The following is a 71131-nucleotide window of genomic DNA, read 5'->3' on the forward strand; positions in this document are numbered from 1 at the left end:
GTGCACAAAGTTTAATGATAGCTTATAAAGCACGGACAAACCCACCGCTGTTATGAGTTTTACCTCTGTGCTTGACTACTTTGCACTTTGCACCACAATGCACTTTCCTGCTTACAGTTGGTCCAAAATTCTGCTGCGCACCTCTTAACTACTCGTAGAAAGCAAGAGCACATTACTCTGATTTTAGCGTCCCTGTACTGGCTTCCAGTTTGTTTTTAACGTTGATTTTAAGATTTTAATTGTTTATTTTTAAAGCTTTGAATGGACTGACCCCGGCTTACATCTCGGACTTCATACAAATTTACCAGACTCCCCATGCTTTGAGGACCGAGGGCCAGTTCCAGCTTGTGATGCCTGTGACGGGACTGAAAACCAGGGGGACAGGGCTTTCTCTGTGGTGGGCCGTCAGCTGTGGAGTGATTTGCCCCTTAACATCTGAACAGCCCCCACTGTAGAGTGTTTTAAGTCTCATCTTAAGACCCATTTTTATGCTTTGGCTTTTAACATCGTGTGAGTGTGTGGTCCTCTGTGCTTTGTTGTTGTTGTTGTTGTACAGCATTTGGAAACTACTCTGTTTGTGAAATGTATAAATAAAGTGATATGGTGCTTAACGGAACCAATGTTCACTTGATCTTTTTCAAGCCAGTGTTTTTCACAGTGACGCCACTGAGTTGCTCGTTGGCATGCTAACATCTCCATAAGATGGTAATTGGATTGCGTTTATATAGCGAAGTGTATATTTTGCCGGATACGGCAAACACACCTAGTGATATTTGACCGGATCTCCTCGCTGATTGGCTAGTTCAAATGACGTCATCGTAGAGGGTATCAAAATGACGGCGCCCTCAGCATTGAGTGTTGGTGCTAATTTTTCATCTTTAAATGGCGTTTTGGGTGCCACAGAGTCATTTGAATCGGAACAGAAAATCACCTACTGGCAGAGGGATTCTATGCCGTTTTGGGTGCCATGAAGTCGCTTGAATCGGAACAGAAAATCACCTACTACTGGAGGAATTCTCGGACGCTAAAAGCAGCTCAAGGGATTCTCGGATGCCAAAAGCAGCTCAAAAACGTGGCATAGCCTTGCTCGAAATTATTTCCACCGCTACGCCCAAAATTATGTCCACCAGCACTTTTCGCCACACAGTGGACATAATTTTGGGCACGGTGGAAATAATTTTTGCAGTCTTGGTCATTTTCTGTGTCGGGTGGGGATGATAAACAAAACCTGAAAATTCAAGACAGATTAAATGTTATATGGCTGGGGGGGCCTGGCTGCCGGTTTGTTTGTCTTTTTGTTTTCCTCCCAGGTGGCGTGCATTTGGGACTGAGTGGCTGTGTTGCTGAGGCTGTCAGGACCTCACCCTGATCACCTGCGACTCGTCAGGACTCACAGCTGAGGTGCATCTGGATGGATTGGAGCATGTTGGCATTTAAGACTGGAGTGCACAGTGTGTAATTGCCAGAGACTCGACCTTGTGACCAGACGGGTGAGATCGTCATCTCGGGAGCCATCTCATCAGCAGCGGATGCTGAGAAACGTCCAGGTTTGATGCACAGTCTGTGAAAGAGGAGGGGGTGAGGTCTCACGCTCGTCAGCACACTTCCTGAGGTACGTTAGATTTTGTGACTAACAGTTATACAGTCAGTAAATGTGGTGTCCCTCACACCTTATTGTATTGAGCTGTTTGTTAGTCATGTATCAGCTTCCACTGCGGTGGAGTTTTGTGAACTGGATGTTCCATGCCTGCAGGTTGGAAGCTGATCAGCAATCAAGCCAGGAAGTGTTTGCTGTTTGTACACCTTTAAGTGTTCTGTGTGTAGAGTGTGGACTCACATAATGGTTCCTTCTTTCACAGACTCGGTTGTTGCGGCCACCTGGGGGGTGTCGGCGGGGTCCTTGGGTCCGAAACAGCTTCTGGCTCCGGACCGTTAGCGCTGCTGGGAGCGCACCACGCCAGACCGCACCTTTTTGTATTATCACTGTTATGTATTAAATTCAGTTAGCCTTTGTACCGTGCTCTGCTTATTTCATACTGGGTCCTTCAAACGCTGGTCGGTTCTCCGAGCTGCGTCCGACACATAACATTAAAAACAAAAATACAGAAGTCCACATCGGCATGTGTGTTTATCCTGTTTTTTCTCTGTCAGTGTCATGTCTGCAAAACCTCGATCAGTCCACCCTTGAAAATAGTGAATGGTAAAATATGCCAATTTTCAATAATGAAAATCACCAATATCGAGCTACTATCATGAATGCGAAATAAGGAAATCTTAAACTCCGATTGCCTTTAAGTTCCCGCCCGACTGCAGCCGTTCCGTTCTGTAGTGAATCAATTTAGACGGCCGGCAAAATAGCGCAACCCACCATTTTGCCAGTGCCACGTACGGTGAAATATCATCCAGTTCAACTTTGCCGAGAGCGCTGCCATGTTGAAATAAACTCTACGATGATGTCATTTGAACCAGTCAGCGAGGAGATCCAGTCAAATATCGCTAGGTGCGTGTTTGCCGTATCCGGCAAAATATAACCTGCCTTTATATAGCGCTTTTCCATCTACTTCAGATGCTCAAAGCGCTTTACAAATAATGCCTCAGAAGTACAAGTGTTTATTTCTCGTTAACTTTTGCAAAATAAGAGAAAAAAATGGCAAACAGATTTATAGAGTAATATAGCTGTTTATGAGCTTTTGGTCGAGCAATTGAACAGCTGACACTGCTGGTAAGATGTTTGTAATTAATACAGAGTAATGTGTGTAAGATGCGTGTAATTAAAACTGAGTAATGTGTGTAAGATGTGTGTGATGAATACTGAGTAATGTGTGTAAGATGCATGTAATTAATACTGAGTAATGTGTGAAAGATGTTTGTAATTAATACAGGGTAATGTGTGTAAGATGTGTGTAATTAATACAGGGTAATGTGTGTAAGAGGCGTGTAATTAAAACTGAGTAATGTGCGTAAGATGCGTGTGATTAATACTGAGTAATGTGTGTAAGATGCATGTAATTAATACTGAGTAATGTGTGTAAGATGTTTGTAATTAATACAGAGTAATGTGTGTAAGATGTTTGTAATTAATACAGAGTAATGTGTGTAAGATGCGTGTAATTAAAACTGAGTAATGTGTGTAAGATGTTTGTAATTAATACAGAGTAATGTGTGTAAGATGCGTGTAATTAATACTGAGTAATGTGTGTAATGTTTGTAATTAATACAGAGTAATGTGTGTAAGATGCGTGTAATTAAAACTGAGTAATGTGTGTAAGATGCGTGTAATTAATACAGAGTAATGTGTGTAAGATGTTTGTAATCAATACTGAGTAATGTGTGTAAGATGCATGTGATTAATACTGAGTAATGTGTGTAAGATGCGTGTGATTAATACTGAGTAATGTGTGTAAGATGTTTGTAATTAATACTGAGTAATGTGTGTAAGATGCGTGTAATTAATACTGAGTAATGTGTGTAAGATGTTTGTAATTAATACTGAGTAATGTGTGTAAGATGCGTGTAATTAAAACTGAGTAATGTGTGTAAGATGTTTGTAATTAATACTGAGTAATGTGTGTAAGATGTGTGTAATTAATACAGGGTAATGTGTGTAAGATGCATGTAATTAATACTGAGTAATGTGTGTAAGATGTTTGTAATTAATACTGAGTAATGTGTGTAAGATGTGTGTAATTAATACAGGGTAATGTGTGTAAGATGCGTGTAATTAAAACTGAGTAATGTGTGTAAGATGTGTGTAATTAATACAGGGTAATGTGTGTAAGATGCGTGTAATTAAAAATGAGTAATGTGTGTAAGATGCGTGTGATTAATACTAAGTAATGTGTGTAAGATGCATGTAATTAATACTGAGTAATGTGTGTAAGATGTTTGTAATTAATACAGGGTAATGTGTGTAAGATGTGTGTAATTAATACAGGGTAATGTGTGTAAGATGCATGTAATTAAAACTGAGTAATGTGCGTAAGATGCGTGTGATTAATACTGAGTAATGTGTGTAAGATGCATGTAATTAATACTGAGCAATGTGTGTAAGATGCATGTAATTAATACTGAGTAATGTGTGTAAGATGCGTGTAATTAATACTGAGTAATGTGTGTAAGATGTGTGTAATTAATACAGGGTAATGTGTGTAAGATGCATGTAATTAAAACTGAGTAATGTGCGTAAGATGCGTGTGATTAATACTGAGTAATGTGTGTAAGATGCATGTAATTAATACTGTGTAATGTGTGTAAGATGCATGTAATTAATACTGAGTAATGTGTGTAAGATGTTTGTAATTAATACAGAATAATGTGTGTAAGATGTTTGTAATTAATACTGAGTAATGTGTGTAAGATGTGTGTAATTAATACAGGGTAATGTGTGTAAGATGCATGTAATTAAAACTGAGTAATGTGTGTAAGATGCGTGTAATTAATACTGAGTAATGTAAGATGTTTGTAATTAATACAGAGTAATGTGTGTAAGATGCGTGTAATTAAAAATGAGTAATGTGTGTAAGCTGCGTGTGATTAATACTGAGTAATGTGTGTAAGATGCATGTAATTAATACTGAGTAATGTGTGTAAGATGTTTGTAATTAATACAGGGTAATGTGTGTAAGATGTGTGTAATTAATACAGGGTAATGTGTGTAAGATGAGTGTAATTAAAACTGAGTAATGTGCATAAGATGCGTGTGATTAATACTGAGTAATGTGTGTAAGATGCATGTAATTAATACTGAGTAATGTGTGTAAGATGCATGTAATTAATACTGAGTAATGTGTGTAAGATGTGTGTAATTAATACAGGATAATGTGTGTAAGATGCGTGTGATTAATACTGAGTAATGTGTGTAAGATGCATGTAATTAATACTGAGTAATGTGTGTAAGATGTTTGTAATTAATACTGAGTAATGTGTGTAAGATGCATGTAATTAATACAGGGTAATGTGTGTAAGATGCGTGTGATTAATAGAGTAATGTGTGTAAGATGCGTGTAATTAATACTGAGTAATGTAAGATGTTTGTAATTAATACAGAGTAATGTGTGTAAGATGCGTGTAATTAAAACTGAGTAATGTGCGTAAGATGCGTGTGATTAATACTGAGTAATGTGTGTAAGATGCATGTAATTAATACTGAGTAATGTGTGAAAGATGTGTGTAATTAATACAGGGTAATGTGTGTAAGATGCGTGTAATTAATACAGGGTAATGTGTGTAAGATGCGTGTAATTAAAACTGAGTAATGTGCGTAAGATGCGTGTGATTAATACTGAGTAATGTGTGTAAGATGCATGTAATTAATACTGAGTAATGTGTGTAAGATGTGTGTAATTAATACAGGGTAATGTGTGTAAGATGCATGTAATTAAAACTGAGTAATGTGCGTAAGATGCGTGTGATTAATACTGAGTAATGTGTGTAAGATGCATGTAATTAATACTGAATAATGTGTGTAAGATGTTTGTAATTAATACAGAATAATGTGTGTAAGATGTTTGTAATTAATACTGAGTAATGTGTAAGATGTGTGTAATTAATACAGGGTAATGTGTGTAAGATGCGTGTAATTAAAACTGAGTAATGTGTGTAAGATGCGTGTGATTAATACTGAGTAATGTGTGTAAGATGTGTGTAATTAATACAGGGTAATGTGTGTAAGATGCGTGTAATTAAAACTGAGTAATGTGTGTAAGATGCGTGTGATTAATACTGAGTAATGTGTGTAAGATGTGTGTAATTAATACAGGGTAATGTGTGTAAGATGCATGTGATTAATACTGAGTAATGTAAGATGTTTGTAATTAATACAGAGTAATGTGTGTAAGATGCGTGTAATTAAAACTGAGTAATGTGTGTAAGATGCGTGTAATTAATACTGAGTAATGTGTGTAAGATGCGTGTAATTAATACTGAGTAATGTGTGTAAGATGCGTGTAATTAAAATTGAGTAATGTGTGTAAGATGTTTGTAATTAATAGAGTAATGTGTGTAAGATGCGTGTAATTAAAACTGAGTAATGTGTGTAAGATGCGTGTAATTAAAACTGAGTAATGTGTGTAAGATGTTTGTAATTAATACAGAGTAATGTGTGTAAGATGCGTGTAATTAAAACTGAGTAATGTGTGTAAGATGTTTGTAATTAATACAGAGTAATGTGTGTAAGATGTTTGTAATTAATACAGAGTAATGTGTGTAAGATGCGTGTAATTAAAACTGAGTAATGTGTGTAAGATGTTTGTAATTAATACAGAGTAATGTGTGTAAGATGCATGTAATTAATACTGAGTAATGTGTGTAAGATGTGTGTAATTAATACAGGGTAATGTGTGTAAGATGCATGTAATTAAAACTGAGTAATGTGCGTAAGATGCGTGTGATTAATACTGAGTAATGTGTGTAAGATGCATGTAATTAATACTGAATAATGTGTGTAAGATGTTTGTAATTAATACAGAATAATGTGTGTAAGATGTTTGTAATTAATACTGAGTAATGTGTAAGATGTGTGTAATTAATACAGGGTAATGTGTGTAAGATGCGTGTAATTAAAACTGAGTAATGTGTGTAAGATGCGTGTGATTAATACTGAGTAATGTGTGTAAGATGTGTGTAATTAATACAGGGTAATGTGTGTAAGATGCGTGTAATTAAAACTGAGTAATGTGTGTAAGATGCGTGTAATTAATACTGAGTAATGTGTGTAAGATGCGTGTAATTAATACTGAGTAATGTGTGTAAGATGCGTGTAATTAAAACTGAGTAATGTGTGTAAGATGTTTGTAATTAATACAGAGTAATGTGTGTAAGATGCGTGTAATTAAAACTGAGTAATGTGTGTAAGATGCGTGTAATTAAAACTGAGTAATGTGTGTAAGATGTTTGTAATTAATACAGAGTAATGTGTGTAAGATGCGTGTAATTAAAACTGAGTAATGTGTGTAAGATGTTTGTAATTAATACAGAGTAATGTGTGTAAGATGTTTGTAATTAATACAGAGTAATGTGTGTAAGATGCGTGTAATTAAAACTGAGTAATGTGTGTAAGATGTTTGTAATTAATACAGAGTAATGTGTGTAAGATGCGTGTAATTAAAACTGAGTAATGTGTGTAAGATGTTTGTAATTAATAGAGTAATGTGTGTAAGATGTTTGTAATTAATACAGAGTAATGTGTGTAAGATGCGTGTAATTAAAACTGAGTAATGTGTGTAAGATGCGTGTAATTAATACAGAGTAATGTGTGTAAGATGTTTGTAATTAATACAGAGTAATGTGTGTAAGATGCATGTAATTAATACAGAGTAATGTGTGTAAGATGCATGTAATTAAAACTGAGTAATGTGTGTAAGATGCGTGTAATTAAAACTGAGTAATGTGTGTAAGATGTTTGTAATTAATACAGAGTAATGTGTGTAAGATGTTTGTAATTAATACAGAGTAATATGTGTAGGATGCGTGTAATTAAAACTGAGTAATGTGTGTAAGATGTTTGTAATTAATACAGAGTAATGTGTGTAAGATGCGTGTAATTAAAACTGAGTAATGTGTGTAAGATGTTTGTAATTAATACAGAGTAATGTGTGTAAGATGCGTGTAATTAAAACTGAGTAATGTGTGTAAGATGTTTGTAATTAATACAGAGTAATGTGTGTAAGATGTTTGTAATTAATACAGAGTAATGTGTGTAAGATGCGTGTAATTAAAACTGAGTAATGTGTGTAAGATGCGTGTAATTAATACAGAGTAATGTGTGTAAGATGTTTGTAATTAATACAGAGTAATGTGTGTAAGATGTTTGTAATTAATACAGAGTAATGTGTGTAAGATGCGTGTAATTAAAACTGAGTAGTGTGTGTAAGATGTTTGTAATTAATACAGAGTAATGTGTGTAAGATGTTTGTAATTAATACTGAGTAATGTGTGTAAGATGCGTGTAATTAAAACTGAGTAATGTGTGTAAGATGCGTGTAATTAATACAGAGTAATGTGTGTAAGATGTTTGTAATTAATACAGAGTAATGTGTGTAAGATGTTTGTAATTAATACAGAGTAATGTGTGTAAGATGCGTGTAATTAAAACTGAGTAGTGTGTGTAAGATGTTTGTAATTAATACAGAGTAATGTGTGTAAGATGTTTGTAATTAATACTGAGTAATGTGTGTAAGATGCGTGTAATTAAAACTGAGTAATGTGTGTAAGATGCGTGTAATTAAAACTGAGTAATGTGTGTAAGATGCGTGTAATTAATACAGAGTAATGTGTGTAAGATGTTTGTAATTAATACAGAGTAATGTGTGTAAGATGTTTGTAATTAATACAGAGTAATGTGTGTAAGATGCGTGTAATTAATACAGAGTAATGTGTGTAAGATGTTTGTAATTAATACAGAGTAATGTGTGTAAGATGCGTGTAATTAAAACTGAGTAGTGTGTGTAAGATGTTTGTAATTAATACTGAGTAATGTGTGTAAGATGTTTGTAATTAATATGGAGTTATGTGTGTAAGATGTTTGTAATTAATACAGAGTAATGTGTGTAAGATGTTTGTAATTAATACTGAGTAATGTGTGTAAGATGCGTGTAATTAAAACTGAGTAATGTGTGTAAGATGCGTGTAATTAAAACTGAGTAATGTGTGTAAGATGCGTGTAATTAATACAGAGTAATGTGTGTAAGATGTTTGTAATTAATACAGAGTAATGTGTGTAAGATGTTTGTAATTAATACAGAGTAATGTGTGTAAGATGCGTGTAATTAATACAGAGTAATGTGTGTAAGATGTTTGTAATTAATACAGAGTAATGTGTGTAAGATGCGTGTAATTAAAACTGAGTAGTGTGTGTAAGATGTTTGTAATTAATACTGAGTAATGTGTGTAAGATGTTTGTAATGAATATGGAGTTATGTGTGTAAGATGTTTGTAATGAATATGGAGTTATGTGTGTAAGATGTTTGTAATGAATATGGAGTTATGTGTGTAAGATGTTTGTAATGAATATGGAGTTATGTGTGTAAGATATGTAAAAATGTAAAATCTAGGCTTGTTGGGCCTTGGTGGAACTGTATGCACTCAGAGAGTCCTTCTAGTTTGATGGTTAGACATTAAAGCCGTATATTTACCTTTTTTTTAAAAACCATATTGAAGAGCTGCTGAGACGGGAGCATTTGTCCTCCAGCTGTAGGTAGCTCAGTGTGACAGCTGAACGAGGTCGATGCCCGGTGGGTCTGATTTATCTGGACACCGTTTTGAATGTGACAGCTGAGTGGAAGAACGTGCTGATGACGACACGAGAGGCTTCCAGAAATAGAAGCGGTCAATAGCAGAGAGATCAGCTCTGGAAATAAGCACAAGTGGAAGTGAGGGCCAAGGATGAAAACAAACCTCTTCAAAATACAAAAGACTCATTCACACACCGCTCCATCGACTGAAAACCTCAAATCAAACTCTCCTATTGGAGTAAATTATGTTGGAGCGTGTTTTGATAAATGCTGCTGAATTTTGACATTCTGCTACTGTTTTTAATCTACCTTTTTTATATCACATGGAACAACACTGACACACACACACACAAAAAACACTTGATAAATCAATCATTTTAAAGCATTTTTTGATAAACTAGCATGCTTCTGAACATCAAAATCTTACTGCTGATTTTGATGTATTTTTTACGTCACAGAACAACACTGCTGCTTTATGTTTTGAAAGAAAAAATTGCAAAACACTTTACAAATCAATCATTTAAGCTTTTTTTGATCCCCAGTATGAAATACGAGGGTAGAATTTGTCATCTCCAGATGACTCTTCACAGCAAAATCACCAGTGTTAAATTAACACTATCAGTTTCAATGCTAAATTAACACTGTTTTTACACTGGTGATTTCACTTTTTTATGTCACAAAAGACATTACTGCTTTATCTGTTGAAAATAAACCCATTTTCAAATTAGGCATGTTTGAGCACATGCAGAATTTGTAATTTGGTTTTTAAAGGTAAAATGTGATCACAAGCTTTACATATTTATATTTTTTATGATGTAAATATTAGATATATTTTATTGGCCAAAACGTTTGTCTGCAGTGATACTGTTTTTTCTTCTGTGTAGGTATCCCCTAATAACAACATATTAAGTTCTGTTTGGTCAACTGCTCAAATCTAATAAACAGAACAGATGGCCTGTTTGCTCACACATAGAGGGGTCACTTTTCAGTTGTGGAAGTTCATCAAAAAATATATTATCTTCACGTTAAACAAATACATTATACATGACTGTATAGTGTTAAAATTGTGTGATTTAACAAGCGGTATAAGTATATTTTACACCGATCTTTGCAATAAATATGTCTTTTAAATATGTCTTTTAATACTGTAATAATTCCTAAAACCAAACCTGTATAAGATATATCATGTTTAGCAGGGTTGTGATAATTTGACTGTATTATCTGTTGCTCTCTGTGTCTGAATCCGTATTACGAACTAGAGCATCGCGTTCATAGGAGGCAAACCTCCTATTGGAAACACGAGTTTCCAATTCCACAAATTTTTACCTTGGAAAAAATTTTCAAGGTCAAAGTCTTGTTAGAAGTGGTTCAGCCAAAATATAATACAAAATATAGATCAAAAGGGCTTTTAAATGTTAGAATCAAATATCTGCTAAATGTGCAATACGGATCAGATGCAGATCAAACTTAGTCTATACACAGAGTGTCAGTTTGCACCTCATTGTCACACATGAGAGTGATTGAGGCACTTTTGACTGAGATATAATGCAAAACGTACACCAAATGGGCTTTTCAATATTAATTTCAAATGTCCATGAAATGCACAATCCAGATCAGATCCGGATCAAACTTTGCCAGGTGATAGTGAGTGTCAGTCTGCACCTCACTTTCAAATATTAAATGGAATATTGAGGCACATTTGATTAAGAGATAATGTAAAATATACATTAAATGGGGTTTTCAATGTTAAATTGAAACTACCACAAAATCTGTAATCTGGATCAGATTTGAATCAAACTAGCAGAAACCTGCAAATGGTGATACAAGCAACAAATTCGGCACAAATACTCCTTCGACTTTACTCATTTGAAAAAACCAATTAGCCACCTGAATTTTCAACAGGCAGCCAGGTTGAGGTCAATTGAAGAATTACACAGGGGTCAAACTTTTAAAATGCTCCAATCATGTAAAAGGTATAGTTTGGACGATCTATGTTTGAATTCCAGAGTTATGGGGTAAAAACAGCAAAAATGGTGACAAAGGTCAGTTTCAGTTTGTACAGGGGTCAAAGTTAAAGGTGCTCCAATTTTGGTAAAAAGAATTATGCAAATTATTGGTTGAGTTAATAGCATTTTTAAAAAGGAATAGTTTGCACCATATAGTTTGCACCTTAGCTATCATGTTACAGGGTAACATGTCATACGTCATAGAATCCAATGGACGTCGACCTTGTCTGACCTTTACTTTGGAGACCAAGCATTCAGCACTGTCAGAACTATTCCATTTATTCATCCTGTTAGCTCAAACAATAATTTGCATCACTTTTTACCAAAATTTGGGCAACTTTAACTTTTGACCCCGGTACAAACTGAAACTGAACTTTGTCACCATTCTTGCTGTTTTTACCTCATAACTCCATAACATTCAGAAATAGATTGTCCAAACTATACCTTTTTGGAATTGATATGATCGAGCGAATACTGTGGTATAGTTTTCAGTATCTTTTAATTTTGACCCCTGTGTAATTCTTCAATTGACCCCTACCTGGCTGCCTATTGAAAATTCAGGTGGCTAATCGATTATTTCAAAAGAGTAATGTCTGAGGTGTATTTGTGGTGAATTTGATGCTTGTATCACCATTTGCAGGATTGTTTCAGTTATCTGCTGAACTATCAGTCGATAAAGGATGCCACCCTACGTAACGCTCCCAACTATGAAAGAAATTGGATCTTTTTTGACAGTTACGATTTTGTGAAAATTCATCCAATGTTAGAGATAGGGAGTTTTTCCAAGATTTTTCCTGACTTTGCCCTTTGATCTATGACCTTGAAAATTTTATCATTTCTTGCCTGTCAGGATATGAATCTTCAGTAAAAATGTCATAATGATATATGAAAAAATTGTAGGCTCTGGGGGCTGAACACAAAAAAACAGGGGTGAAAACATAACCTCCTCCAACTTCGTTGGTGGCCGTAAAAACAATGTTTAATTGATGTAAATTTGACCTGGAAATCAGATCCAGCTCAGTGACGAAGGACTGACTCAGCCTCCCAGAAAGAGAACGTCAGAATGTCAACAGAGGGCTTTAACCTAAATATTCATGGCGACACAGTTCCCATCATGCTCCATTCTGCCTCCAAGATTCGACACTGTTACCTACCATCCTCCACCGGCCCCTTCTTTGCCCACTTTGCTCTGCAGCGTCACACTTTGTGTTCTTGCTGTACTGCATGTTGCTCCATCTGCACAGTTTATCGCTCTTGTGCCACTTATGTCACTGGACTGAGATGGAAATAGATTAATCAGGGATTAGGGCAAATGATAAAGAGAGGAAGGGATGTATTGTGCCAGCACACTGGACAGCACATTGTGCCGGTTTGAGGATTCTGCTTGGCTCATTGAGTGCAGCTTTTCAGGACAAACGGCACAAATTCTGAGTGTTTTAGCTTGATTTCTTTGTGTCTTACTGTGTGTCAGGCTCTGCTATGGTGAGGCGTGTCAGCAATGACTGAGGTGGAGGCGACCTATGAGGATTTCATTGCCTCTGGACGGACTGGCCGAAGGAATGCCATCCATGAAATCCCGGCAGTCCCTGGAGCGCAGGGACCAGCTGATCTTTCACAGGGCTTGGCACAGCTCAGCATCAGCAAAGCTGGTGAGAAACAACAAAAAAAGAAGCAACAACATTTAGAGGCGTGATTGTTTCATCCCAATTCTGAAACAGAGAGAGCAATTTGTCTCTTCTTTTTAAGTGGCAACTGCTGTTTTTGTGATGTCATAGAGTGAGAGTATGAAAGAACAGACATAAAAGAAAAAAGTGTCATTGTTAAAGGTACTGAAGAGGGAGATAAAAAGAAATGTTTTGAGCCAGATTCTGATCAACAAAAACTACCTTATAAATACTTTTCCCATTATTTGCCAGCTATGGCGGCTAATGTTAGCTTAAGTTCCCAACTCCCAGCATCTTTCCAGCTGAAAGCAGGGAATGTAGCAGTCTGTAGCTAACTGGAAAGCTAACAGTCTCCCTCAGAATGTGGCAAGATAATAGTAGCTCAGTTCAGTTTTCTTACTATTTGCCAATTATGGTGGCTAACTTGAGCTTGCAAGTTGACAAGTAAGGTTTCCCAGCTTCCAATAATTTTGCAGCTGCTAGTGGCTAACTAGAAAGCTAACAATCTGCCTCAGAATTCAATGGCAAGCTAACAGTACGTGATGTTACATCCCTCATTACTGGCTAAATACAGTAGTGTTCAGAATAATAGTAGTGCTATGTGACTAAAAAGATTAATCCAGGTTTTGAGTATATTTCTTATTGTTACATGGGAAACAAGGTACCAGTAGATTCAGTAGATTCTCACAAATCCAACAAGACCAAGCATTCATGATATGCACACTCTTAAGGCTATGAAATTGGGCTATTAGTAAAAAAAAAAGTAGAAAAGGGGGTGTTCACAATAATAGTAGCATCTGCTGTTGATGCTACAAACTCAAAACTATTATGTTCAAACTGCTTTTTTAGCAATCCTGTGAATCACTAAACTAGTATTTAGTTGTATAACCACAGTTTTTCATGATTTCTTCACATCTGCAAGGCATTAATTTTGTTGGTTTGGAACCAAGATTTTGCTCATTTACTAGTGTGCTTGGGGTCATTGTCTTGTTGAAACACCCATTTCAAGGGCATGTCCTCTTCAGCATAAGGCAACATGACCTCTTCAAGTATTTTGACATATCCAAACTGAGCCATGATACCTGGTATGCGATATATAGGCTCAACACCATAGTAGGAGAAACATGCCCATATCATGGTGCTTGCACCACCATGCTTCACTGTCTTCACTGTGAACTGTGGCTTGAATTCAGAGTTTGGGGGTCGTCTCACAAACTGTCTGCGGCCCTTGGACCCAAAAAGAACAATTTTACTCTCATCAGTCCACAAAATATTCCTCCATTTCTCTTTAGGCCAGTTGATGTGTTCTTTGGCAAATTGTAACCTCTTCTGCACATGTCTTTTAATTAACAGAGGGACTTTGCGGGGGATTCCTGCAAATATATTAGCTTCACACAGGCGTCTTCTAACTTGATCATCCTGGAGCTGATCACTGGGTGAGCCTTTGCCATTCAGGTTATTCTTCTATCCATTTTGATGGTTGTTTCCCATTTTCTTCCACGCATCTCTGTTTTTTTTTTTGTTGTTTTTTTTTTGTCCATTTTAAAGCATTGGAGATCATTGTAGATGAACAGCCTATAATTTTGTAGTAGAGAAGCTTGAATCTTCGACTGGACTGGGTTGCTTGACGTGAGGACGTTTCGCTTCAAATCACAGAAGCTTCCTCAGCTAAAATTCTTGCTCTGGTAGTCTGACTTCTGTCTTGACTCTTGTAGAGAAGAATAAACCAGAAGCCAACAAAAGCTGGAGTTTTTATCCTAACCAGACCCCACCTACCGAGAGGCTGACTGCTATAGGCTAGTGACTAAACAATAGCTCTAATTAGCACCTATTGTGCTCTAGTTAGCACTCTCCTAATGACAGGACGGAAGCCTCCCATGATGGCTCCCTTGACGACTCTCTCCTGATGACGTGAATGACTCGTTACCATGAACAAAAGACTGAAACGACTTTGACCTGAGTACCACATTGTAAACAGGGGACAAAGCGTGTCTGAGACCCGCTCCGCGGTTAAGGCTGGGTTTCAACTGTTTTACAAAGAATGCTTCCTTGACACCTCTCTCAAACCATTTCTTCTCTCTGGCTAAGATTTTAACTTCCTTGTCCTCAAACGTGTGGTTAGTGTCTTTCAGGTGGAGATGAACTGCAGATTGAGGTCCACTGGTGACCTCTTTGCGGTGCTGGTATAGCCTCTTGTGTAAAAGTTGCTTCGTCTCACCTATGTAGTGTTCTCTTTGGCTCAAACCACCTCCTTGAACACAAGCTCGGGGTGATCAGGACTCTTCAACACAGAGCCCTACAGGTGCCCACAACTGCAGAGGGAAGGGCTAAAGAGCAACAACTTGTATGGAAAGCCCTCACAGTATGTGGGTACCCACGTTGGTCCCTGGACAAAGTGCAGAAGTCCCAGAAAACAAAGAGACCAGATAGACAGGAGATGGAGACAAGAAGAAGAGTGTCTCTCCCTTATTTAGCAGGAGTAGGAGAAAAACTACAGAGGATCTTCAGACAGCACAAAATCCCAGTTTACTTTAAACCAGTCAATCAATCAATCAATCAACTTTTTTCTTGTATAGCGCCAAATCACAACAAACAGTTGCCCCAAGGCGCTCCACATTGCAAGGCAAGGCCATACAATAATTATGAAACACAGTCTACGTCTAAAGCAACATAACCAAGGGATGGTCCAGGGTCACCCGATCCAGCCCTAACTATAAGCCTTAGCGAAAAGGAAAGTTTTAAGCCTAATCTTAAAAGTAGAGAGGGTATCTGTCTCCCTGATCTGAATTGGGAGCTGGTTCCACAGGAGAGGAGCCTGAAAGCTGAAGGCTCTGCCTCCCATTCTACTCTTACAAACCCTAGGAACTACAAGTAAGCCCGCAGTCTGAGAGCGAAGCGCTCTAATGGGGTAATATGGTACTATGAGGTCCCTAAGATAAGATGGGACCTGATTATTCAAAACCTTATAAGTAAGAAGAAGAATTTTAAATTCTATTCTAGCATTAACAGGAAGCCAATGAAGGGAGGCCAACACGGGTGAGATATGCTCTCTCCTGCTAGTCCCCGTCAGTACTCTAGCTGCAGCATTCTGAACCAACTGAAGGCTTTTTAGGGAACTTTTAGGACAACCTGATAATAATGAATTACAATAGTCCAGCCTAGAGGAAACAAATGCATGAATTAGTTTTTCAGCATCACTCTGAGACAAGACCTTTCTGATTTTAGAGATATTGCGTAAATGCAAAAAGGCAGTCCTACATATTTGTTTAATATGCGCTTTGAATGACATATCCTGATCAAAAATAACTCCAAGATTTCTCACAGTATTACTAGAGATCAGGGAAATGCCATCCAGAGTAACGATCTGGTTAGACACCATGCTTCTAAGATTTGTGGGGCCAAGTACAATAACTTCAGTTTTATCTGAGTCAACACCTTGAGACAGAAATTAGTTCACCCTAAGGACAGGATCCCTAGTTACAAACAGAGCAATGTCGTGTATCATATCAGATGTCAGGAAAACTGTAATGAACACTACATAGGTGAGACAAAGCAACTTTTACACAAGAGGCTATACCAGCACCGCAGAGAGGTCGCCAGTAGACCTCAATCTGCAGTTCATCTCCACCTGAAAGACACTAACCACACGTTTGAGGACAAGGAAGTTAAAATCTTAGACAGAGAGAAGACATGGTTTGAGAGAGGTGTCAAGGAAGCATTATAGGTAAAACAGTTGAAACCCAGCCTTAACCGCGGAGCGGGTCTCAGACACGCTTTGTCCCCTGTTTACAATGTGGTACTCAGGTCAAAGCAGTTTCAGTCTTTTGTTCATGGTAATGAGTCATTCACGTCATCAGGAGAGAGTCGTCAAGGAAGCCATCAGGGGAGGCTTCCGTCCTGTCATTAGGAGAGTGGTAACTAGAGCACAATAGGTGCTAATTAGAGCTATTGTTTAGTCACTAGCCTATAGCAGTCAGCCTCTCGGTAGGTGGGGTCTGGTAAGGATAAAAAACTCCAGCTTTTGTTGGCTTCTGGTTTATTCTTCTCTACAAGAGTCAAGACAGAAGTCAGACTACCAGAGCAAGAATTTTAGCTGAGGAAGCTTCTGTGATTTGAAGCGAAACGTCCTCACGTCAAGCAACCCAGTTCAGTCGAAGGTTCAAGCTTCTCTACTATGGAAACCACCTGGACAACTGAGAGCCTACACAGAATCCTATAATTTTTTGCACTTGCATATAAGTTTTCCCCTCTCCAATCAACTTTTTAATCAAACTACACTGTTCTTCTGAACAATGTCTTGAACGTCCCATTTTCCTTAGGCTTTCAAAGAGAAAAGCATGTTCAACAGGTGCTGGCTTCATCCTTAAATAGGGGACACCTGATTCACACCTGTTTGTTCCACAAAATGGATGAACTCACTGACTGAATGCCACACTACTATTATTGTGAACACCCCCTTTTCTACTTTTTTTTTTTTTTACTAATAGCCCAATTTCATAGCCTTAAGAGTGTGCATATCATGAATGCTTGGTCTTGTTGGATTTGTGAGAATCTACTGAATCTACTGGTACCTTGTTTCTCATGTAACAATAAGAAATATACTCAAAACCTGGATTAATTTTTTTAGTCACATAGCACTACTATTATTATGAACACTACTGTATGCTCACTTCACTTCGCAAGTTAGGTTAACCAACTCCCAACATCTTGGCAGCTCAAAGTAAGTAGCATGGCTGTTAGCAGCTAACTGGAAAGCTGCCAGTCAGTTTCAGAATGCAATGCCAAGCTAATAGTTATGGAAGACATTGCTGCTGATAGCTGTCTCAGTAAATCACATTGCATATGCTTGGTTACATTGTTGACTGTATCACTGGAACCGTATCTTCTTTGTAGTTCAGCAGTTCCCGTTAGGGGTCACTACAGGAGATCAATCGTTTCCATCTCACCCTGTCCTCTGTATCTTCCTCTGTCACACCAACCACCTGCATGTCCTCCTTCAACACATCCATAAACCTCCTCTTTGGCCTCTCTCTTCTCCTCCTGCCTGGTGGCTCCGTCCTCAGCATCCTTCTCCCTATATACCCTGGGTCCCTCCTCTGCACATCTCCAAACCATTTCAATCGCGCCTCTCTGACTTTGTCTCCAATCCGTCCCACCTGAGCTGTCCTTCTGATATGTTCATTCCTAATCTTGCCCATTGTTACTCCCAAAGAGAATCTCAACATCTTCAGCTCTGCCACCTCCAGCTCTGCTTCCTGTCTTTTTGTTAGTGCCACCGTCTCTAAGCCGTACAACATAGCTGGTCTCACTACTGTCTTGTAAACTTCCCCTTCACTCTTGCTGATATTCTTTGGTTGCAAATCACTCCTGCCACCTTTCTCCACCCACTCCACCCTGCCTGCGCTCTCTTCTTCACCTCTTTACCACACTCTCCATTACTTTGTACAGTTGACCCCAAATATTTAAACTCATCTACTTTCACCACTTCTACTCCTTGTAACTGCACTATTCCACTGGGCTCCCTCTCATTCACACACGTACTCAGTCTTGGTTCTACTGACTTTCATTCCCCTTCTCTCCAAATCATATCTCCACCTCTCCAGACTAGACTGAACTTGCTCTCTACTCTCACTACAGATCACAATGTCATCTGCAAACATCATAGTCCATGGAGACTCCTGTCTGATCTCATCTGTCAACCTGTCCATCACCACTGCAAACAAGAAAGGACTCAGAGCGGATCCTTGGTGTAATCCCACCTACACCTTGAATAAGTCTGTCATTCCGACTGTGCATCTCACCGCTGTCACACTATTCTTGTACATGTCCTGCACTACCCTAACATACTTCTCTGCCACTCCAGACTTCCTCGTACAATACCACAGCTCTTCTCTTGGCACCCTGTCATAAGCTTTTTCTAAGTCCACAAACACACAATGTAACTCTTTCTGGCCTTCTCTATACTTCTCCAACAGTATTCTCAAAGCAAACATTGCATCTGTAGTGCTCTTTCTCGGGATGAAACCATATTGCTGCTCACAGATTTTCACCTGTTTTCTAAGCCTAGCTTCTACTACTCTTTCCCATAACTTCATGCTGTGGTTGATCACCTTTATGCCTCTGTAGTTACTGCAGCTCTGCACATCACCCTTGTTCTTGAAAATAGGAACCAGCACACTTCGTCTCCACTCCTCAGGCATTCTCTCACTTTCCAAGATTTTATTAAACAATCTGGTTAGAAACTCTACTGCCATCTCTCCTGGACATTTCCATGTCTCCACTGGAATGTCATCTGGACCAACTGCCTTTCCACTCTTCATCCTCTTCATACCAGCCCTCACTTCTTCCTTACTAATCTCTTGTACTTCCTGATTTCCTCTCACCACATCATCCACCCTTTTCTTTCCCTCATTTTCTTTATTCATCAGCTCTTCAAAATATTCACTCCACTTTCTCAGCACACACTCCTCACTTGACAGCGCATTACCCTAACCTGCTGCACATCCTTTCCAGCTCTGTCCCTTTGTCTGGCCAATCGGTACAAGTCCTTTTCTCCTTCCTTACTATTCAACTTCTTGTACAGCTTGCAGTATGCCTTTTCCTTTGCTTTTGCCACTTCTCTTTTCGCCTTACACCGCATCTCCTTGTACTCCCATCTACTTGCTTCATCTCTACGACTATCCCAAAACTTTTTCGCCAACCTCTTTCTCCTTATGCTTTCCTGGACTTCTTCATTCCACCACCAAGTCTCCTTGTCTTCCTTCCACTGTCCAGATGTCATACCCAGTACTGTCCTAGCTGTCTCCCTCACCACATCTGCAGTACTTTTCCAGTTATCCAAAATTGCTTCCCATCCAACCAGTGCTTCTCTCACCTGCTCGCTAAATTTCACACAACAGTCTTCCTCCTTCAGCTTCCACCATCTGATCCTTTGTTGAGCGCTCACTCTTTTCTTCCTCTTTACCTCTAAATTCATCCTACAAACAAACATCCTATGCTGTCTAACGACACTCTCTCCTGCCACCACCTTACAGTCTCTGATTTCTTTTAGCTTGCACCTCCTATAAAGAATGTAGTCCACCTGTGTGCACCTTCCTCCACTCTTATATGTTACCCTGTGCTCCTCCCTTTTCTTAAAGTAGGTATTCGCCACAGCCATTTCCATCCTTTTTGCAAAATCAACTACCATCTGTCCTTCCCCATTCCTATCCTTGATACCATATCTACCCATTACTTCCTCTCCACCTCTGTTCCCTTCACCAACATGCCCATTGAAGTCTGCTCCTATTACCACTCTTTCATGCTTGGGCACACTCTCCACCACCTCATCTAACACACTCCAGAAATCTTCTTACTCCTTCATCTCACAACCTACCTATGCACTGATGATATTCATCATCACCCCTTCAATTTCCAACTTCACACTCATCACCCTGTCAGACACTCGCTTAACCTCCAACACACTTTTAACATAATCTTCCTTTAAAATGACCCCTACACCATTTCTCTTCCTGTCCTCACCATGGTACAACAACTTGTACCCACTGCCGATGCTCCTGCTCTTACTTCCCTTCCACTTGGTCTCTTGCACACACAATATGTCTACCTTTCTCCTCTCCATCATATCAGCCAGCTCTCTCCCTTTACCAGTCATACTACCAACATTCAAAGTCCCTACTCTCATTTCCACCCTTCTAGTTTTCTTCTTCTCCCGCTGTTTGTAGAAACGTTCTCCTCCTCTTCTTCGTCGTCTTCGCCCAGCAGTAGCCCAATTTCCAACGGCACCCTGTTGGGCAACAGCACCGGTGGTGGACGTTGTTAACCCGGGCCGCGACCGATCCGGTATGGAAATTCGATTCTTAGTCTGCATAGTTGGGTTGGCTTGTTTTACGCCGGATGCCCTTCCTGACGCAACCTTCCTCATCTATCCGGGTTTGGGACCGGCACTCAGAATGTACTGGCTGCACACCCCATGTGGCTGAGTTATCACTGGAACCATATAACGCTGGTATAATATAACATGGTGTAACGTTGGCCGGGTTACCAGTATGAAACTAGTGCAGACTATGTTTGATGTGTTGTGACACCGTGATGTTTTGAACTTGGTCCCAAATGGAAAACTTGTGCTTGAAACAATCCGTGTGTCTTGCTGTTTCTGCTAGGTGATGAGGGAGAAGACTGTGAGAAAAGCCTAGATTCTCCTGTCAAAGAAGACGAGAGTCAAGATGAAAGCAGCTGAGACAACCACACAGTTCTTTAACTGTTGCTCAACCTGACTGCTTGGATGCTGCTAAGCTCAAACTTACTCACGTCCTGTTGGGAAGCAAATCGCTACAGAAACCACAGTTCAGCCTCCCCCGTGCTACACTTGGTTATGCTCCAGTTTCTTTGTCTCCTTTCCTTGTTACCTTTCCTTTATGGCTGCTGACTTGAAATTGCATGTTGCACACTGTTTGGTGTCAGTCAAAACCAGCCCAGTTCAGCTTTCAGCGGTCCAAGGAGGGGAGTGCGACCTCATGCAAGGTTTCTTTGGCTCAAGCGCTACCTCAGATTTCTAGCTGCCCACATCCAGAGTGACTGGACCCCAAATCTTCCTCTACTCATTTTGCATTAACATGTCAGCTCCCTCTGTCTCTACTCTTGTTTTCCAGCCATGGATCAGGCTTTGTCACAACAGCACTACAGCTCTCAAACATTTAAAAAAAAAAACAATGCAATAATTCAAATTTTAACCATTAATGTAGCAGCCAATAACTATTTTGTAGGTAAAGATTTACTGGTGTAATGGTGCCCTGCTCAGAGATTGAAGCAACGCTCCCTATGTGTGTTGCAATCTAAGCTTTTCAGTTCCCTGTTTAGAGAGACGGGCTAACCATTCATGCATATTTTGTGCATGTACGGAGCCAACATATACATTTTATATGTGCAAGTCTTGCACTCTGAAACTGGTTCCCCTTCCCATGATTAGTAAGAGAGTAGCAGTGAACATCAACAGCATTCTAAATGGTGAACAACCTTCCAGAAATCCCTCCAAGAAACCAAGTTCAGAGATTGAAAAGACCTCAGAGAATTTGGTTTGACTTGAGTCAATAAAGGTCTTATCTTTCCCGGACATGGAATCCTTCTTGTTGGTAAAGGGCTCTAACTTGCGTTCATTCTACTAGGAGGGGGACAAAAGTGGTTGGAGACAGAAGCTGGTGTTTTGGCCCTGAGATGCTGGTGTTAGTGTGACATCTCGTGACACTGAATCATTTATAGTACCTTGAACAAACTAACGCCAAAAACTGTGCTTTATTGTTCAGGTTATCTTACAGAGAACCAGTTCTACTATATGTAAACAATTTTCAATAAATAACTGATGTACAAGTGTCATTATCCTGCACAACATGGTTACAGAAAAAAACTAATGAAAAATGGACATTTACAGCTTTTACAAAATTACTTTTTAATTTAGGCTTGAGAATTGTGCATTCACATTGTCACACATCAAACAATTATATTTTTTTAGTCCTTCATAAATCAAAACCGTTTGAGTAAACAGCAAGTAACATTACACGGACATTCAAATCAATATCAGGGTAAAACTGCAGGGATATACTATACAGCAGAAGTGTCACACTGGGGGCCTGCAGGCCAAATTTGGCTCCTTACCACCCCAGAACTGCAGGTGGCACTATAGTTTCTTCTGTTTTGTGCCCATTGCTAAACATTGCATTATCCATGTCATTAGCTGATTTAATTGTGAGATTTCCCCATGCAGGTGTTTCTTTTTTACTTTGCCGTTGCCAGGAAACTAATTTGTATATTTGTATATTATTAGTGTTTGCATCGCCTCCATTGTACGCTCAGTCACCGCCCTGTGCTACACTCGTACTCAGAACAGCACATTCAATGTTCCACATATTTGAAATTTTGATGCAGTTTGCGTCACATTTCTCTATGCAAGAATGTTGCAAGGCACTACATAACACAACACAACAATGCAAAAATAATGTCTTGTGGCGATAACGTCAACATGGCTTCAGACAGCCGTTCTTCGCTCAGCAGCATCTCATGGACAATCTTCGTGTAGCTTTTTGTAAAAGAGCAGACTGCCTACTTCAAACATATTTTAAACTAGTGTGATGTTTGTTACTTTTCACTGACCATAAGTCCGTTTAAAAAATTTTCTTTTAGAAAATTTTAAAATGCGCTTTAATCTAGATGAATAATTTAACTGGTTGTAAACCGTTCCACTGCCAATGATAAAAAATTGTATTTATTTATAAAATTTTAAGATAATTTTTGCTTTTTGAAATACTCTAAGAAAATTTGCACCAATGTTATAAAATGAATATGAGACTCATAAAAGTAAGTAAGTCCCTTCGGCTGCTTACTTGTTTGCACTCGGGGTGGCCACAGCAAATCCAAGGTGGATCTGCATGTTGAATTGGCACAGGTTTTACGCCAGATGCCCTTCCTGACACAACTCCATGTTACCCCCGCGGGGAGAGCTGGGATTTGAACCCTGAACGTTCTGAACTGAAACCAAGCGCATTAACCACTTGGCCACCACCCCCTATGAGACTCTCATAAAAGTAAGTGCATATATTTGGCTATTGGAGTGTTTTGTTTTGTTTTTTTTGTTGTTGTTTTTTTTTGGGGGGGGGGGGGGCAATCTTCCATTTGGGTTTTGACAACGACAAAAAAAAAATCATAATAGTGGTGGGAAATTTATGAAGGGCCTTTTTTAAAGAGTTTTCTAACAATTTCATATTTTATAAGTAAATTATGGATTGTTAAAGTAACTAGAAGATACTGCAAAGGTATAAATAAAAGTGCCATTCATTGCAGCTATACTGATTATCATATTTATTGATCACTGAGCACCTTGTCAATGGAGATTATCTTTTTTTTTGTTATTTGTTTTGTTTTCTGAAATTCAATGACATCAACATTTTATGCGCCAACACTTTATTACTGTGTTCCTGTCAATCAATATCAATATAGTTACATTTAGCTTCTTCATGTTGGATGTGTGTTTGTTTAAAATGAGACTCAGTTCAAAGTCAACGCTGGATAACAGCAGAATGACTGCAGACGTGTGTAATGGTTTGTGCTTCATAATATTTGAAGGTGTGTGTATGTGCATGCGTGCGTGTACACGTGTGTAGTTTTGTTGCACTGTTTGCGGTTGTGAGAGTGAATTTTCTATTTTTTATTACTGTCATTAATTTTGAAAAAGTACAATGCATTTTTCTACCCATGTGCACTGCAAAAGTGTTTTGAGATTCATTATTTGGTCCTGTAATATTTGTTTCTATTTAAAGGTGGAAAACATTGCTAGACGTTTGATAATGTTCAGTTTTGGATTATTTATATTGGATGCATACAGTTTAAATGGTGAATGTAAAATGAAAAAAGAGAATAGTTTGCACCCTGTGTCATGCTGAATGATCACGTTACAGGTTAGCATATGTCATAGAGTCCAATGGACATTGACCTTGTTTGAGCTTCATGTCAATAATCTTTATCATGTTTTATCAAAATTGGAGCAACTTTAACTTTTGACTCCTGTACAAACTGAAATTGACCTTTGTCACCATTTTATCTGTTTTTACCCCATAACTCCATAACATTCAGTCATAGACAGACCAAGATATACCTTTTTAGAATCTTTATGATCCAAAAAAAAAAAAATGCTGTATTTTTCAATATGATTGGAGCATTTTTCAAATGACCCCTGTGTAATTCTTCACTGACCCCTGCAGGTCTTTCGAGGGAGCTCCAGGATGCCTCCACCTCTGAAAACAAATTTCATGCCACATACTAACACTCCTGAAAGTGTGGTGCTTTTAATATTACACAGTAGTGGTGGGGTTTTTTTTTGTGTGTGTGTGTGTGTGTTGGCTGTTGAATCAATCTGAACATTTATTTTAAAAAAGAATTGTTGAAGGGAGATTTAGAGTATTTGTAAGCAGTGTCTCCCTCTAGTGGCCAACTGCAGCACCCCCCCCCCAAAAAAAAAAAAATTGGTAGCTGTGATACAATCCTTGTTCTGTTGTATTTTGTAATCTAAAAAAAAATAATAATAATTCAAGTACAATAAGATTAAAATAATGTTAAGAGCTTTTCGTGGCTTATTCTTCATTTCTTCATCTGTACCCAGATATTTAGTCATCTTCTTTTTAATGTGTAAACATTGAAGGGATTTTACATTTTTGATATCAATAATCTGCATTTTTGAATAAAATAAAATAAAATAACGAGTAACACTGATGACAGTCAGAGGTGCCGTGAGGACAGGCTCTTTTCTTTGACAAAAACTGCCAAATCAGTTTAATATTTTACCTAAACTATTTGCATTTTAATTGCAAATTCAATTAAAATGCATTGCATTGATGCCCTGCTCTTGTAATTTTCATCACCACATCTATTTTCACACAGGTGAGCAGTGTCTGTCCTGTCTGTGCATTCCTCCTCCAAGCAATTTCCACCCACCATAATGTGGATGACTGTTGACTCCAAAAGAAGAGTTTTGTTTTAGAAAAAAGTTAAGGTCACTGGGTTGACAGTAAAAATTTGGATTGTCACTGCAATATCCACCAAACATGGCACACCATGTGAGTAGGTTATGGAAATGCTCAGGCACCATCAAATTTACTGGAGGTCATGCATTGGGGTGAAGATCACTAAGGTCATTCAATTTGCACCAAACATGGCACACATTTGGATGTGGGTTCCACAATTGCCTATCAAGGGCAAATTTGTTAATGGTCAATTATTGGGGTCACGGTCATGTGTCTGTCTGTCTGTTTGCTGGCAAACTCCTCCCAGGTCCTTTTGCTGATTTTGACCAAACGTGGTAAGGCAATGAGGGTTAATCCTGAAATTGCCCTGTAATTCATTTCAGCAAAGGTCAAAGTTAAGGAATTTGATTTTCAGCCTGATTTTCAACCAAATATGGCACACTTAAACACCTAAACACTTAGGTGGATTCTAAAATGGCCCAGGACTGATCAGCCAGAAGTCAATAACATGAATGAAGGTCAAGGTCATTGGGGTCAAATGTTTCCATAGTAGAGAAGCTTGAACCTTTGACTGGACTGGGTTGGTTGACGCGAGGACATTTCACTTCAAATCGCAGAAGCTTCCTCAGCTAAAATTCTTGCTCTGGTAGTCTGACTTCTGTCTGACCCTTGTTGAGAAGAACAAACAGAAGCCGCAAAAGCTGGAGTTTTAAACCTAACCAGACGCCTCCTACTGAGAGGCAGACTGCTATTGGCTAGTGACTAAACAATTGCTTTAATTAGCACCTATTATGCTGTAGTTAGCACCCTCCTAATGACAGGGTAGCTGTCCATCCTAATGATGGGACTGACGCCTCTCCTGATGGCGTGAATGACTCATTACCATGGACAAAAGACTGAAACTGCTTTGATCTGAGTTCCCCATTGTAAACAGGGGACAAAGCGTGTCTCAGACCCCCTCCCTGGTTAAGGCTGGGTTTCAACTATTTCACATAGAATGCCGCTTTCACCCCTCTCTCAAACCATTCCTTCTCTCTGGCTAAGATTTTAACTTCCTTGTCCTCAAAAGTGTGATTAGTGTCTTTAGGGTGGAGATGAACTGCAGACTGAGGTCCACTGGCGCCCTCTCTGCGGTGCTGGTATAGCCTTTTGTGTAAAGGTTGCTTAGTCTCACCTATGTACTGTTCGTTACAGTTTTCCTGACATCTGATAGAATACACTACACTGCTGTTTGTAACTAGGGATCCTGTCCTTAGGGTGAACTAATTTCTGTCCCCTGACCACAGGTGAACCAAAACTGCAGCAACTCCAGAGTTCTGGGGTCATTGCTTGGACTTGATCACAGGGCCCTACCTCGGTGGGCAGTGGGCTTGTGATCCCCATGTGCACGGTCCAAATACACACCCAGTTCGTAAAGCTCTGGCAGCATCTTCAGCACTGCAGCTAAACAGGATGCTACAGTAAAAACAAAGACCAGCCATCTTCCCTCCAGTGCAGAGCACAGGACGACTACAAACACTTCCACCGCATCCATCCACATTCAGGTGCAGCTCCATCCAGAGATGGGAGTTGCATTCGTGTTGGCGATCCTCCTGTCCTGTGCGCCAATAGCATTTCTTGTATATTTGTCTGTGAATTGTTCTGTGAATTGTTCTGTAATTTATGTTTGTAGCATGGCCCAAGCAGAGGGTCACCCCTTTGAGTCTGGTCTGCTTGAGGTTTCTTCCTTAGAGGGAGGTTTTCCTTACCACTGTTGCTCTGGGGGTTGGTAAAGTTAGACCTTACCTGTGTGAAGCACTTTGAGACTCTGTTGTGACTTGGCGCTATATAAATGAAAATAAATTGATTTTAACCCATGTGTCATTGACATATCCGAACCAGTGACTGGGAGGGATGCCCGTGAAAGACGTCAAGGCTGTCTTCTCCACTCGCTCCATGTACAGATTGGCCACAATGGGGAATACCGGAGACCCCATCGCACAACCATGGATCTGCCTGTAGTAATTCCCCCTAAACAGGAAATACGTGGTGTTAAGACAGATCTCCAAGAGTTGGCAGATGTGGTCTGGTGTGAGTTTGGTCCTTTCAAGTAGAGACCCATCCTCCAGCAGTCTCTGCCTCACAGCTGAGTCTCAGCGGTGTGGATGCAGGTGAACAACGATGTCACATCAAATGACACCATAGTTTCATCTGCCTCCAGCTGCAGGTCCTTGATCTGGTTCACAAAATCTTGTGTGTTCTCCATATGGTGGTCTGTCTTACCCACTAGAGGAGCCAAAATCCATTTGAGGTGCTTGGCCAAATTGTACGTGATGGAATCTGTGCTCCATACAACAGGCCTGACTGGTACGTCTTGTTTGTGCATTTTGGGCAGTCCATAGATGCACGGAGTGGCGTCCCCAGGGTACAGGCTGTAGTATGTCTGCCTGTTGATGAGTCCCTCTTTCTCCAGGTTTTGGAGGTAGCTAATGATTTTCTTCTTACAGCCGCTTGTGGGGTCTCTCTTCAGACGCTCGTATGTATTGGAGTCACTGAGCAAGTTGTTAATCTTGGCCTTGTAGTCCGATGTGTTCAGGACCACCGTGCATCTGCCTTTATCCGCTGGCAGGATGATGATGCTTTGGTCCTTCTGCAGTGCTGGCAAAGCTTTCCATTCTTCTCCTGTGATGTTGGACGGAGGAGGCTTAGCACTGTTCAGCACTGCTGTGACTCTTAGTCGGAGGTCCCCAGCTTCTGACTCTGACAAACTGTTATGTTTAATGGCTGACTCTACTGCAGTGATGTAATCTACTGTCGGTATATGTTTAGGGGCCACTGAGAAATTTAGTCCTTTAGCGAGCACATCCTTTTCTGTCTGTGTAAGAACTCTGTCGGAGAGATTCTTTACCCAATTTTCCCTTTCTGAAACGTCCTCGCGTCAAGCAACCCAGTCCAGTTGAAGATTCAAGCTTCTCTACTATGGAAACCACCTGGACAACTGAGAGCCTACACAGTCAAACGTTTGCCTTAACCCTTTGTTGTCTTGATGCCCATTGGTCCTATTACCTGTTATCACATAAATTATACCCACAAATCCAAAATACTAAAAATAAGTGACTATGTGCAAAAATAACATTTTCAATGAATTGAGGATTTTTTTTTAAAGTTCAGTTTCACAGTTTATGAGTTAAAAAAATGTCATTTTAAAAACTGTAAAGATTGAAGATCCTTTTCCTAACACCACATCTGGTGGTGTTTTTATTATCTCAATATTTTATATAAGCTGTTTGGCTGTTTTATCAGATTATTAATTTTGAATATATTTTTATTTATATATTTATATACTATTATACATTTGATATATTATTTAGATAATTTGATTTTTTAATAATTTTATTTATTTAGCATAAGAACACAGTACTTTTAGCTGGATTATAACAAATTTGATCTTATCCGAGGCATTCTAGTCTAAAATATAACGTATAAATCATATGAAAAACAGTATACATTACTCTCAATATCACATTTGTTTTGCAGTAATCAAGTTTTCTTTCTACTGCAGCTCGATTTCAACCGTTTATTGAGTCAGTCTTTATTCTGCACACAGTGCTGGTGTGACACACGTGTGACAGGCAGGCACACATATTTCTACATATGTGGGAGGGTTGAGAACTTTTGTGGGAAATTTCTCCCTAATTTCCTTGTGGGATAAAGATTCCGTGCATATCCCTGTGCAGCTCGGTGTTCACGTATGCTCGAGCCACTTCTTTGAACGTTCTACCATCGAGCACGAGGACGAAGCCAAACTGACCGGGGCAGGAGTTAATCACTGATGTTAAGACAACACCTGCAAGCCAGAAGAAAAGGTCACAATGAGAAAACAAACCAGAAATTAGAAAACTGTGAGGCCAATTACATCATTCTGTCATGTTTGACCCTCATCCTCCTCATACCTCCAGTTTAGATCTCGATGTAGGATTTAACTCCACTGGTGTAATATCGAACCTAACTAACTGAAGTTCTACACCAAAGACAGGACAACTTAGTGATCCTTACTACACCAGACATCTGATCACTTTGAGGTGGACCAGATGACAAACACAACAGGACAACACCAGCACTCACCACAGATACGGACTTCCAGCTTCCCTATTGCACAAAAACGTCTCCATGCATCCAGTTTGGGAATCACAGAGTCACCTCCAAGTACAGTGGACATAAACCTGAACTGTATGAAGAAATTCACTGGAGAGACCACAGAAATATCATGTTTGAAATTCAGCAGCTGGCAGAAGTACATACATCAGCAAACAGCTCACAGGCAAACCCATGGCCAACGAAAACCCTGAAGACCACATGTACGAGCAAGAGGTATGCCCACAACAGATGGCCAGATCAAGAACACCCCTCTGGCCAAAAAAACAAACACCACACCCTGACAAACCCTCCCCAGGATAGGCATTAGATCAGGTATGGAAGCAAGTGCTGGCACTGTGTCGCAGCAACCACCTCACTGCAGAACTGTTCCAGGTTCATTCTCACCTCCAGAACAAAACCATCTTGATGCCATAGCCAGGTGAACTGTGGACATCCTCTTAGACTCTTCCAATTCCTGGAGTCCTCAGCACTGAGGCAAAATCAAACACAAGCCTCACAACCAAACTGTAGGAGGGTAATCACCAGAATTTACAGATTTAGACCTTCATTGCTCTGTAAAGATATCAACATCGCCATGAGGTCCAGAGACCTCCTGACTCCATAAATTCCTGCCAGATGTTACAAGATATGACTGTCACCGTCAGGACAAATGAATGTCAACACATTTGATACTTTCACCAAAAAGTCTTGTCCCAGGACAATTACCAATCAAGACACTATGACTTCTCTGAAGTCACAGTGAGAACTCAAATGTCTGTCTCCCCCGCCCCACAAAAAAAACAAAGAGCAACAAAACACACATTCAGGTTCATGAGAACACATATACAGGTGAGGCACAGAACATCTCTGTTTGCTTTTGACTGTGAAAGAGCTTGTACCATCTTTCTGCCTGCAATAACGTGCAGTAAACTTACCATCGTCCTCTGACTCTCCATTTGGTCTCGGGACAAACACCGGCTCTGAAGGCCAGCAGTTACTTTCACTCCAACAATCCATTTCCTTCGTTTCTGTGTCAAACTTTCCAATCTATGGTAAAGGAGGAGAAAATCCTTTGATTAAACGATACAAAACAAAATGTGCTTCATGTATAACTACATGCCATCACCACTTATTTAAAGAGGTTGGGTCCCAAGTGGTACATATTACAAGTACTGTTGTCATTGCTAGTTTCTTCCTGATGCATTTGTCACTTTTATGCTTAGGTTGTCTGAAGATGAGATGTGGTGGGCCATAGAGCTGGCTCGTTCGTGTTATCTATCACAAGAAAGCATTTGTATTTTAAACAGCCATGAACCATGAGCCAGTGATAAATACAGAGTTGGAAAAAGTTAAACATTGGTTTGATATAAACAGATTGTCACTAAATATTAATAAGACAAATTTTATATTGTTTAATGATAGAGCGAAAAAAAATAATGTGTCAATACAAATAGATGGAATGGATATACAAAGGGTAAAAGAAACAAAATTTTTAGGAGTCATGATTGATGACGATCTTACATGGAAGTCACACATAAATTACATAAAAGGAAAAATAGCGAAAGCCATTGCTGTTTTGCATAAAGTAAAATATTCATTAAATAGTTATGGTTTATTAACATTGTACAATTCATTGATTGTCCCATATTTAACTTATTGTGTAGAAATCTGGGGATCAACATATACAACCTATATACAACCTTTATTTATTTTGCAGAAAAGAGCTTTAAAAGTGATTAGTAACAGTGGTTTTAGAGATCCATCTAATCCATTGTTTATTAAGTATAGGGTACTTAAATTTCATGATTTAGTCAATTTGAAAATATTACAATGTACCAAGTTAATAAAAATATTTTACCAACAAACATTAAAAATATGTTTGAAAAAAGAGTAAGTAGTTATAAATTGAAAGGAATAGAAGTCTTTAAAAAACCTAGATTTAGAACCAAAGTAAAGGAACGGAGTATTGCAGTAAATGGTGTAAAATTATGGAACAATCTTAATAAAGAAATTAAAGAATTAAGGTCGCTTAAATTATTTTAAAAACATATTAAATTAGATGTATTAAGTAAGTATGAAACCATGAAATAAGTCAGTGGGCTGCAAGAAAGTAAAAAAAAAAAAAAGGTAATCTGTTAATAATGTTTGGAGTGTCTTAAGTTCAAAATTTAACCTGTCAGAGATGTAATCTATTAAATAATGGTCATAATTATGAAATGGGTCAGTGGTATGTGACAAGTTAAAGAAATGCAGTCTGTTAAATAATGTTGACTATGATGCTGGATATTGAAAGACTGTATTGTTAAAAGGGGCAGAAATCACAAGACTTGTTCTTTCTGCTCCTTTTCATTCTGGTGTTGTGGTGCTTTGTTTCTGCTTTTCTGTTTTTCTTTTAAATGAATGAAATAAATATTAAAGAAAGAAGAAAGAAAGAACCTGATCTCAAGTCCAGCGTTGTATATTTCTTTATTTAAAGAGTCCAACACTCAGATGCGCCTAACGTACGAGGGCTGTCAATAAAGTATAGGTCCTTTTTATTTTTTTCAAAAACTATATGGATTTCATTCATATGTTTTTACGTCAGACATGCTTGAACCCTCGTGCGCATGCGTGAGTTTTTCTACGCCTGTCGGTGACGTCATTCGCCTGTGAGCACTCCTTGTGGGAGGAGTCGTCCAGCCCCTCGTCGGAATTCCTTTATCTGAGAAGTTGCTGAGAGACTGGCGCTTTGTTTGATCAAAATGTTTTCTAAACCTGTGAGACACATCAAAGTGGACACGGTTCGAAAAATTAAGCTGGTTTTCAGTGAAAATTTTAACGGCTGATGAGAGATTTTGAGGTGATACTGTCGCTTTAAGGACTTCCCACGGTGCGAGACGTCGCACAGCGCTCTCAGGCGCCGTCGTCAGCCTGTTCAAGCTGAAAACCTCCACATTTCAGGCTCTATTGATCCAGGACGTCGTGAGAGAACAGAGAAGTTTCAGAAGAAGTCGGTTTCAGCATTTTATCCGGATATTCCACTGTTAAAGGAGATTTTTTTAATGAAAGACGTGCGGACAGGTCCGCGCGTCGGGACGCAGCCGGCGCGGTGCGGCGGCACAGGAAAAACACCTCCGTGTTGATAACCATTTGTAAAATCCAGGCGGCTTTTGATGGCTTTCAGTGGAGTGAGTATATGAGAAATTGTTTATCAGCTGGAGATGTTCCAACTTGTCCTTAAGGCTTCCAACAGAGGTGTTTTTCCTGTGGTGGAGTGTCACGGCGGCTGCGAGCCGACGCTGCAATCCGTCCGCACGTCTTTCTTTAAAAAAATCTCCTTTAACAGTGGAATATCCAGATAAAATGCTGAAACCGACTTCTTCTGAAACTTCTCTGTTCTCTCACGACGTCCTGGATCAATAGAGCCTGAAATGTGGAGGTTTTCAGCTTGAAACAGGCTGATGACGGCGCCTGGGAGCGCTGCACGACGTCTCGCTCCGTGGGAAGTCCTTAAAGCGACAGCGTCACCTCAAAATCTCTCATCAGCCGTTAAAATTTTCACTGAAAACCAGCTCAATTTTTCGAACCGTGTCCACTTCGATGTGTCTCACAGGTTTAGAAAAAATTTTGATCAAACAAAGCGCCAGTCTCTCAGCAACTTCTCAGACAAAGGAATTCCGACGAGGGGCTGGACGACTCCTCCCACAAGGAGTGCCCACAGGCGAATGACATCACCGACAGGCGTGGAAAAACTCACGCATGCGCACGAGGGTTCAGGCATGTCTGACGTAAAAACATATAGTTTTTGAAAAAAATAAAAAGGACCTATACTTTATTGACAGCCCTCGTATGTAAGTGGGTTCGCAACACACATACACCCTGTTTGCCTGCACATATCACTGCCAGTCACCTGCAAGTGTAACGGACTCTGTTTTTGTTGCTCTTCTGTTTCGGTTTTCCGTTTCTAAAAAAAATGATGAAAACCTTGTAACCGTTAGAATGGCCTCAGCAGTGGGTCACCCCTCTGAGTCTGATCTGCTTGAGGTTTCTTCCTCATTATCATCAGAGGGAGTTTGTTGTGACCACTGTCACCTGTGTGCTTGCTCAGGGGGGTTGGCATGGTTAGACCTTACTTGTATGAAGCACCTTGGTGCAACGTGGTTGCGATTTGGTCCTATATAAATAAAATAAATTGAAACTGTATTAGTGTGGTGGCACATTACAGCCACTGTAGAGTTAAAAAAAACAGCAGGGGGAGGGGAAAACATTTTAGGAGAGATGTTCTCACTCCTCGTTGTTAGCCATCTCTCTTACACTAAAAGAAAATAATTTTTAAGTTAACAAATTCAATAAATAATATATCATATAATATGATGAATGAGGCCACATTCAAAGCTTTTGCAACTCACTAATGTATGGCATGCAACATCTGCGATATGAGGTTCCAAAGCAAAGTGGTGGCACCCCCTGATAAAAAAAAATAAATATAACAATGCAAAAATATCCTCGGCCGTATGAGCATAAAAATAGAAAACAGAATGTGACTTTTTGTCCTCTTAAAATAGGTCAAGTTTAGCCAGGTTTGAATTTGTCTGAGGTCTGTGTGCCAAGAATCTTCCGTGTGTGACAGTGGCCAGCAGGTGTCACTGTGCATGTGGTAGTCAACAGCCCCCCCCCCCCCCCCCCCCCCCCCCCACACACACACACACACACACAGCCAAAGAATACTCTGACCAGTAATAGGCCAGAGTACCAGATGCTTGTATCACCATTCACAGGATTCTGCTCTAAATATTCTCTTATCTGCTGCACTATTTGTCTCTCAGACTACATGCATTTTAGTAAATATTTCATGACGTTTTCATCCATACATATCAGTATACACTGTATAATTAGCTAAGATAGCTGGGTCAAGTGATGGCTTTTTAAGTAATGGTTTAATTACTGCCACCTTAAAAGCCTGTGGTACATAGCCAACTAATAAAGATAGATTGATCATATTTAAGATCGAAGCATTAATTAACGGTAGGGGTTCCTGGAGCAGCCTGGTAGGAATGGGGTCTAATAGACATGTTGATGGTTTGGAGGAAGTGACTAATGAAAGTAACTCAGAACAATTGGAGAGAAAGAGTCTAACCAAATACCAGCATTACTGAAAGCAGTCGAACATAAAGATATGTCTTTGGGATGGTTATGAATAATTTTTTCTCTAATAGTTAAAATTTTATTTGCAAAGAAAGTCATGAAGTCATTACTAGTTAAAGTTAAAGGAATACTCGGCTCAATAGAGCTCTGACTCTTTGTCAGCCTGGCTACAGTGCTGAAAAGAAACCTGGGGTTGTTCTTATTTTCTTCAATTAGTGATGAATAGCAAGATGTCCTAACTTTACGGAGGGCTTTTTTTATAGAGCAACAGACTCTTTTTCCAGGCTAAATGAAGATCTTCTAAATTAGTGAGATGCCATTTCCTCTCCAGCTTACAGGTTATCTGCTTTAAACTGCGAGTTTGTGGGTTAAACCACGGAATCAGGCACTTCTGATTTAAGGCTCTCTTTTTCAGAGGAGCTACAGCATCCAAAGTTGTGCTCAATGAGGATGTAAAGCTATTGACGAGATAATCTATCTCACTCACAGAGTTTAGGTAGCTACTCTGCACTGTGTTGGTATATGGCATTAGAGAACATAAAGAAGGAATCATATCCTTAAACCTAGTTACAGCGCTTTCAGAAAGACTTCTACTGTAATGAAACTTATTCCCCACTGCTGGGTAGTCCATTAAAGTAAATGTAAATGTTATTAAGAAATGATCAGACAAAAAGGGGTTTTCAGGGAATACTGTTAAGTCTTCAATTTCTATGCCATATGTCAGAACAAGATCTAAAGTGTGGCTAAGGTGGTGGGTGGGCTCGTTTACATTTTGAGCGAAGTCAACTGAGTCTAATAATAGATTAAATGCAGTGCTGAGGCTGTCATTCTCAGCATCTGTGTGGATGTTAAAATCGCCCACTATAATTATCTTATCTGAGCTAAGCACTAAAGCACAAAAGGTCTGAAAAATCACAAAGAAACTCACAGTAACGACCAGGTGGATGATAGATAATAATAAATAAAACTAGTTTTTGAGACTTCCAATTTGGATGGACAAGACTAAGAGTCAAGCTTTCAAATGAATTAAAGCTTAATGCTAATCCTCCTCCTCGACCCGTGCTTCGAGCATTTTGACAGTTAGTGTGACTCGGGGGTGTTGACTCATTTAAACTAACATATTCATCCTGCTGTAACCAGGTTTCTGTAAGGCAGAATAAATCAATATGTTGATCAATTATTATATCATTTATTAACAGGGACTTAGAAGAGAGAGACCTAATGTTTAATAGACCACATTTAACTGTTTTAGTCTGTGGTGCAGTTGAAGGTGCTATATTATTTTTTCATTTGGAATTTTTATGCTTAAATAGATATTTGCTGGTTATTGGTGGTCTGGGAGCAGGCACCGTCTCTACGGGGATGGGGTATTGGGGGGATGGCAGGGGGAGAGAAGCTGCAGAGAGGTGTGTAAGACTACAACTCTGCTTCCTGGTCCCAACCCTGGATAGTCACGATTTGGAGGGTTTAATAAAATTGGCCAGATTTCTAGAGATGAGAGCTGCTCCATCCAAAGTGGGATGGATGCCGTCTCTCCTAACAAGACCAGGTTTTTCCCTAGAAGCTTTGCCAATTATCTATGAAGCCCACCTCATTTTTTGGACACCACTCAGACAGACAGCAATTCAGGGAGAACATGCGGCTAAACATCACTCCCGGTCCGATTGGGGAGGGGCCCAGAGAAAACTACAGAGTCCGACATTGTTTTTGCAAAGTTACACACGATTCAATATTAATTTTAGTGACCTCCGATTGGTGTAACCGGGTGTCATTACTGCCTACGTGAATTACAATCTTACCAAATTTACGCTTAGCCTTAGCCAGCAGTTTCAAATTTCCTTCAATGTCGCCTGCTCTGGCCCCCGGAAGACATCTGACAATGATTGCTGGTGTCGCTAATTTCACATTTCTCAAAACAGAGTCGCCAATAACCAGAGTTTGATCCTCGGCGGGTGTGTCGCCGAGTGGGGAAAAGCGGTTAGAGATGTGAACGGGTTGGTGGTGTACAGGGGGCTTCTGTTTAGAACTATGCTTCTTCCTCACAGTCACCCAGCTGGCCTGCTTTCCCGGCTGCTTGGGATCTGCTCGGGGACAGCTAACGGCGGCTAAGCTACCTTGCTCCACACCCATTTCACACCCAGCGCAGAAAAGTGCGGGAGAGACAGGAGAAGCCACCATGCTAAACCGGCTAAGAGCTAATAGCTGCGCTAAGCTAGCGGATTCCTAAAAACACACAAAGTGAAGAACGTGAAAATAATTTAGAGGTGATTCAGCAGAGAGAGTGCTTTAGTTAAGGCACGTGATCTAGATCAATTAAACAGCTAACAGATACAGCAAAACACTGCAGTGAGAGCCAACCTAGTTTTGGGGATGAAAATTTACAGGGTGATTCCATAATTTTTTCCTCAGAATTGAGTGATTCCATATTTTTTTCCCTCTGCTTGGTCTAAAAAAGTAACCGTTACTGACTGCCACAATTTTTTTTCCTGAATTCTTATAGTGTTTCTTAAAGCCAGAAAGTTGCCATTTGAAATGACTTTAGTTTTGTGTCATGTCTGTGATCTGCTTTTTTTCTGCAAAATTAAACAACTGAATGAACATCCTCAGAGGCCGGTGATTCCATAATTTTTGCCAGGGGTTGTATGAGTCACAGACTGTTGGAACATCTTACAAACACTTATCAGTTTATGTATTGAAAAATAAGCTCATAAAATAACACAAGTTAAATGACCCTTTACGGTCACTGTTCAAGTACATCCTGTTATTTTTAAAATATTCAGAGGTGATCAATGAGGAAAATCATTATTTACAGGGTCACAGCAGTCAAAACATGTCCACAAAAAGACATCATGGAATGCACATCAACTAAATTACACCACCTGAGTCTCAATGTCAAAAAATGACATTTAAATTATGCGAAAAAGTGAATCACTGCAAACTTTAAATATAATCTGGTTTTCAACTTGAGGAAGCAAATGTAACAAATACAAATGCCTGTATATTTTTGTTGCTCTGAAATAATCTAGCTGCTTGTCTCATTTTCATTCGGACTTGATGCAGTGTATAACCTGTCCCCAGACAACGTTAATTTTCAAAAATATATCTTTAGAGTTCTTCTGCTGTTGAGATTCTTGGTCATGTGTGTCAGAGCAGAAATATCCAATACATTTCCTCTTGTCACTTCCTCTTAGCCGCAGTCGTAACTCTGGGCTGTTGTGGGTTTGCAGCAACGGAGGAAAGCTGTAGCTTGTCTGCTTCCTGACAGGACAGTAAACCCGACCTTTGATGCCTCACTGAGCTCGCCGCTCCTCTCTTGTTTTTAGCACACTGGAGTATAAGAACGTGCTGTCGACATTCAAGTCAGGGTTGTAAAGTGGTGTTTGATCTTTGTTTGCGTAAGTGGCAATTGTCACAGTGCTTCCTAATGCCATTAAATAAATAAATAATTCCTGTTGTCCTGTTTAATGTGTCCGGTCTGTCTTGGCACGGAATATTTAAGAGCCTGCAAGAAACTGGCAGAGGTGGATGTTCCCACTTGTGTTTAAAGTAACAGTTAATTTACCCTCAACCTTGGGAGCTGCCTTTGACGTTTTGTACGTTTCATGAATAAAAGGCGTATATGTGATACGTGCTCGTACTGGACACTGATTCACAAATGTTTTAGCAACAACGACAAAATAACAAAGGCATGCCATTACATCCATTTGCTTTGTAGCAGTTTCATTATATGACATTATAATTGTATCCAACTAATAATTAGAATAAATTAAGAATGTGCTGAATATTAGTTTGAAATCTTTTAAGATTTTGTAGAAAACATTAAACAGTGTAGAGCAGGCAGCTCAGTGGATAAGGAGCTGGAGTGCATATATAAAGACCTGGGGCCAAATCCCACTCGTGCTACCTGTCTGTGACCTTGGACAAGACATTTCATCTGCATTGTCTCAGTCCACCCAGCTGTAAATGGCTACCGGTCTTGTTTGGGGAAGTAACCTGCGTCAGACTGGCTTCTCGTCCAGGTGGACTCATAGACTCACATCCGCTTCACGCTATGGAATGTGGAGATTAGCACCGACATCAACGAAGCTCAGGGCCAAAACAGAACTTGCTTCTTGTTAAACAGAGATCCCATTTTATGTGCGGACTTTGTGTGGGTCAATTCAATTCAATCTCATTTTATTTTGTTTATATACTGTAGCACCAAATCACAACAAAGTTGCCCCAAGTGCTTCACACAAGTAAGGTCTAACCTTACCAACCCCGAGAGCAAGCACACACGCGACAGTGGTAAGAAAAAACTTTGTTATTAATGATAAGTTGGTCATTAGTAAACAATATTTCACATATAGTAGTTAAGAGCTTGTATATACTGTCAATACATGGATATGAAGATAACAATACCACTTCATATGAATATAATTTAACATGAAAGAAATTATGTGGAATGTAATTCTTTGACCAATTATTCAAAATTGGGTGAATGTTGTCTTTCACTGTATAAAAACCAGGAAAACAACTTGAGTTTTAACTGTACTGTAATTTATCTCAAGATGCTCAAACCAATGTTCCCATTAAAAAAAAAATAATAATAATAATAATAATCACAATGTGTCCATCTTGTGACACTATATACACATACAACAAGCTTTTCAAAGAAGAATTACCCTCATTTGAGAAGCCTTTAACAGCACTAATCATATTAAAGATCCTCTGAGTGCACTACTCATCTATAACGACAACATTTTTTGAGAATAATTCATTTTTGAAAAATTAGTTTGGTAAACATATCCATTGCAATGAATGCAGCAGTCATACTGGGAATTAAAAATCCACCATCCAATTAAAATAGCAACAAAATAATGCAAACGGCCTGCTTCGTCTGGATATTAAAGGAATGTCACCATTAACCTATGCTCTAAGTAATCACAAAATGGAGCAAGACAATTTTAAGGTTCGGAAAAAATGCAGTTTTGAGATCATTTGGAGCTATAATGCTTTTGTCATTTGTCTTTCCTTTTCAGCAATTTGTAGGAAAAGGAATTTCTATGATGAGATGAAGGGTTGTTTTGCAACATGGACAACCACAAAGTCCATGCCTATAAACCTACACATTGAAAAGTATGTCAAAAAGTAGCACGTGTTTATTTATTTATTTACTTACTTTCAGTTGCTTCCCGAATTTTTCCGAGATACCGCAATTGCATAAGAAATCTTGATATCAATGGGACTAACCTGGTTAAATAAAGGTTAAATTAAATATGCCAGACTATAAGTCATGCCTTTTTAACTAGTGTGGGAGGCCTTGTGACTCTGGTGTGACTTGTATACCAAAAATTCACAAGTTTGTTATAATACCTATTTATATCGGCCTTTCCCAGGAATCAAAGCACGAAACAAAATAAGAACTCCAAAAATATAAGAATAAATGGCTATAATTAAACAGTACACTGCAACAATGCATAAAAATCACAAATTAAAGAGCTCATAATAAAGAAAAAGGTGCGACTTATATTCCATTATATGTATAATATGGTTTGTCCTCTTCAAGAGGCATTTATTGACAGGTGTGACCACAGAGCCAAATATAGGGCTCTGTGGGTGCAACTTATACACAGGAAATTTAAAATGTACTTTGCTAGGATGGCATTTGATCCCAATCTAAATAGAGTAATAGGGATGGGCATCATTAAGATTTTATCGATATCGATACCATTACCGATTCCACTTATCAATCTGATTCCTTATCGATTCCCTTATCGATACCTCTTGTGAATTTTTTGTGTACTATAAGTAGGCTTTATGGGTTTTCTGTGTCAGCGGGTCAAAGAGCTTTTTCTTATCGTGCAACCGCTCTGTGGAACGGTCTTCCTGTGACCGTGAGGCAGTCGGAGTCCGTGGACATTGTTAAGTCAAGACTTAAAACTCATTTTTATTCTTTGTTATGAATAGTTTTTATTTTGTTATCTGTTTTCTTCTTTTACTTCTGTTTTTAATTATGTATTTTAATTTGTTTTAATTTTTATTTATTTATTTAAGTTTTTAGGTTGAACTGTTCTGTGTGAGGTGCCTGGAGGCAGCTTTTGTTGTTATTTGGCGCTTTATAAGCCGATTAAATTGAAACTGAACAACATTTTATAGAGTCTTAAAGTAAGTAAATATGAAACTGGTTACTGGATCCTTAAACTCTGGATATACAGTAATAAACTCTACATGGTGGATCCTTGATCTCTGGACATGAACAGAAATAAAATCTGTAGTTTGTGGCAAAAGCATATCCTTTGAGAAATTATTGGCATGAATGTCTTTCCATACATCTGAGCTGAACTCTTGCAGCTGGCTGTGCTGCACGAATGCAGGACGTCTCATTTTGCGAGGAAAAAACGTTTTAGTTGATTGTAGTTTCTTGTCTGTATTGCAACATTTGTAAGAGGTGTCATTTTATTTAAAGTGGCGATTCGTTTTGAAGTTATTCATTGCGACCGGACTCTGTCTCAGCAGAGAGCCGCGCAGCATTTGGAGCTGTGCCAACCGAACGGAGGACGATTCTCATTTCTTGACTACAACAAAACAAGAGTCCCAGTTCATGACTTTAATCCACACAAAAGTGACTCATGATATTTTAATGGCTTTGAGAGGGGTTAAGAAGCAGACTTACCGCTTCTGAAGAGCAGCGAATCAAAGAACCAACGAGCCAGTGGATCGAAGCATTGCTTCATTAATTCACGTTTCAAACTGGAGTCGCGCTGCAGAAACGGTTGATTACAGACCCGCTGCAGGGTCTGCAATCATCGTAGAGGAATGATCATTTTCCCGACAAACACACTCAAAAACAACGACTGCTCTGAAGGACCGATAAGGGAATCGTTAAGCAAAAAGGCTATTGATATCGGTGGATCGATTCATTTCTTAAACATACTCGAAAATAAACCGGTTCTCGATACCCAACCCTATAGAGTAAATTACACTCAGAGTGAATCAGCTCGACAATTATCGCAAACTGAACGGTCCGTCCCCTAAACACTGGTCCGATCTGCTTCCACTGTACATGTGTCATGCAGGAGCCCAGCTGCCCGTGTGACACAGTCTCTCCACCCAAAGCGATCAAATGGATTAATGGGAATATTAACCATCAGATGACAAGGTAAAACTTCTTAAATCATTCTAAAGTCAATTTGAAGCAGAAACGAGGCCGTTTTAAGCAGAAACGAGGCTTTAAACGGTTACGCGTTGAAATGTCCAACGCGCAGTGAATGCATCAGTTAACAGCCTCTGATCCTTGCCTCCGTCTGTTATTATAGAATAATGCTGAATTTATGTGGACAGGATTGTTGTACAAAAGCTTCAGATATCTGTCGCTGAGGTAGATGATGACTGGAGTAAAGTTTGAAGCAGAAACGAGGTGATTATCAGTGAACCTCGGCTGATGACGTACGCGCAGTGAAGGGCTGACGGAGGACCGTTCAGTCTGCGACACCATCTGTTCAATGCAAGTGGTTTTACTCCAATAAGAGCTGATTTTACACTGTTTTGAGGTGATTTAGCTCTGTGATAGAGTATACATAATTCACTCTATTTGGACTGGGATCAAATGCTATCCCAGCTCAACATTTACTCAGCAAAATTTCCTGTTTATCTTGGTGCAATTTATACTCTAGAAAATATAGTACTTAAAAGCGCATGCTGGACAAATATGGGAGATTATGATACACTTTTGATTGAAAGAAAATAGTAAAAAACAAACAGCCATGTTCAAAATAACCGCATTACCGCTTTTGACACGGTGGCCTTCTCCACACAGCTCCCATAAACAAAGCGGTGCCTCTTCCCGTTGACGTCATAATTCATTCTGGGTAGTTCCAAACCTGTTGCGTAAGACATAAGGTGTACAGTATAAAAATCAATCAATTATCAACAGTGCTAACTAGGTCAAACACTGAAAGCAGACTGAAGAGTCGACTAAATTACTCTCTGTGTTTTGGACGTACCTTCACAAAGCACCTCTGAGTGGCACATTAGCTTCCCTTCCTTCTCCTTCACAGCTCTGGCAGTTGTATATTTGATTTTCACCATATTCTCTCCAGTCCCAACATTCTGAAGACACAGTACAACAATTCAATTTATTCATTAGTCAACTCATTTTAGAGTAGAATCATTTCAAGTTGAGTTTGTTCTTCCTTTTTTTGGTCCCACCTTGTCCGATTGGATGGGAAGAGCAAATCTTTGGTAGCTCGGCTTGGACTCGCTAGCGTCATCAGATCCAGTAGTACTGTCCTTCAGCTTGCTGAGGTAGAACATATCATAAAGGCTGTTGTCTTTATAGGCAATGACGTCAAAGACGACATGACCGTCATCCTCAAAAGCGTTCACGTGATGATAGACAACCATTGCTCTGGTGTAGTACTTTGTCTCAACTTCTTTGCTAGTTCTTCTGTCTATCAAATGGATCAGAGTCTGTTCAGAAAACAAAATGTTTGCAAGACAGTAAAAGATTAATCTAAAGCGGGAAAAACTATTGAGACAGCAGATTATTTTTGCACTACACTGACATATTGTAAGCTGTTATTAACATTGTTGGTACAAACATTTTTGGTAAAAAAAAATGATTGTGGTCTAACAGATAAACTGAAAACTGGATTTTACAAAATAAAGATCACTTTAAAAAGAGTGGTACTGAAGTCAACCAGCACATCTAAATGAACAGTTTGTGGGTATATAGGGAGAAGGATGCTGAGGATAGAGCTATCAGGCAGGAGAAGAGGAGGTTTATGGATGTGTTGAAGGAGGACATGCAGGTGGATGGTGTGAAAGGGGAAGATGGAGATGGATGACCTGCAGTAGAAGAAGAAGAAGAAGAAGAAGAAGAACAAGAGAAGGACAACAGAGCTGGTCACAGCAGACTGGTGACTCCCTCTTCTTCAAAAATTGTTTTGATCACAATTTACAAGGCAATTTATTGCATGATGAAATTGTGCTTTATCTCTGGCAAAGCTGGTCTTCTTCAAGTGCAAGGAGAAGACCAGTGCTTCTGTGTTCGGTGCTTACGTTTTCTTCAGCACAGAACTTCAGGCAGCTTGCCCAGTTGATGCCTCTCATGTAGGCAGTGGACATCCTTAAGATGTCCATTTTAATAGGTTGCTCGATGAAGACAAAGTAGTTGTCCGTCATTCCAAAGCTGTGATAATAGTTCGGCATGAAGAGAGAGCGGCAGGGAATTGTGCAGATCACCTCGACCTTCTTCAAGACAGGCGTTTTCTGACCTCCACCTGAAGGTTAAGATAAAAATTAAACAAAACAAAGGAGGAAGCTGGAAGGACACTCAGCCTGTACATCAAACAAGGCTGCAAACAACAAAAGACGTTGTAAAACCTAAATTATTCAGTGAAATTATTGCACCACATATATTACTGTACATCATCCAAAGTATATGTAAGGACATCACCTTATCTGGTGACCATAATCTATGACAGAAAATGTATAGTTTCTTATTTGAAAAATATTGTGTGTGTGTGTGTGTGTGTGTGTGTGTGTGTGTGTGTGTGTGTGTGTGTGTGTGTGTGTGTGTGTGTGTGTGTGTGTGTGTGTGTGTGTGTGTGTGTTGCAGTTGTGATGTAATAAGATCTAATATTAGCCTAGTAAGTCTTCATAATTATCGTACAGATTATTTATCAATATAATATTTATTGGTAATTCATGATAACTGGAAGCATTTCATGAGTTTTGACTGGTATTTTCCTTCATTCATTCATTCACTATAAAAAAAAAATTATGTGGAAAACAATAAAACTGCTCAATATTTACAGTTGTGGTTGGACGTTTACATATACTCATTGTGGGCGTGAATGTCATGGGTATTTTAAGCTTTTAATGATGTCTTTGTACTGTTCTTTTGCCAGGGTGGAATGACTGTACAGCAGACATCATGAATGACTCCAAAAAACAAGAATTGGGTGCACAACTTTGAATTCATTTTCATTCTTGTCTAATCTATACAGAGTCAAAACTATACATACAAGCTGGAATATATACTATACATACACCCCACTAATATTTGAACAGTGGCTTGTTTCTTTTTGTTTCGTTTTTGACAATATTAGGTTTGTGCACAACTATTTAGTGCATTTAGTGTTTTTTTTTCATGTGTTCAGGCATTTTATTGTTTTTTAATCACTGTATTTGAAGTGGTGGATTGGAGGTGGGGGCGCAAAATAGCAGTTTGTTTAAACTTAAATAAACTGAAAAATTTTTTGGCTCCTATTTTGTCATCTTAATGGTTAATGCAAAAGTCACCTGAAAAAAGTTGTTATGCGCTCCTCAGCACCACCACCGACTGGTGTCCTTGTTGGATATAATGCTGAAATTCTGTGTTGTATTTGCTGATTTATTTATTTTTTAAATCATCCACGTGGTCTCATGTGCACACTTTACTGCTTCTGTTAAAAGGGTCAAACCTTTGTACAGTATTATGTTTCACTGTTACAAAATAATATGATAAAGACAACTAATGTCATAAAAGCAGGCTGAAGATGTTTCCATGTTAGACGTGCTCCAGTCCTGCTGTGTTGAAAGCCATATTGATTATTACGATAATTTTTTGGACTGCGTAAATAATATTCAAGCAAAATGGCTCAAAGTACTGACTGGACTTTGAAGCCAGTAATAACTTTGCAGTTGGGAATATTTTCACCATGACTGCACTTTTGTAAAATCAAAAAAGCAAAGATAAGATGAGGAGTTTGTACCTTCCACAGAAGCTGCAGGGACTTTGAAGAGTGTGTACTTAGTCTTTGCCTTTTCTGCGATGGAGGTGCCCATGTTGAAGACGTTGCCCTCTCGGTCATAATGTGGATGGGATGAAACCAAGTTAACGTGCAGGTACTTCATGTAATCCACCTGCATGAACCATTCGATCAGCATCGCAGTGATTTAATTCACAGTGATTAAAGTCAGCGCATCGTGTCACCTTGTCCTGAGTTTCCAGAGTCACAGGATCGATCTTGCGAATGTAGTTGGTTTCAGAAGTAGCGTAGTAGTCATTTCCATATTTGATGAAATTGCTCGCACAGTTGTCAGTGAAGTCGGGTATGGTGTGGTTGAGAAATGTAACTGCCCTGAAAAGTCAATGAAATAAAGATTTGGAAATGATGATTTAGAAATGTGAAGAACTGACCTCCAAACACTGATAAACCCTCATCACACCAGTGTAACCCTCAGTATAACTTATTCAAAATGTCATTTTGTGGTTCAAAATTACTTTTCTGCTTCTGAGGAGGCACACACTTCGACATTGCACCACCCCACCCTCCCAAACATTCTCTTTTGATACACAGCCAGGACCGTAAGTATTTGGACATCACTGATGGACACACAGAGGCCGTCAGGCTGTTATAATCAGAATTAGAATTGAATTTTTTGTCAAATATGTTCTCAAAAACAAGGAATATGATGTGGTGTCATTGGCGAATAGACAACAATAAAATAAAATACTTCTGTAAGAAGTAATAGGTGCATAAACAGCAGTAAAAAGAAAAGTAAAACTACTACTGTAAGAAGTAAAGGAGTCAAATAGACAAACAGGCAAAACTAAGTTTACTGTCAAATAGATATGGTGGAATGGGGCTGTGCAGACCTGCAGATGAACAGTTAATGCTCATCAGTCTGTACTTTGTGGGAGTGGGGGGGCGAGGGGGACAAGATAAATGGGATCTCTGGCATTATTTATAGTCCTGATGGACCTCAGCCACCTGCCAGTGGGGAGGGTAATGGAAGGTTTGTGTCCTGGTTGAGACAGATCAGCTACTATCTTCCCTGCTCGCCTCAGGACCCTGGAGGTGTACAGGTCCTGTAGGGATGGCAGATTGCAGTCGATCACCTTTTCTGCTGTGTGGATGATACGCTGCAGTCTGTTCCTGTCCTTAGCAGTGGCAGCAATGTACCAGACAGTGATGGAGGAGGAGAGGATGGACTCAATGATGGTAGTGTAGATGTTCACCATCATTTTTGGCAGGCTGAACTTCCTCAGCTGCTGCAGAAAGTACATCCTCTGTTGTGCTCTCTTGGTGAGAGAGCTGACCTTCAGCATCCACTTGAGATCCTGGGTGATGGTGATCCCCAGGTAACGGAAGAACTTTACACTGAGGACTGGGGAGTCACACAGGGTGATGGGGTTGGCTGGGACTAGGTTCTTCCTGAAGTCACCAACCATCTCCACTGTCTTGAGGGCATTGAGCTCCAAATTGTTCTGTTTGCACCAGGACACCAATGTGATCGATCTCCCATCTGTAGGCAGACTCGACCCCATCAGAGATGAGTCTGATGAGGGTTGTATATAATATGGATTCTGTGTGACTGCTTTGTCAAGAGACTTTAAGATGGTTGTCTTTACATTACATACTTCATCCTTGAAATCCCCCCAGTGGTGAGAGTCACGTGACGTGCTTGGCGAGAATGGCTGCTTGAGAGTGAGCTGCGCCTTCCCCTGTGTATATTTTTACCTAAATCGCAACAAAGAGTCCTAAATTCTTTGGATAATATTTCTCGTTGCTACCATGACGAACATGACCGGAAACTCTACTAAACCTGCCTCTGGGGCTGGGACGAACAAGGCGTATGAAGCAGCTAGTGCTAACCAGAGGGCCTCGCCATTACGCGATGACACTAAGGAGGCTGAGGCGGCGGCAGCGAGGCACATTCCCGGTGAGGTGGCTCAAGAATTGGCCCGGGTCTCAGCCCTTATAGTGGAGAATTCTGATGGCCACGACAAGAAACTGGAGGAAATATGAATTAGCACAAGCGCTACAGAAAGTAAGATAGCTGATATAGCTGTTCGTATTGGTGAGGTGGAGAACCGACTGTGTTTTCTGGAAGATGAGCACGAGAGGCTAAAGGCTAATCCTGTGGCTACTGCTGGTGAAGTTGCAGCACTTAAGCACAAGCTAGATGACATTGAAAACAGAGAGCGAAGGAATAATTTGCGCTTTGTGGGATTCCCCAAGGGCTGTGAGGATAACGATGCTGTGCTTTTTTTGGAAGGAATCATTCCGAAGATTTTCAACCTGGATTTCCCAAAGGGACAGGAGATTGAGAGTGCGCACAGAATTGGAGCTTTGCCAAAGAGGAACGATGGTGACCGGCCTCCGTGAGCGAGACCATTCATAGTCAGATTTCTGAGATTTCAAGACCGTAAGTGCATTGCTGAGGCCGCACGTAAACTGGGTGATGTTTCCTGGGAGAAGCACCGCGTCATGGTTTTTGTGGATTACTCCAAGCTTGTGAGTGACACAAGCATGTGAAGTTTAATGAATGCAAAAAGCTTCTGCACAACAAATATCTGCGTTTCTCCCTGGTCTACCCTGCAGTACTTGTCGTGAAAACCCCTCAAGGACCCCGCCGCTTTGAAGACCACAAAAAAGCTCTGACTTTTATTCGCTCTTTGGAGTAAGTAGTTTTCTGCAACATGCACTCTTTTGTTTCTCCTTCTGGACACGTTTGTGCGATTTGATTTATATCAACAACATATTTGGATACTGAGGAGATATTTAATAGAGCTTCCACTACGGTCAGGCATAAGCCTTTTATTTTGTGTTTTTCTTCACCTTCCCAGGGTTGACTTTGAGTTTACTACACAGATTTGGCACCTGGTGATGGTATGGCTGGATCTGAAATGACATACTTTGCTGATTTGGAAATATCTCTTATTAGACTCTTTGTTGCTATTTTATCTCATGCTGGGCTCAGGGAGTTTTTTTTCCTCGACATTTACTCACCTGGCCCAGAGTTTGGGGAGCAGGGGGCTTAAAAGGCTGCTCAAGTCAAGTGTATGATCACGGACTTCGGTGGGGGAGGGATTAGTGTCCTTTTTTGGACGCTATGTGGGTTTTGTTTTGGCAAGTTTGTCATGTGTGTTCATATTATTGTTCTGTTCTTTTTTGATGCCAAAAACACTAACTGGTTATGTAGGTTACACTGTTTTATATGTATCTTGTGCATTACATCTTAGTAATAACAACTTGAGCTTTAAAAGCTGGAACGTCAAGGGCCTTAATAATGTTGTTAAGAAAAGGAAGGTATTGTCCTTCATAAAATCTAAAAAGTGCGATATCATCTTTGTCCAAGAAACACATCTTTCGCCTGTGGAATCTCAGAGGTTATGTGTGGGTTGGGCAGGCTTTGTGGGTGCAGCAAGTGGCAGTAGCAAAAGCAGAGGGGTGGCAACGTTGATTAGTAAACACTTACGATTTGAGCTAGGTCGAGGCACCAGGCAGGGGGACCCCCTTCCCCCTCTTCTTTTTGTCCTGGCCCTCAAACCATTGGCAGTTGCTATACATAGGGAGCCCACATTTCTAGGTGTAAGCGTAGGGGGCGACAGTCATAAACTTATGTTGTACGCCCATGACATTCGTCTTTTTGTGTCGGATCCAGAGCATTCCTTTTCCTTTCTGTTCACAATAATTAACACGTTTTCAGATATCTCCGGTTACAAAGTAAATTGGACCAAGTCAGAGTCCCTTCCCCTATCTTGCTACTGCCCTAAGACCCATTTATATTATACCAAGATATTAAGTATCTTGGTATTGTCTTCCCAACGCAGTTGTCAGACTTGATAAAAATAAATTTTCAACCTCTACTAAGTGGGATAAGAGCTGATGTGGACCGCTGGTCTCAACGCCGGCCGAGACTAAGTACCTGGCAAGGTGCTCAGAGCGTGCGCCTACCAGCTTGCCCCCACCTTCACCAGGATCTTCAACTTCTCTCTGGACCAGGCAGTTATCCCGTCCTGCCTCAAAGCAACCACAATAATACCTGTGCTGAAGAAGTCTCCCATCACCAGCCTGAATGATTACCGTCTGGTGGCCCTAGTCATGAAGTGCTTCGAGAGACTAGTTCTCCAGCACATCAAGGTCTATCTTCCTCCAGACTTTGACCCTCACCAGTTCGCATACCGTGCAAACAGATCCATGGAGGAGGCCATCGCTGTAGCTCTCCACTCTGCGCTGAGCCACCTGGAGCAGCAGCAGAGCTACGTTCGGATGCTCTTTGTGGATTACAGTTCAGCCTTCAATACAAAAATCCCAGACATTCTCACTACAAAACTGGTCATTCTTGGCCCAAAAGATCATTGGCTGCCCTCTCCCCTCCTTGATGGACATTTAGAGCTCCCGCTGCCTTAGCAGAGCCCTAAACATCACTAAAAACAGCTCCCACCCTGGCTTTGAACTGTTTGACCTGATGCCTTCAGGGAGGCGCTACAGGTGTATTAAGACCAGAACAAACAGACTCAAAAACAGTTTCTTTCCCAAAGCGGTAACCATCCTGAATTCCCGCATGCACCAACAATAATGTGCAACATTCCATCCCATAATGTGCAATATTTATAATTTTTAACAATGCATATAATAACATACTTATTCTGCAATGTACATACCATCCAGGACCGTGCACTTTACCTTCCAATGTTTACATCGTATATATACTTTTTGATACTTATTATTTGATATTGCTGCTTTTCTTTCTTACTTGCCTGCACTGATTTTAGAGTTGGCTTTTAATCTCATACATCGTATAATGACAATAAAAGGCATTCTATTCTATTCTATTTATCTTTCTATGTGGGGGAAGGTCAATATAATAAAATGGACTGTACACCCAAGTTTAATTATCTGTTACAAGTTTTTCCTGTCCATGTTCCTTTGAACTATTTTAAACAATTTGATCAACTTTGTAATTTATTTATTTGGAGCAATAAGAAGCCTAGATTTCATTTGAGAAAACTACAGAGACCAGTGGACAGAGGTGTACTTGGGATGCCTAATTTACTCTATTATCACTATTCCTTTTCTCTCAGGCACTTGGCACATTGGTTTTTACCCCCTGAAAAAGCACCCCCTTGGTTCTACCTTGAGAGCTTAGTTTGTGTACCCTTTACACCGCTCTATGGTCTATCAATTAATCTCGGCCTTCATAACCAGTCACACCCTGTTCCGTCTCACTTGAAAGGAGTATGGAAGAAAATGTCCAAAATTTTTAAATTTGACCCCCATCTCAATCTGTCTGCTGGTATTTGGCATAATCCCAAACTCTGCATAGATAAGTCATAGATAAGATCCTTCTGTTTTGAGTTATTTGCCCTCTTCACTTGCACAGTGGGTACAAACAGCCATCATGCTGGGGAGAAAACTTTTAATAAGAGAGTGGAAGGCCCCATCGACACCTACTTTCCCCCAGTGGCACACTTCACTTGGACAATTAGCAGCATTCGAAAGGTTATCGTACAGACTGTTGAATAAAGTAGAGGACTACAATGACAAATGGGCCCCATATTTCTCCTACACAGGTCAATGACTTTTCCAGCTCAGGAGGTTGATCTTTACTGGTTATGTCTGCTGTAACATGGTAAATGTGTATGGTTGGCATCCTTTTTCTTTATCAATCAATCAATCAACTTTTTTCTTGTATAGCGCCAAATCACAACAAACAGTTGCCCCAAGGCGCTCCACATTGCAAGGCAAGGCCATACAATAATTATGAAACACAGTCTACGTCTAAAGCAACATAACCAAGGGATGGTCCAGGGTCACCCGATCCAGCCCTAACTATAAGCCTTAGCGAAAAGGAAAGTTTTAAGCCTAATCTTAAAAGTAGAGAGGGTATCTGTCTCCCTGATCTGAATTGGGAGCTGGTTCCACAGGAGAGGAGCCTGAAAGCTGAAGGCTCTGCCTCCCATTCTACTCTTACAAACCCTAGGAACTACAAGTAAGCCCGCAGTCTGAGAGCGAAGCGCTCTAATGGGGTAATATGGTACTATGAGGTCCCTAAGACAAGATGGGACCTGATTATTCAAAACCTTATAAGTAAGAAGAAGAATTTTAAATTCTATTCTAGCATTAACAGGAAGCCAATGAAGGGAGGCCAACACGGGTGAGATATGCTCTCTCCTGCTAGTCCCCGTCAGTACTCTAGCTGCAGCATTCTGAACCAACTGAAGGCTTTTTAGGGAACTTTTAGGACAACCTGATAATAATGAATTACAATAGTCCAGCCTAGAGGAAACAAATGCATGAATTAGTTTTTCAGCATCACTCTGAGACAAGACCTTTCTGATTTTAGAGATATTGCGTAAATGCAAAAAGGCAGTCCTACATATTTGTTTAATATGCGCTTTGAATGACATATCCTGATCAAAAATAACTCCAAGATTTCTCACAGTATTACTAGAGATCAGGGAAATGCCATCCAGAGTAACGATCTGGTTAGACACCATGCTTCTAAGATTTGTGGGGCCAAGTACAATAACTTCAGTTTTATCTGAGTTTAAAAGCAGGAAATTAGAGGTCATCCATGTCTTTATGTCTGTAAGACAATCCTGCAGTTTAGCTAATTGGTGCGTATCCTCTGGCTTCATGGATAGATAAAGCTGGGTATCATCTGCGTAACAATGAAAATTTAAGCAATACCGTCTAATAATACTGCCCAAGGGAAGCATGTATAAAGTGAATAAAATTGGTCCTAGCACAGAACCTTGTGGAACTCCATAATTAACTTTAGTCTGTGAAGAAGATTCCCCATTTACATGAACAAACTGTAATCTATTAGACAAATATGATTCAAACCACCGCAGCGCAATGCCTTTAATACCTATGACATGCTCTAATCTCTGTAATAAAATTTTATGGTCAACAGTATCAAAAGCAGCACTGAGGTCCAACAGAACAAGCACAGAGATAAGTCCACTGTCCGAAGCCATAAGAAGATCATTTGTAACCTTCACTAATGCTGTTTCTGTACTATGATGAATTCTAAAACCTGACTGAAACTCTTCAAATAGACCATTCCTCTGCAGGTGATCAGTTAGCTGTTTTACAACTACCCTCTCAAGAATCTTTGAGAGAAAAGGAAGGTTGGAGATTGGCCTATAATTAGCTAAGATAGCTGGGTCAAGTGATGGCTTTTTAAGTAATGGTTTAATTACTGCCACCTTAAAGGCCTGTGGTACATAACCAACTAACAAAGATAGATTGATCATATTTAAGATTGAAGCATTAAATAATGGTAGGACTTCCTTGAGCAGCCTGGCAGGAATGGGGTCTAATAAGCATGTTGATGGTTTGGATGAAGTAACTAATGAAAATAACTCAGACAGAACAATCGGAGAGAAAGAGTCTAACCAAATACCGGCATCACTGAAAGCAGCCAAAGATAACGATACATCTTTGGGATGGTTATGAGTAATTTTTTCTCTAATAGTCAAAATTTTGTTAGCAAAGAAAGTCATGAAGTCATTACTAGTTAAAGTTAATGGAATACTCAGCTCAATAGAGCTCTGACTCTTTGTCAGCCTGGCTACAGTGCTGAAAAGAAACCTGGGGTTGTTCTTATTTTCTTCAATTAGTGATGAGTAGAAAGATGTCCTAGCTTCACGAAGGGCTTTCTTATAGAGCAACAAACTCTTTTTCCAGGCTAAGTGAAGATCTTCTAAATTAGTGAGACGCCATTTCCTCGCCAACTTACGGGTTATCTGCTTTAAGCTACGAGTTTGTGAGTTATACCACGGAGTCAGACACTTCTGATTTAAAGCTCTCTTTTTCAGAGGAGCTACAGCATCCAAAGTTGTCTTCAATGAGGATGTAAAACTATTGACAAGATACTCTAACTCCCTTACAGAGTTTAGGTAGCTACTCTGCTCTGTGTTGGTATATGACATTAGAGAACATAAAGAAGGAATCATATCCTTAAACCTAGTTACAGCGCTTTCTGAAAGACTTCTAGTGTAATGAAACTTATTCCTCACTGCAGGGTAGTCCATCAGGGTAAATGTAAATGTTATTAAAAAATGATCAGACAAAAGGGAGTTTTCAGGGAATACTGTTAAGTCTTCTATTTCCATACCATAAGTCAGAACAAGATCTAAAATATGATTAAAGTGGTGGGTGGACTCATTTACTTTTTGAGCAAAGCCGATAGAGTCTAATAATAGATTAAATGCAGTGTTGAGGCTGTCATTCTCAGCATCTGTGTGGATGTTAAAATCGCCCACTATAATTATCTTATCTGAGCTAAGCACTAAGTCAGACAAAAGGTCTGAAAATTCACAGAGAAACTCACAGTAACGACCAGGTGGACGATAGATAATAACAAATAAAACTGGTTTTTGGGACTTCCAATTTGGATGGACAAGACTAAGATACAAGCTTTCAAATGAATTAAAGCTCTGTCTAGGTTTTTGATTAATTAATAAGCTGGAATGGAAGATTGCTGCTAATCCTCCGCCCCGGCCCGTGCTACGAGCATTCTGACAGTTAGTGTGACTCGGGGGTGTTGACTCATTTAAACTAACATATTCATCCTGCTGTAACCAAGTTTCTGTTAGGCAGAATAAATCAATACGTTGATCAATTATTATATCATTTACCAACAGGGACTTAGAAGAAAGAGACCTAATGTTTAATAGACCACATTTAACTGTTTTAGTCTGTGGTGCAATTGAAGGTGCTATATTATTTTTTCTTTTTGAATTTTTATGCTTAAATAAATTTTTGCTAGTTATTGGTGGTCTGGGAGCAGGCACCGTCTCTACGGGGATGGGGTAATAGGGGGATGGCAGGGGGAGAGAAGCTGCAGAGAGGTGTATAAGACCACAGCTCTGCCTCCTGGTCCCAACGCTAGACAGTCACAGTTTGGAGGATCCCAAAAAATTGGCCAGATTTCTAGAAATGAGAGCTGCTCCCTCTAAAGTGGGATGGATGCCGTCTCTCCTAACAAGACCAGGTTTTCCCCAGAAGCTTTGCCAATTATCAATGAAGCCCACCTCATTTTTTGGACACCACTCAGACAGCCAGCAATTCAAGGAGAACATGCGGCTAAACATGTCACTCCCGGTCTGATTGGGGAGGGGCCCAGAGAAAACAACAGAGTCCGACATTGTTTTTGCAAAGTTACACACCGATTCAATGTTAATTTTAGTGACCTCCGATTGGCGTAACCGAGTGTCATTACTGCCGACGTGAATTACAATCTTACCAAATTTACGCTTAGCCTTAGCCAGCAATTTCAAATGTCCTTCGATGTCGCCTGCTCTGGCCCCCGGAAGACAATTGACAATGGTTGCTGGTGTCGCTAACTTCACATTTCTCAAAACAGAGTCGCCAATACCCAGAGTTTGATCCTCGGCGAGTGTATCGTCGAGTGGGGAAAAACGGTTAGAGATGTGAACGGGTTGACGGTGTACACGGGGCTTCTGTTTAGGGCTACGCTTCCTCCTCACAGTCACCCAGTCAGCCTGCCTTCCCGACTGCACGGGGTCTGCCAGGGGGGAACTAACGGCGGCTAAGCTACCTTGGTCCGCACCGACTACAGGGGCCTGGCTAGCTGTAGAATTTTCCACGGTGCGGAGCCGAGCCTCCAATTCGCCCAGCCTGGCCTCCAAAGCTACGAATAAGCTGCACTTATTACATGTACCGTTACTGCTAAAAGAGACCGAGGAATAACTAAACATTTCACACCCAGAGCAGAAAAGTACGGGAGAGACAGGAGAAGCCGCCATGCTAAAACGGCTAAGAGCTAGTAGCTACGCTAAGCTAGCGGATTCCCAAACAGGGAATCCGACACTAGACAGGCTGTGGAGCAGCACAGGTAACGCACGACAACAGTGCTAAAATAAAATAAAAATCCACTAGACAGGCTGTGGAGCAGCACAGGTAACGCACAACAACAGTGCTAAAAAATAAAATAAAATAAAAATAAAAATCCACTGGACAGGCTGTGGAGCAGCACAGGCAACGCACGACAACAGTGCTAAAATAAAATAAAAATCCACTAGACAGGCTGTGGAGCAGCACAGGTAACGCACAACAACAGTGCTAAAAAATAAAATAAAATAAAAATAAAAATCCACTGGACAGGCTGTGGAGCAGCACAGGTAACGCACAACAACAGTGCTAAAAAATAAAATAAAATAAAAATAAAAATCCACTGGACAGGCTGTGGAGCAGCACAGGCAACGCGCGACAACAGTGCTAAAACAAAATAGAAATCCACTAGACAGGCTGTGGAGCAGCACAGGTAACGCACGACAACAGTGCTAAAACAAAATAGAAATCCACTAGACAGGCTGTGGAGCAGCACAGGTAACGCACAACAACAGTGCTAAAACAAAATAAAAATCCACTAGACAGGCTGTGGAGCAGCACAGGTAACGCACGACAACAGTGCTAAAACAAAATAAAAATCCACTAGACAGGCTGTGGAGCAGCACAGGTAACGCACAACAACAGTGCTAAAACAAAATAAAAATCCACTAGACAGGCTGTGGAGCAGCACAGGTAACGCACGACAACAGTGCTAAAACAAAATAAAAATCCACTAGACAGGCTGTGGAGCAGCACAGGTAACGCACAACAACAGTGCTAAAAAATAAAATAAAATAAAAATAAAAATCCACTGGACAGGCTGTGGAGCAGCACAGGTAACGCACAACAACAGTGCTAAAACAAAATAAAAATCCACTAGACAGGCTGTGGAGCAGCACAGGTAACGCACAACAACAGTGCTAAAACAAAATAAAAATCCACTAGACAGGCTGTGGAGCAGCACAGGTAACGCACGACAACAGTGCTAAAACAAAATAAAAATCCACTAGACAGGCTGTGGAGCAGCACAGGTAACGCACAACAACAGTGCTAAAAAATAAAATAAAATAAAAATAAAAATCCACTGGACAGGCTGTGGAGCAGCACAGGCAACGCACGACAACAGTGCTAAAACAAAATAAAATCCACTAGACAGGCTGTGGAGCAGCACAGGTAACGCACGACAACAGCGCTAAATAAAAATCCACTGGACAGGCTGTGGAGCAGCACAGGTAACGCACGACAACAGCGCCCAAAAAAATAAAATAAAAATAAAAATCCACTGGACAGGCTGTGGAGCAGCACAGGTAACGCACAACAACAGTGCTAAAAAATAAAATAAAATAAAAATAAAAATCCACTGGACAGGCTGTGGAGCAGCACAGGCAACGCACGACAACAGTGCTAAAACAAAATAAAAATCCACTAGACAGGCTGTGGAGCAGCACAGGTAACGCACGACAACAGCGCTAAATAAAAATCCACTGGACAGGCTGTGGAGCAGCACAGGTAACGCACGACAACAGCGCCCAAAAAAATAAAATAAAAATCAAAATCCACTGGACAGGCTGTGGAGCAGCACAGGTAACGCACGACAACAGTGCTAAAAAATAAAATAAAAATCCACTGGACAGGCTGTGGAGCAGCACAGGTAACACACGACAACAGTGGTAAAAATAAATAAATAAATAAATAAATAAAATAAAATAATAAAATAAAAATCCACTGGACAGGCTGTGGAGCAGCACAGGTAACACACGACAACAGTGCCAAAAAAAATAAAATCAAAATCCACTAGACAGGCTGTGGAGCAGCACAGGTAACGCACAACAACAGTGCTAAAAAATAAAATAAAATAAAAATAAAAATCCACTGGACAGGCTGTGGAGCAGCACAGGCAACGCACGACAACAGTGCTAAAACAAAATAAAAATCCACTAGACAGGCTGTGGAGCAGCACAGGTAACGCACAACAACAGTGCTAAAAAATAAAATAAAATAAAAATCCACTGGACAGGCTGTGGAGCAGCACAGGCAACGCACGACAACAGTGCTAAAACAAAATAAAAATCCACTAGACAGGCTGTGGAGCAGCACAGGTAACGCACGACAACAGCGCTAAATAAAAATCCACTGGACAGGCTGTGGAGCAGCACAGGTAACGCACGACAACAGCGCCCAAAAAAATAAAATCAAAATCAAAATCCACTGGACAGGCTGTGGAGCAGCACAGGTAACGCACGACAACAGTGCTAAAAAAAAAAAAAAAAAAAATATCTTATCTTTATCTTTTTGTTTTATGGTTGGATTTGTCTTATTTTGTCCATGTCGTCAGTGTTTGCACACATATAATGTGTGACATGGCATAATTTGTATGGTTTATTCTATTAAAACAAATAAAGTCATAAAAAAGAAATCCCCACTGGTGGTGACTGTGTGAACTAATGCTCGTAATCAAGGTATTCCATGAGTTTTGAATGATGAAGTGAATGTTTTTTTTGCCCTGTTTGTGATACAAAAAGTGAAATCTTTTAACAGACAGACAGACAAAAGGGTTTGTCACATCTTAAAGGACAGGTCTCGTGTTTAACATCCCAGTTAGTAAGACAGCATAAAAGTACGCATGATTGTAAGCATCTCTGCACAAGTGCTAATATTAGTGATCTCTGATGTATTCTATTCCTCTCACTCTGAGCATTAGCATTTCTGGAAAATGTTTCACGCTGCAATTCTCGGCATTTTTCAGTGCATGGCGCACTCATTAGCAAAACAGAAACATCCCGATGACTGACAGAGTGAAACAAACCTGCTCCATCCAAAAACAAAGCTTCTGAGCTGCCGTTCGAAAGTGATGGCTCAGATTTACAGACAGCAGACACACTTCATCCCAAAACTTGCAGACTGTTGGATTTTGGAGCCTAAAGTGTGGTGACGTGCTGTTTGTGTGGATGCTGGTTTCCTGAAGCTGTGGACATGGACGTGGGACATCTGACACTGTTTTAAAAAGACTGTCTGGACACAGAGATAGATTTGTTACATTGTCAGAATACATTATTTCCAGGAGTTCATGGACGTTAGTTAACATACCACAATCGCGAGAGAGGCAAAGCTGAAGCCAGTGTGTGCGCACGCGTGTGTGTTTGTGGAGTTTACAATTGGAAAACAATATAACACCATGAGTCTGTCATGTTCAGCTACTCATTGCTCCTCTCAGTTCGCTGCAAAAAGGAATGTCTCCAAGATGGCCCCCGGCAGTAGATGTATTTTTTTTTTTTTTGATTTTATTGATAACAGCACTCATAATTAATCATGCACAAAGCTGAAACTGGAGCAGAGATCATTATTGACAGGTTGCGTTTATGACTCATGGCCGTGCAGGTGTACAGAAACCTTCACAGAGCTGCAGCTTTTAAAATTAACTTCAAAATTAACAGTTTTCACTTAAACACAAGTCATCATAACATGACATCACACTTATGTAAACTTTGGAATTAATCTGTGTCTCCGTTCTTAACATTAGCAGCTACAATCCACTGAAGCGCATGCTGGGACGTTCTAACATCACTTGTCAGAAACACCCGAGTACTCACGACTACTTTGTTTTCGGACGTCTCCGTAGCTGTTTGCTGCGAATGCCGTATACAGTGGTCCCTCGCTATAATGCGGTTCACCTTTCACGGCCTCGCAGTTTCGTGGATTTTTTAGTCCAATTTTGCATGCTTTTTTTTTTTTACAGCGCATTGTGTTCTGCGTCCTCATCAAGCAGGCCGGTCGCAACACCGCGAAGGGAGAGTACGCGCATTGTGTTTTGTCTGTTTATAAGAATCTTATCGCCCAGAAGAAAAAAAGAGCACCAACAACTACCCATAACTATGTTCTTCACTCGGAAAAAGAGACCTGCACCGAGGTGTCACTCAGTAGAAAAGGCGTGTCAGCGGCGCGGCGCCAGGACAAAGAGGCGTGATCAGAGGAACTGTAAAATGTAATTAAATTCGTTAGTTCTAAAAGCCATCATAATTATTTATAGGAAAACGTTCTATTTTTATTTCTCAAAAAACAAATGTTTGGGCCTGAAAACAGGTTGGTCTTATTTTTCTACTAATGTTTGAACTTTGAGAGTGTTTATACACGAGAGAAAAGTGAGAAAATGTTCATGCCTGTTTGAGAAAAGTGTATCAAGTGTGTTAGTGAGGGGTTTTACAGCCTGAAAACGTCTATAATAATTGTAAAAAATAACGCTCACTACTTTGCGGATTTCGCCTATTGCGGGTTATTTTTAGAACGTAACTCCCGCGATAAACAAGGGACCACTGTACTTTGAAACCGTTCACGGACGTGCACAAAGTAATCCTGGTGGATCATCGGATGGCCACTAATAGCCTAAATCTTAATTGTTATGATTTTGGTGCGACATGTCCTTTAAGATCTAAAAAATGTTAATGACTGTAAATGTCACATTATGACCATAAACAACTACACACAATATAGTGATACATCTTGACCAGGGTTTTCTTTTAATGAGGAAATATGTTTTGAGAGGAAGATGATTTTGCAGTAAAGAAGTACCAAAACAGGAATCGAAACAGCAGAAAGCTCATTCAGGGAGAAATATGACTTATTAACACAATTTGACAAAGCATGTGAGTGAACAACTAAATAAGTCCACATCCCCAACACTTTTTGAACACAAACTCAAACAGCAATTGCTGTCAACTTGCAAAGAAAAAATGCTCAGCAATTGCTGGTTTTGAGTTACTGTCCACACAATCAGGCTAGGATGGACTATCTCACCCACTGTTTTGCATTCCAAACCTTAAGAACAAACTTACTTGGCAATGAAGTTCTTGTTTGGGTCTGGATAAGCCATCGTCCCCATTTCAGACACAACTATTCTGTTTTCAGCCATGTTGGTGTTGTAGGTGTCTCCTCTCAGGTATCTGCTCCTGTAGGTCACTTCACCTGCAACACACATTTTAAATGCACATAAACGCTGCTCTTCTTCACACAAAATGACTTGCAGCTACATGACACTGATGCATTCGGTGCTACCTTGCTGAAAGCTGAAGCTGTGCATGATGCACATCCCATCAAACCAGTGGTTGTAGCTGGTGTCACCTACAGTGAAGATTCCAGGTCCAATGCGCAGCAACGCACCTCGCAGCCAGCTGGGAAGACTCCCTAAATGAGGAAAAAGGAAAACATAAAAAGCATTTTGTTTTCTCCCCACTCATAATAAATATCAGCATGTGTTCAACTTACCTTTGACCTCGGCCTGAAAAGGCTCTGGTCGCTCCTCTACATTGTTGGAGAGGTCGAGGGCCATGCTGTGTTCTGTGTGTGCTCTGTGTGTGTGGCCACTGAGGTTTCTGCACAAATCCTGCTGCTGCTCACCAACAAGCCACGCCCTGTCCGGATGTTTTATCTTATCTGTCTGCCCCACAGTGACCTTAGTCACAGCAACATTCCGAGTTATTTATTAAAGACATTAAGAGATGTTCAGAATCAGATATTTTTTTTTTTGGGGGGGGGGGGGGGGGGGGGCACAGATTAACAGCAAACCCCTTTCAAAGGTGTTTGGTCAACAGTCAACCCAGCCAGGGAAGAGCTGACATGAACATTTGTGGTTTTGTGAGAGAGAATTAAAGGACTAATGTCTTTTTTTAATCTCCATTTGAATACTTCATATACACAGTATTGTCCTACTGCTATCTGCAGACATGTTACTACAATGTTTTTATGCATGAAATACTGTGTAATGTAACTCTGTAGATGTTGTGAACGACAATGACTGGCTACTCTGCACTACAAATCAGGTAGTAGATGAAAACATGAATGTAACTCCTGTGCTATCAGTTCTCTTCCATGAGGTCTCTTTGGTTGACCATATATTTTTGTAGAGCTCTTTAATTCTTGGAGGCACCTAGCCTATTTTCCAACTTCTGGTGTGTTTAAATTGGAACGTATTTACCTTAGGTGTGACATCATTACCAATCACAGGTTACGATTTCTGAGATAAATGGAACACATCTCAGTGGACATCTGTGCAGTCGGATGGCTATGAGGCTAAGGTATGTGGCCAAATGTATGATCAGTCATTTATTTACATTTACAGATGCAAACATACACCTAATAACATTTATGCCTCTTCAGTGATTAAAATAATTGGTTTAGAGTGTTTTTGCTTACCCGTGCCGAATAAACCAACCCGTGACTGTGTTTGAGATCTTTGACGCAAAGTGGCACACAAGTGTCATTGAAAATTCAGTAAGGTATGTCTTCTAGAATATATTCCATTTCTAAGGTAGAACTGTACTAGTGTATACTAAGGTATATCTAAATATCTAAAAAAGGAAGAGCAGAATAGAGTAAAGTAGAGCCACTTAGGTGCCTGGTCTTGAGAACCAGGGATGGTTCATTTCCATCTCATGCAAATGTTGTTTTTACACCCAAGGTTTTATCTGCTCTTAGCTTGTCAAAATTATACATGCACTTTTTAATTAAACTTAGAATGACACACTTGGACAATTAAAACAATTTTAAAATATTCACTTAGGAAGAAACCAAAATTAGAAAAAAAAAAATAAAACCAAAATGATAATATTATGTAAAGTTAGTCCCTTCAGCTAATCCCTTGTCATTGTCCCCCTCCCAACTCATTGTATATGGAGGGGGTTAGACTTGTTGGTGTGGGAGGCTCTAGGGCAGGGGTGGGCAATCGTGTGCCATAAAGGGCCGAGACACTGCAGGTTTTCCGTGCAACCAGTCACCTCAGCAGGTGATTTCATTAATGATCAGGTGTCTCAGCAGGTGACTTCATTGACAACCAGGTGTTTATGTTCAGAGGAGAAGCTCATCAGCAACCCACCTGCTGAGGTGAATGGCTGCATGGAAAACCTGCAGTGTCTCGGCCCTCGATGCCCACCCCTGCTCTAGGGGAAACACTTTGGGAATGTGAACCCACTTCTTCAGACCAAGATACCACTTTTGGTGTGTTGGTCTAAACAGGATGTGGGGTCGGATGTGGAGCTGGTTCATATGGTCCGATGCATTTGTGGCTTAAAGCATGAAACCCAGGTGTAAACTCCAGCACTATATTTAAAGAGCCCAACACTCAGCCGCACCTTACATAAGCTGGTTCACAACATGCACACTGTCCACAGAGGCACACACTGAATTGCACAGGATCACAACACTGAACTGAGGACAAAAATTAATGAAATAACTAATAATTATTGGGAAAAAAAAACAACATTAATAACTCTGGTTTATGCCATATTCTAATCCAATTACATTTTTCCGCAAATCTGATTGGCTAATCGTGTGAGATTTCAGACCATATAATATCAGGTGTAAGGTCACAAAATATTTGACTGTTTCACATTTAATGTATTACTCCGCGCCCAGACCGACTGTGCACGCTGCTATGCAGATGTTAATAATGGCGCCATTAGCTGAGAGCAAGAGAAAGTCACGTACCGATGATAATGCTGAAATGGGTGAACTTAAGCTACCATACAAAAGTATTGATGTGGATTCTGATACAGATTTACTGTTTCACATTTGATGGAAAGGCGCCCTGACCGCTGTTGGAGCGACACTGCCTCCACGGTAAGCCTTGCCGACCGAATTACCTACAGAAAAATAAACCATGCAAACGACGGAATTGGATTAGAATGAGTATAGCCCCCTTTGTGTCTGATGATTTGCTGATGTTCATGCTGGATTATGGCGACAAATATCCTTTTTACCGTTTCGACTAACATATCGCTGGTAAAGCTCAATGTATAACCAGCACGAGCGTCCGCAAATCATCAGAAACAACAGGGTTGTTCCCTAATTGTAATGCCACTTTTCCTGCACTTTAAATATGATTTAAAATGAAAATGTGCCAGTGTTTATCAAACGTTAATCCATTTATCTTCATTAGATAATTCCTTTTAGTTCTGAGACATACAAGATGATCTTAGGACATATTACAGCCCATTAATTATAGAATAATTCAGAAGTCAGTGGGACTGTGCGCTGTTTATAAGTTTAAAAGTTACAGGTGAATGATACATTGTGTATCATGATAATCTTGGGTCCTGTATTGAATCGCTGTTTTGGAAATGGGTGTTGTGATATAATAAAAAGTTTGGAGGAATTAACTTCTCAACAGTTGCTCTTGTCAACATATGACAAAAAACAATAGTAAGCTTTAAAAAAAAAAAAAAACCTTCATTAGATGTGTATAATCATTGCCCTCTAGTGGCAGACTGACAGCACTATAATCTATCATTGACATACCATCAGTGTTTTGTTTTTTTTTAACAATCAAGCAGTGCTCCAGTCATATTTGTGTCATTTGTTAGAAATATTTTTCTAAAACATACATATATATATATATATATATATACATATATATATACATATATATATATATATATATATATATATATATATATACATATATATATATATATATACACACACACGATGTCTGTCCAAAAAGTATCGGACCTTTTTATTTTTTGCAAAAACCATATGGATTTGAATCACGTGTGATTGCATCAGCCAAGCTTGAACCTTCGTGCGCATGCGTGAGTTTTTTCACGCCTGTCGGTTGCGTCATTCGCCTGTGAGCAGGCTTTGTGTGAGCAGTGGTCCACCCCTCTCGTCGGATTTTTATTGCGAATAAATGTCTGAACGATTTGGAGCTTTGCTGCATCAATTTTTTTCCAGAAACTGTGAGAGACCTCCAGGTGGACACCGTTCGGAAAATTAATATGGCTTTCACGGACGATTTTGTGGGGATTACACAGATTAAGGAGTGTTACTGCCACTTTAAGGACGGCCCACAACTGCTGAGAGTGCACCACGCTCCCAGCGCCGATCGACAGGCTCACACCCCGCTGAAACAACCAGATCATTTTCAATGTGAAGGCTTTGTTGATCCGGGACGTCGTCTGACTTTCACAAAAAGGCAGAAGGCGGGGACATCAGCACTTTTTCGGCACATTCCACTGTTACAGGAGGTTTTTTCATGGAAAGAAAAGCGGAGGGACGCGCCACGGAGCCGTTCATGACGCGGCACAAAACCACCTCAGTGTTGGTCTCACAGGATGGCTTTCAGATGGATTTCAGATGGCTGTCGGTTGCTTTCCAGTTGTGTGATTATCCGAGAAATTGAGCATGAGCTGGACATGCCCCAACATGTCCTGTGAGGCTTCATCATGGCGTTGCTTTGCGCCATGCGGCTCCACCGCGATGCGCGAAACTCCTCCGCACGTCTGTCTCAATGTGCTGAAAAAGTGCTGATGTCCACGTCTTTTCACAATTCCTGTGCTAGTCAGACGACATACCGGATCAAGACAGCATCCAGTTTAGAAATGAACGGCACATTCCACTGTTACAGGAGTTTTTGTCATGGAAAGAGGAGCGGAGGAATTCCACGCGTCGCGGTGGAGTCGCATGGCGCAAAGCAACGCCGTGATGAAGCCTCACAGGACATGTTCTGGCATGTCCAGCTCATGCATAATTTCTCGGTTAGTCACACGACTGAAAACCCACCAACAGCTGTCTGAAATCCACCTGAAAGCCATCCTGTGAGACCAGCATGGAGGTGGTTTTGTGCCACGTAACGAACTGCTCCGTGGCGCGTCCCTCCACTTTTCTTTCCATGAAAAAAACTCCTGTAACAGTGGAATGTGTCGAAAAAGTGCTGATGTCCATGCCTGGTTGTTCCAGCGGGGGTGAGCCTGTCGATGGGGGCTGGGAGCGCGGTGCGCTCTCAGCAGTTGTGGGCCGTCCTTAAAGCGGCAGTAACACTCCTTAATCTGTGTAATCCCCACAAAATCGTCCCTGAAAGCCATATTAATTTTCAGAACGGTGTCCACCTGGAGGTCTCTCTCAGTTTCTGGAAAAAAAATTGATGTAGCAAAGCTCCAAATCGTTCAGACATTTATTTGCAATAAAAAAACGACAAGAGGGGTGGACCAGTGCTCACACAAAGCCTGCTCACAGGCGAATGACGCAACCGACAGGCGTGAAAAAACTGACGCATGCGCACGAACGTTCAAGCTTGGCTGATACAATCACACGTGATTCAAATCCATATGGTTTTTGCAAAAAAATAAAAAAGTCCGATACTTTTTGGACAGACCTCGTGTGTATATATATATATATATATATATATATATATATATATATATATATATATATATATATATATATATATATATATATATGCATTGGAAGGAATAATAAAGAATCAGCAAAACAGCCAAAACTCCATCCTACACCAAAAAACAGCAACATTGTCATACTGGAAACCTATCTCCAAGTTATGATGGTCAATATCATGAAAGTTCATCACTGCATGTTCATTGACTTGAAAAGGTTCATGTGCTCATCCCCTGACATGTCAAAACAAAAACAGCTATAAAAGTGATGAATTAGTTGAGTTAAACTTGAAGGCATCCTGACTGATGTATTTCACTGTTTTAGTTCTTATATTTTTTATTTCATTTGTCATGTTGTAGAGATTAGTGTTCACTGAGTTTAAAGTGCATCATTTTCAAAATTTTAAAACAAAAAGACATGATTTATTTTTTTATGTAATCTGTATCAGATAAAATATAAGAAATAATTAATAATTAATTCAGGCTGCATGAAGAGTTGTGTTTTAAAAGAAAATTAATAAATTATCATGTCACGTGGAAAGTACAGTAGTGTTCAGAATAATTGGGCTATTAGTAAAAAAAAAAAAAAAATAGAAAAGGGGGTGTTCACAATAATAGTAACATCTGCTGTTGATGCTACAAACTCAAAACTATTATGTTCAAACTGCTTTTTTAGCAATCCTGTGAATCACTAAACTCGTATTTAGTTGTATAACCACAGTTTTTCATGATTTCTTTACATCTGCAAGGCATTAATTTTGTTGGTTTGGAACCAAGATTTTGCTTGTTTACTAGTGTGCTTGGGGTCATTGTCTTGTTGAAACACCCTTTTCAAGGGCACGTCCTCTTCAGCATAAGGCAACATGACCTCTTCAAGTATTCTGACATATCCAAACTGATCCATGATACCTGGTATGCGATATATAGGCCCAACACCATAGTAGGAGAAACATGCCCATATCATGATGCTTGCACCACCATGCTTCCCTGTCTTCACTGTGAACTGTGGCTTGAATTCAGAGTTTGGGGGTTTTACTGAGTTATTACCTAGATTTACAGAATTTGATGGTATCTCTCTAGACATGCTGACGAAACTCGTAACGTCAACAAAAAGCACAACCTGTTTATTTGATCTTATACCAACAAAACTATTGAATGACCTGTGGCCCACTCTTGGGCCGATTGTGCTAGAAATTATTAATCTTTCTTTAACTTCTGGATCTGATCCTAAATCTTTCAAATATGCAGTGATTAAACCATTACTTAAGAAACCTAATTTTGACCCTAGTGTATTGAAAAACTATCGACCAATATCAAATCTATCATTTTGCTCTAAAATTCTGGAAAAAGTGGTGTCACGGCAGCTTGTAGACTATCTTACTGAGAATAATCTCTTTGAGCCGCTGCAGTCTTTTAGAAAATATCATTCCACAGAAACGGCTCTCACTAAAGTGGTGAATGATCTTCTGCTTACAATGGATTCGGACACCACTACGGTTCTGTTGCTGTTAGATGTCAGTGCTGCATTTGATAGAGTGGATCATCATATTCTACTTGATAGGCTGAAAAGTCATTTTGGGATTACTGGGAGTGCCCTTGCATGGCTGACGCCATACTTGACCAGTCGTTCTCACTGTGTTTTGTACAGTAACACTACCTCTAACCTTAGTGACATGAAATTTGGGGTTTCTCAGGGGTCTGTCTTAGGCCCCCTGCTTTTCTCCCTTTATATAGCACCCCTTGGGCACATATTGCGGCATTTTGGGATTACCTTTCACTGCTATGCAGATGATACTCAGTTATATATGCCGATAACTGCTGGTAGTCTCATTCACATAAAATCCTTAGAAGATTGCCTTGCATCAGTGAGAAGTTGGATGTCTAGAAACTTCCTACGTTTAAACTCTGAAAAGACTGAAATGATGGTTCTTGGTCCAGTGAGACATCGCCATCAATTTGACCAGTTAACACTCAGCCTCGGCTCGTGTGTCATACATTACACTGACAAAGTGAGGAACCTTGGGGTAGTTTTTGATCCTTCGTTGTCCTTTGGGCTCCATATTAGAAATATTACTAGGACTGCTTTCTTCCACCTGCGAAATATAGAGAAGATTCGTCCCATCCTGTCTATGGCTGATGCTGAGACCCTGATCCATGCGTTCATCTCTTCTAGATTGGACTACTGCAATGTTCTATTTTCTGGTTTACTGCAGTCTAGCATTAGGGCTCTCCAATTGGTTCAGAATGCTGCAGCCAGACTTTTGACACGAAGCATAAAGTTTGACCACATTACACCCATTTTGGCGTCTCTTCACTGGCTTCCTGTCCCAGTGAGATCAGATTTTAAGGTTCTGCTACTAACCTATAAAATTATTCATGGACTGGCACCTCCCTACCTAGCTGACCTAATTAAACCTTACATACCGGCCCGGGCTTTATGTTCTCAGGGTGCAGGACTACTTTGTGTCCCTAAGGTGAATAAGAAGTCTGCTGGTCACAGAGCTTTCTCTTATTGTGCCCCTGTTCTGTGGAATGATCTCCCTGTGTCAATAAAACAATCAGATTCTGTGGAGACTTTCAAGTCCAGACTTAAGACGCACATATTTTCCCTTTCATATGGCTAGCATACTGGTGCAGTTTTGTTTTACGCTTTTTACTCTTTTAATTCATGTTATTAGTAGTTGGAGCGGGCCGCGGCCTCAACTTCACCTAAATTCTGGGTCTTTTAGTGAAGCTTAGGGCTAGCGGCCGGCGATCACCTTAGTATTTCTTCTGTTTTTCTTGTTGATTAATGCTGGCAAATTATACAGTTTTTTTGTCTTTCTGATGCCTGATTCTGTTTTTTCTCTGTTTAAGGTGCAGCTCCATCCAGAGATGGGAGTTGTGTTCGTGTCGGCGATCCTCCTGTCCTGTGCACCAACAGCAATTCTTGTATATTCGTCTGTGAATTGTTCTGTGAATTATTTCTGTAATTTATTTAATTTCTTTTATGTAATTTGGCACTATATAAAGGAAATAAATTGAATTGGGGGTTATCTCACAAACTGTCTGCGGCCCTTGGACCCAAAAAGAACAATTTTACTCTCATCAGTCAGTCCACAAAATATTCCTCCATTTCTCTTTAGGCCATTTGACGTGTTCTTTGGCAAATTGTAACCTCTTCTGCACGTCTTTTATTTAACAGAGGGACTTTGCAGGGGATTCTTGCAAATAAATTAGCTTCACAGAGGCGTCTTCTAACTGTCACAGCACTTACAGGTAACTCCAGACTGTCAGTGATCATGGTGGAGCTGATCACTGGGTGAGCCTTTGCCATTCTGGTTATTCTTCTATCCATTTTGATGGTTGTTTTCCATTTTCTTCCACGCGTCTTTTTTTTTTTTTTTGTCCATTTTAAAGGATTGGAGATCATTGCAGATGAACAGCACTATAATGTTTTGCACCTGTGTATAAGTTTTTGATCAAACTACGCTGTTCTTCTGAACAGTGTCTTGAACGTCCCATTTTCCTCAGGCTTTCAAAGAGAAAAGCATGTTCAACAGGTGCTGGCTTCATCCTTAAATAGGGGACACCTGAGTCACACCTGTTTGTTCCACAAAATTGACAAACTCACTGACTGAATGCCACACTATTATTATTGTGAACACCCCCTTTTCTACTTTTTTTTTTTTTTTTTAACTAATAGCTCAATTTCATAGCCTTAAGAGTGTGCATATCATGAATGCTTGGTCTTGTTGGATTTGTGAGAATCTACTGAATCTACTGGTACCTTGTTTCCCATGTAACAATAAGAAATGTACTCAAAACCCGGATTAATCTTCGTTTAACATTACTTGTGTGTTTCTTAAACATGACACTGCCAGACATCACTTAAATGTAACCTGTGGACTTCAGCACTACAAAATATATACCACCAATAACTGAACTGAAGCTGTCCATCAATAACTTGACTAAAAGCCTTTTTTGAAAATGTGAGGGCAGATTCATTTTGATGAAAAGAAGCTTGTGTTATCAGCTGTGAGCATATTTGTTTTCATCTACAATGTGTGTGACACTGAGCTAAACAGCTTTTAACTCTCCACACTATTTTTTAACTTTTAATTAAATACATACAGGAAACATACACAAATACAAACTGTAAAAGTTTTCCCCCTAAAGGTCGAACATGTAATATTGGAGAACAGCATGCACGCACAGACGGTGTCACGCACACACAGACGGTGTTGCGCAGCATCTCCGCAACCGCAACACACGGAGGCAAAATGGAGTAATTTAACATTATTTTATTTTAACTTTGTAGATCATGGGATAATTTCCTCGTGTTCAGACAGAATGGCCTGTGGTAACTGAGCCGTTAATGACGCACGGTGATTCACCTTTTGGCGCAAAGTGCAGCCCGTGGAGGCGAGCGGAGGGTCAGAACCCAGCGCCACAGTCATTCCGCAAACAGATTACTCCTGTAGTGGACCAAACAGGTCTCCCATCAGCCTGAACACCCACAGCAAGGGCTGAAACTCACCAACCTCATGGACAGTCTCCACCGCTGACACCCTGATCTGAGATCTGATGGAGGAACTGGCACCAAGTTCTGAAGTCATGGAGGAAGCCACGACAAGGAATTAAATTAAAATTAATTAAATGAATTAAAGTATTTTCAGATGTTTTCCAAACTCAGGAGGCTTTGTGTGGATTATTTTTCTTCAGGATCGTATGATGTATTCCGCTGAAACAGGTAATGCCTGGTTCATATGGCAAGATAATTAGGCCGATTTCGGACCTGATCTTCCCCTTCCGACAATCCTAAGGGCGCCCCGATTATCGTGATGACGCCAAAGATAATCTTATCACATATTCCTGCTGTATGTGGTGTGTCAAGAGCGCTCTGATCTGCTTGGAAGGACATCAGGACCGCTCAGACTACAAATCGGGGATATTCAACATGTTGGATCGTCTTGGACCGATTTCACAGCGTGTGGTGTCCCCCGACCACAAACAAGCATGCAGCCTGCTGAATGTGACGTGTAGTCAATCAGAAAGTGAGGTGACTGAAGCACAGAACTGAATCCGAAAGCAAAACAGCTGTTATGGTTTATCAGAAACTCTGGTGGTCGCGCTGTCTCCACTCCTTTAAAGAACGCCTTTTCACTTTCTTTTTGTATTGTTTTTTCTCTGTTGTAAATAGTCCACAAACTATCTCAGTTTGTTTACTCTAAAGTCACGTTTAATCTTGAGAGATTTCTGTCCGATCTGGGAATGTTCGTGTGTGAAATCTGTTCATGTGTGGTGTCTCGTCTTTATCATGTGGCTGCACATCACACACCGTACGACCAAAACTGTCAGATCTATGATTTTTTTTTTTTAATCTCCGTGTGTGGTCCCTCAGGTATTGAAACCTACTGACAATTTTAAAATCTTGCCGTGTGAACCAACTTAAGACTATTATTTACTCTGTGTGTTACCCCACATGATGGACTACAGCTTTCACCCAATCAGTGGACAGTCCTGACGGACATATTTCGACTTAAGAGTAAATTACATGGAAGCCTGTAAAAATCCATAAATTAGCCGCATCATTGTTTAAGCCAGGGTTCAAAATGTATGAAAAAAGTAGTGGCTTATAGTCCGGAAATTATGGAGTGTGTGCATGAAAATCCCACATTTGAGAGGTTGACATCACACTGCTGTAAAGGAGTAATCGGGT

At 40.1% G+C, this 71131-nt stretch overlaps 2 protein-coding genes across 2 annotated transcripts; one reads left to right on the top strand and one right to left on the bottom strand.

The window, feature by feature from the left end:
* The first annotated feature begins 12579 nt into the window (after positions 1-12579).
* On the top strand, positions 12580-21531 carry pkia (cAMP-dependent protein kinase inhibitor alpha). The gene is made up of 2 exons (XM_034165852.1): positions 12580-12885; positions 21063-21531. The coding sequence occupies exons 1-2, from the start codon at positions 12735-12737 to the stop codon at positions 21137-21139; spliced, it is 228 nt and encodes a 75-aa protein (XP_034021743.1). The 5' UTR covers positions 12580-12734; the 3' UTR covers positions 21140-21531.
* A 7221-nt stretch (positions 21532-28752) lies between these two features.
* Positions 28753-60693, bottom strand: bco1 (beta-carotene oxygenase 1). Its single transcript, XM_034165862.1, has 11 exons — positions 60530-60693; positions 60320-60448; positions 60100-60229; positions 45610-45757; positions 45389-45539; positions 43692-43912; positions 42840-43100; positions 42635-42740; positions 42417-42511; positions 30461-30572; positions 28753-29235 (listed from the first exon to the last, which is right to left on the bottom strand). The coding sequence occupies exons 1-11, from the start codon at positions 60591-60593 to the stop codon at positions 29081-29083; spliced, it is 1572 nt and encodes a 523-aa protein (XP_034021753.1). The 5' UTR covers positions 60594-60693; the 3' UTR covers positions 28753-29080.
* Between the last annotated feature and the right edge of the window lie 10438 nt (positions 60694-71131).

Source organism: Thalassophryne amazonica, chromosome 1, assembly GCF_902500255.1.
Source record: "Thalassophryne amazonica chromosome 1, fThaAma1.1, whole genome shotgun sequence".
NCBI classification, from domain to species: domain Eukaryota; kingdom Metazoa; phylum Chordata; class Actinopteri; order Batrachoidiformes; family Batrachoididae; genus Thalassophryne; species Thalassophryne amazonica.

Bases quoted from the DNA above. Each gene is read 5' to 3' on its own strand.
- pkia (XM_034165852.1), top strand. From the start codon at position 12,735: ATGACTGAGGTGGAGGCGACCTATGAGGATTTCATTGCCTCTGGACGG. The intron at 12,886-21,062 runs GTGAGAAACAAC...TGTTTCTGCTAG, and splicing joins GCTCAGCATCAGCAAAGCTG to GTGATGAGGGAGAAGACTGT.
- bco1 (XM_034165862.1), bottom strand. From the start codon at position 60,593: ATGGCCCTCGACCTCTCCAACAATGTAGAGGAGCGACCAGAGCCTTTT. The intron at 60,449-60,529 runs GTAAGTTGAACA...TTCCTCATTTAG, and splicing joins TTTTCAGGCCGAGGTCAAAG to GGAGTCTTCCCAGCTGGCTG. The intron at 60,230-60,319 runs GTAGCACCGAAT...TGTGTGTTGCAG, and splicing joins CAGCTTCAGCTTTCAGCAAG to GTGAAGTGACCTACAGGAGC.